Here is a 72,089-nt window from a genome sequence, read left to right as displayed (position 1 = left end):
TGTGTTTGATCTCTCTCTCTCTCTCGTGTAATTGAGATGATACGATCTTGATGTATCGCGAGCTTTGCTATTATATTTGGATCCTATGATGTTTCTTCCCCCTCTACTCTCTTGTAATGGATTGAGTTTTCCCCTTTGAAGTAATCTTATCGGATAGAGTCTTTAAAGATTTGAGAACACTTGATGTATGTCTTGCCGTGCGTATCTGTCGTGACAATGGGATACCACGTGATTCACTTGATGTACGTTTTGGTGACCAACTTGCGGGTTCCGCCCATGAACCTATGCATAGGGGTTGGCACACGTTTTCGTCGTGATTCTCCAGTAGAAACTTTGGGGCACTCTTTGAGGTCCTTTGTGTTGGTTGAATAGATGAATCTGAGATTGTGTGATGCATATCATATAATCATACCCACGGATACTTGAGGTCACATTGGAGTATCTAGGTGACATTAGGGTTTTGGTTGATTTGTGTCTTAATGTGTTATTCTAGTACGAACTCTAGGGCTGCTTGTGACACTTATAGGAATAGCCCAACGGATTGATTGGAAAGAATAACTTTGAGGTGGTTTCGTACCCTACCATAATCTCTTCGTTCATTCTCCGCTATTAGTGACTTTGGAGTGACTCTTTGTTGCGTGTTGAGGGATAGTTATGTGATCCAATTATGTTATCATTGTTGAGGGAACTTACACTAGCGAAAGTATGAACCCTAGGCCTTGTTTCAACGCATTGCAATACCATTTACGCTCACTTTTATCATTCGTTACCTTGCTGTTTTTATATTTTCAGATTACAAATACCTTTATCTACTATGCATATTGCACTTGTATCACCATCTCTTCACCGAACTAGTGCACCTATACAATTTACCATTGTATTGGGTGTGTTGGGGACACAAGAGACTCTTTGTTATTCGGTTGCAGGGTTGCTTGAGAGAGACCATCTTCATCCTACTCCTCCTACGGATTGATAAACCTTAGGTCATCAACTTGAGGGAAAGTTGCTACTGTCCTACAAACCTCTGCACTTGGAGGCCCAACAACGTCTACAAGAAGAAGGTTGTGTAGTAGACATCAAGCTCTTTTTTGGCGCCGTTGCCGGGGAGGTGAGTTCTTGAAGGTATATCTTTAGATCTTGCAATCGAGTCTTTTAGTTTCTTGTTTTATCACTAGTTTAGTTTATAAAAGAAAATTACAAAAAATGGAATTAAGTTTGTCTCATACGCTTCATCTTTTTAATATATTTTGTGAGTATGATGGAAAGGAAAATTGTGCTTAAGTACTAGAAGAAGAATGCATTAGAATGTTTGGAACTAAATATTTGAATGATGAGCATGATTGCAATGTTGTTAGTACGAATTCTTTGAATATCCATGACACTAATGATGATTGCACTAGTTATGATGAAAATGTCTCCTATAAACATGTCAATTTTGTGGAGTGCATTGGGTTTGTAAGTACACACCAAATAGAGAAGATAGATATTGCAAGAGGCATAAGTACTTAGAAACTGAATTGTTGCAAGAAAGCCTTGATGATTGTGCTGAAAAATTCAATATTTTTCGCGCCCCTTGTGAACTTTGCAATGAACATGGTCATTTAAATCTCCAATGCAAATTGTTTCATGACCGAATCGTATCCAAAAATTGTGATAATTTGATTACCCTTGAGCATCATAAAGAGCTTAGTCTTCTTTTGGGGTATGAGGAAATGAAACGTATAACTGAGGGTATTCCAAAGTTTAATCTTGATAGATTTCTTGATTTTGATCTAGAGAAAATTTATATGTATTGTGCGGTGAATTGTATTGAAAATCCTTATATTGCCAATTACATAAAGAAAAGGAAGAAAATAGAAGATGAAGAGAATACTAATGAAAGGGAAGAGACTTCCCAATACCCTCCTATTATTTCTTATGATGAATCAGGTAACGAGGAGGAGCCTCCTATTCAACTAATCTCATTAATAAGGAGCTCCAAAAAGAGGATTGAACCCACACATGATGTGGTGAAGAAGAAGAAAAGAAAAAGGTAGAGAGGTAAAAAGATATCTCTCTCAAATAATGCTGCTCCTATTACTATTGTGCCTCATGAAAATATAATTGTGGAAGATAATGATACTTCTTATGATCTTGAAAATGTTTTTGGCACTTGCTTGGAAGAATATGATAATTGCTATACTATTGGTGCTATCCATACTATTAATTATGAGAGTGATTATGCTTATGATATGAAAAGGCCCAAGCTTGGGGATGCTATGTTTGATGAAGATGATGTTTTTGAGAATATATTTTCTGCAATTAATGTTTGTCCCAAGCTTGGGGAAGCTATGATTAATGAAGATGATATTTTTAGTCTCCCAAGTTTTGATATGCAAGTTTATAATGATGATAGCATGCCTCCTACTTATGATGATTATTGTGATGATACTTATGCTATAAAAAGTAGTGATTATATTTATAAAACTTGTCATGATTATGATTACCCCTTCTCTGAACATTACTCTTTTAATGTGGAAACAATTTATAGTATTCGAGTCTCTTATGATACTCCCACTATTCCGATTGAGAAGAATTTTGCTTATGTGGAGAGTAGTAAATTTTCTATGCTTGTAGATCATGAAAAGAATGCTTTAGGTGCTCGTTATATTGTTGAATTCATTCATGATGCTACTGAAAATTATTATGAGGGAGGAATATATGCTTGTAGGAATTGCAATAATATCAAGTTTCCTCTCTATGTGCTTAAAGTTTTGAAGTTATGCTTGTTTTGCCCTCCTATGCTAGTTGATTATTGTTCCCACAAGTTGTATGCTCACAAAATCCCTATGCATATGAAGTATGTTAGACTTAAATGTGCTAGTCATATTCTTCTTGATGCTCACTTTATGTTTCAATTCTTATCTTTTATGTGAGCATCATTGAAATCATCATGCCTAACTGGGGGCGTTAAACGATAGCGCTTGTTGGGAGGCAACCCAACTTTATTTTTGTTCCTTGCTTTTTGTTCCTGTTTAGTAATAAATAATTCATCTAGCCTCTGTTTAGATGTGGTTTTATGCTTTTAGTTAGTGTTTGTGCCAAGTAGAACCTTTGGGAACACTTGGGGAAAGTCTTGTTGACCATGCTGTTAAAAACAGAAACTTTAGCGCTCACGAGAACTTCTGCCATTTTTATTTGGAGAGTGATATTTAGTTAATTCTCTTTGAATATGATTAATAGATAAATTCCTCAGGTCCAGAAATTTATTTGAGAATTTTATGAGTTCCAGAAGTATACGTTTGATCCATATTACTACAGACTGTTCTGTTTTTGACAGATTCTGTTTTCATTGTGTTGTTTGCTTATTTTGATGAATCTATGGCTAGTAAAATAGTCTATAAACCATAGAAAATTTGGAATAAAGTAGGTTTAACACCAATATAAATAAAGAATGAGTTCATTACAGTACCTTGAAGTGGTGTTTTGTTTTCTTTCGCTAACGGAGCTTACGAGTTTTCTGTTAAGTTTTGTGTTGTGAAGTTTTCAAGTTTTGGGTAAAGATTCGATGGACTATGGAATAAGGAGTGGCAAGAGCCTAAGCTTGGGGATGCCCGAGGCACCCCAAGGTAATATTCAAGGATAGCAAAGAGCCTAAGCTTGGGGGTGCCCCGGAAGGCATCCCCTCTTTCGTCTTCGTTCATCGGTAACTTTACTTGGAGCTATATTTTTATTCACCACATGATATGTGTTTTGCTTGGAGCGTCAATTTATTTTGTTAAGATTTGCTTGCTGTTATTTAGAACAATGTTTTGCATCTTTTATTTCAATAAAAGTGGCAATGATAGCCTTTACTATGCCTATGTTAGAAGTCCACATGTTGCTGTTTGAAAACAGAAAGTTTACCGCTGTTGCAATAATTCCCTAGAAAAGTTAGAATGTGATAAAAAATTTAAACCTTTTGCATATTAAGCTCTGATAAATTTACTACAGTGGGAATTTTCTTTCATAATTTTTGGAGCTAGGGAAGTATGGATGTTGCAGCATTCTTTACAGACTGTCCTGTTTAGGCAGATTGCTGTTATGTTTGCATTGTTTGCATATGTTTGCTTCTTTAATGATTCTATTTGAGGATAGGACTATTAAATATGCAGAGGCATTTAGTATGCAATGTTGAATAATAATTTTAGTGATTTTCTACAGTAGAGTATGATAAGGTTTTGGCAATGGTTTATACTAACTTATCTCACGAGTCCTTGTTGAGTTTTGTGTGGATGAAGCTTTTGAGATTTAGGGAGACCTTGATATGAGAGGAATTAAGGAGAAACAAAAGCTCAAGCTTGGGGATGCCCAAGGCACCCCAATATAATATTTCAAGAAGTCTCAAGCATCTAAGCATGGGGATGCCCCGGTTGGCATCCCACCTTTCTTCTTCAACAATTATCAGTTAGTATCGGTCGATCCTAAGTTTTTGCTTCTTCACATAATGTTTGCTATTCTTAGATATCATTTTATTTTGCTTTGCTTGCTGTTTGAATAAAATACCAAGATCTGAAATTATTAAATGTTAGAGAGTCTTCACATAGTTGCATAATTATTCGACTACTCACTGATCTTCACTTATATCTTTCAGAGTAGTTTGTCGTTTGCTCTAGTGCTTCACTTATATCTTTTAGAGCATGGTGGTAGTTTTATTTTGAAGAAATAGATGAACTCTCATGCTTCACTTAGATTATTTTGAGAGTCTTAAATATCATGGTAATTTTCTTAAAATTCTAATATGCTAGGTATACAAGATTAGTAAAAACTTTCATATAGAGTATTGAATACTAAGAGAAGTTTGATGCTTGATGATTGTTTTGAGATATGGAGGTAATAATATCAAAGTCGTGCTAGTTGAGTAGTTGTCAAATTGAGAAATACTTGTGTTGAAGTTTGCAAGTCCCGTAGCATGCACGTATGGTAAATGTTATGTAACAAATTTGAAACATGAGGTGTTGTTTGATTGTCCTCCTTATGAGTGGCGGTCGGGGACGAGCGATGGTCTTTTCGTACCAATCTATCCCCCTAGGAGCATGCACGTAGTGCCGTGGTTTTTGATGACTTGTAGATTTTTGCAATAAGTATGTGAGTTCTTTATGGCTAATGTTGAGTCCATGTATTATACACACTCTCACCCTTCCATCAATGCTAGCCTCTTCGGTACCGTGCATTGCCCTTTCTCACATTGAGAGTTGGTGCAAACTTCGCCGGTGCATCCAAACCCCGTGATATGATATGCTCTTTCACACATAAACCTCCTTATATCTTCCTCAAAACAGCCACCATACCTACCTATTATGGCATTTCCATAGCCATTCCGAGATATATTGCCATGAAACTTTCCATCGTTCCGTTTATTATGACGCGCATGATCATTGTCATATTGCTTTGCATGATCATGTAGTTGACATCGTATTTGTGGTAAAGCCACCGTTCATAATTCTTTCATACATGTCACTCATGAATCATTGCACATCCCGGTACACCGCCGGAGGCATTCATATAGAGTCATACTTTGTTCTAGTATCGAGTTGCAATCATTGAGTTGTAAATAAATAGAAGTGTGATGATCATCATTAGAGCATTGTCCCAAGTGAGGAATAAAAAAAAGAGAAAGGCCATAAAAAAAGAGAAGGCCCAAAAAAACAGAAAGGCCATAAAAAAAGAGAAGGCCCAAAAAATGAGAGAAAAAGAGAGAAGGGACAATGTTACTATCCTTTTACCACACTTGTGCTTCAAAGTAGCACCATGATCTTCATAGTAGAGAGTCTCTCATGTTATCACTTTCATATACTAGTGGGAATTTATCATTATAGAACTTGGCTTGTATATTCCAACAATGGGCCTCCTCAAGTGCCCTAGGTCTTCGTGAGCAAGCAAGTTGGATGCACACCCACTAGTTTATTTTGTTGAGCTTTCATACATTTATAGCTTTAGTGCATCCGTTGCATATCAATCCCTACTCCTTGCATTAACATCAATTGGTGGGCATCTCCATAGCTCATTGATTAGCCTTGTTGATGTGAGACTTTCTCCTTTTTGTCTTCTCCACATAACCCCCTCATTATATTCTATTCCACCCATAGTGCTATATCCATGGCTCACGCTCATGTATTGCGTGAAGGTTTATGAGTTTGAGATTATTAAAGTATGAAACAATTGCTTGGCTTGTCATCGGGGTTGTGCATGATGAGAGCATTCTTGTGTGACGAAAATGGAGCATGACTAAACTATATGATTTTGTAGGGATGAACTTTCTTTGGCCATGATATTTTGAGAAGACATGATTGCTTAGTTAGTATGCTTGAAGTATTATCATTTTTATGTCAATATGAACTTCTATCTTGAATCTTTCAGATCTGAATATTCATGCCACAATTAAGAAGAATTACATTGAAATTATGCCAACTAGCATTCCGCATCAAAAATTCTTTCTTTTATCATTTACCTACTCGAGGATGAGCAGGAATTAAGCTTGGGGATGCTGATACGTCTCCAACGTATCTATAATTTTTGATTGCTCCATGCTATATTATATACTGTTTTGAATGTTTATGGGCTTTATTATACACTTTGATATCATTTTTGGGACTAACCTATTAACCCAGAGCCCAGTGCCAGTTTCTGTTTTTACCCTGTTTTAGGGTTTCGAAGAAAAGGAAAATCAAACGGAGTCCAATTGACCTGAAACTTCACGGAACTCATTTTTGGAAGGAAAGAAGCCCAGAAGACTTGGAGTGCACGTCGGGGGATCTGCGAGGAGGTCATGAGGCAGGGGGGGCGCGCCCACCCCCTAGGCGCGCCCTCCACACTCGTGAGCCCCTCGTGGCCCCCCTGATGTACTTCTTCCGCCTATATATCTCCATATACCCTAAAAACATCCGTGAATGCAATAGATCAGGAGTTCTGCCGCCAGAAGCCTCCATAGCCACCGAAAGCCAATCTAGACCCGTTCCGGCACCCTGCCGGAGGGGGGAATCCTTCTCCGGTGGCCATCTTCATCATCACGGTGCTCTCCTGACGAGGAGGGAGTAGTTCTCCCTCGGGGCTGAGGGTATGTACCAGTAGCTATGTGTTTGATCTCTCTCTCTCTCTCTCTCTCTCTCTCTCTCGTGTTCTTGAGATGATACGATCTTGATGTATCGCGAGCTTTGCTATTATATTTGGATCCTATGATGTTTCTTCCCCCCTCTACTCTCTTGTAATGGATTGATTTTTCCCCTTTGAAGTAATCTTATCGATTGAGTCTTTAAAGATTTGAGAACACTTGATGTATGTCTTTCCGTGCATATCTGTGGTGACAATGGGATACCACATGATTCACTTGATGTACGTTTTGGTGACCAACTTGCGGGTTCTGCCCATGAACCTATGCATAGGGGTTGGCACACGTTTTCATCGTGATTCTCCGGTAGAAACTTTGGGGCACTCTTTGAGGTCATTTGTGTTGGTTGAATAGATGAATCTGAGATTGTGTGAGCATATCGTATAATCATACCTATGGATACTTGAGGTGACATCGGAGTATCTAGGTGACATTAGGGTTTTGGTTGATTTGTGTCTTAAGGTGTTATTCTAGTACGAATTCTAGGGCTGTTTGTGACACTTATAGGAATAGCCCAACGGTTTGATTGGAAAGAATAACTTTGAGGTGGTTTCGTACCCTACCATAATCTCTTCGTTCGTTCTCCACTATTAGTGACTTTGGAGTGACTCTTTGTTTCATGTCGAGGGATGGTTATGTGATCCAATTATGTTATTATTGTTGAGGGAACTTGCACTAGCGAAAGTGTGAACCCTAGGCCTTATTTCCTATCATTGAAATACCGTTTACGCTCACTTTTATCACTTGCTACCTTGCTTTTTTTATATTTTCAGATTACAAAAACGGTTATCTACTATCCATAGACCACTTGTATCACCATCTCTTCGCCGAACTAGTGCACTTATACAATTTACATTGTATTGGGTGTGTTGGGGACACAAGAGACTCTTTGTTATTTGGTTGCAGGGTTGCTTGAGAGATACCATCTTCATCCTACGCCTCCTACGGATTGATAAACCTTAGGTCATCCACTTGAGGGAAATTTGCTACTGTCCTACAAACCTCTGCACTTGGAGGCCCAACAACGTCTACAAGAAGAAGGTTGTGTAGTAGACATCAGTAGCTGCCCCTGCCTTTTGCTCGGCCCCCCCACCACAACTGACGTCACAAATCAGCGAGGGGCTAAACTAGGGTCCAGTAAAGGACGTGCCGATATTGCAGAGTCACATCCGAGATCTCATTGAGAGATTCCCGCCTGGCAAACGTAGACCTCTTCGTTTGTGGGAGTTCAACCCGGAGGGACCGCGAATCATTCAACACTTCCTCGGCATGACGCTCGAGGAGATGTACAAGTTGTTCTTCGGACCACAAATAAATTGTCCGGACACCACCGAGGATGCGGGTCTGAGCTGTAATCGCCCGGATACCCAAGTAAGTAATCCCATGGCCAAACACACTATTTATTTTATTCATCATAACATCATCCTAAAAAGTCGCTCTTTGACTAGGACTGGATAACAAAGTCGAAGATGATCAGGTGTCCAGCCCCCCTTCCCGAGGGCTTGGCCAATCCAGTACTAGACAGAATGTTGGAGCTGGCGCCTTATCAGGTGCCCTCAAAGGAAGATGAAGGGGGAAATAAAGCGGCCGGAAGCGAGCCTCACTCACTACTCATCCCAACTGGGGGAACGAGCGCCTCCGCGAAGGCGGACAACCAGGGAGAAGAATCTGACATTCCCTCTCCCCGAGGAAGGAAGAAGACCACCTCTGAAGATCCGGAAACAAAGGTTTCCAAATGAGGGAAGAAATCTTCGCTAGAGGGTCCTGCCCCGGGGGGTACCCTTGCCGCACAGTGTCCGCAAGGGAATCAGCCCTCTACCGAGCTTTTAGTAATAAAAAAGTACTTAGTAGTGAAAATATCCTACCTTACTTCTGAAGACAATAACCGAAGCTTATATCTTGTAGTTCGGATCATAGCCCTTGTCGACAGAGTTCGTCTTCCGGGAATATTCTTTCGGAGATGATGGAGAGCGAAACACCTCCCCCTGCCACCCCGCCTCATGAGGCGGGCAACCCTGAAGTGTTGTCGCGGAGGGTTTCTCCTGATCCGCCAAGGCCAGGGGGTAATCCCTTGGCCACCCGACGTCCTCAGTATTCGGCTCCTAAAGAGAGCAACAGAAAGAGTCCGGAACCGTATGGTGTGCGGTCAGACGCACTGAAGGATCTTCTGGAGCAAGCGGCCATCTCAGAAGCGCATCGTACGCTAATGAGTACGGTAGTTGAAAGGAGTTCATCCGCTGAAAGCGGATTGCATGAAGCTTTTATGAGTCTGTTGAAAGGCTTTGAGGTACGTGACATAGTGTATGTTTTTGACAGTACCGCACACATTATGTGTGCCCTATACAGATAGTAGCCCTTGAGACTCTGGTTGTCGTCGAAAACAGCGGCAAACAGAGGATCATAGTCCCAGATAATAACCAGACCGCCTTTATGTGCAGGTGGCTGAAGCTCCGGTGGCTAGCCGGACTGATGGGTTTGCCGAGCTAAAGCGGCAACTTGATGTAGCAGATGACGACATCATGCTTGTCAACAAGTGGCTTGACGAGGCACAGGGTAAGTGATTTCTCCGGCGATCAACGCATAGTAAGAGGAGCATGATGCCAGTATCTTTAATATGTTGTGACTGCAAATGGAGCTGCCACCATGGAGATCCTTCGGGCAGAGCTTGCCCGAGCCAAGGAACAAGCAAGGAATAGCGATGCGGCCGATCTAAAGGCGGTCGAAGAGCTGAGGGCCGAACAGTCCGCGCATCGCCAGAGCAAGGAAAGGATAGCCAATATGGCCATTGAGTTGAAAGATGCCGCTAACCGTTACCAGCTTCTTGAAAAAGAAAGCCGAGCGAGGGCGACGGACTTGGAAAAGGCCATGGTAGCAGCCAAGGAAGCCCACTCTAAAATCAGAGCGAGGAAGGAGGAGTTGCATCAAGCTGTGGATATCGTGGCTGGGAAGCCCTTCTTGTTGCGGACTAAGTTCGGAGATCCGAAGTATGCTCCTCTTGATCAACTATGAAGTTCGGTGGACGCCTACGTGGATTTGGCGGCAAGTGCTGCTGATGCGGCCGAGTACTTCAAGGATCAAAAAGATTGCGACGTGGAAAAGCTGCTCTGGTCATAGTTCCATGCTCCAGTGTGTCCACTGCTGTTGAATGAGCGAATGGCCGAGTGGGACGAGCTCCATAGGTTGTTCGGACTCACCATGAGGTATGTTGTGGATCATCTGTGGCCGGGAGGGCCAAGGCTGAATAGTTACTTTAGTTTAGTGCAACAATTCCTTGGTGTTGTGCCGCACATCGACGCTATGAAGAGGTCGGTGTGCATAGAGGGTGCGCGGATGGCCTTTGCTCGTGTCAAGACATACTGGGCAGAGATGGAGGCCACCACTGTTGCAACACAGGGTTCGGCCGTGGGTTGAGTGTCTGCCGAGCACTACTTTGAAGAAGTTCTTGAAGGCGCTCGTTCAATAGAGGCTCAGTGCTCGAAGAATATTATGTTCTAGTGACATGTACTCCCATTGTAAGAACAATGTTTTATTGAGTTGTCAAGGCTGTGTTTATACTTTTGCCTGAAAGTATTATGATGCCTCCTGTGCGGCTGTTTATGTATATATGTATATAACCTGAAAGTTTGCAGTCGTCGGCTTCCGCCCCATGCATACAATGCGGAGGTGTTCGCAAAAAATGCGTATGCACACTTGATCCAACGTCTTGGTCCATTAAGGAGGTGGTAGTGCAGCGAACGAGGCAATCAGACTAATTGCTTTAACACTTTCACTTAGCCATAGGAGTTTGACGGTGGGGCTACTATATAGCTCCTGGTACTTCTGCGCTCGTCCGAATATGGGGCGTGTACGTACATGACCGGGAAACGACCCTTCGTTAATGCGGAGGAATCCCGAAGATTCCGCTGAGTCATCGAGTGGCTGACCAGTCTCGCGCTATATCATGACAATTAGTTTTTGGCTTTCTCTACTGAGGTGATCATCCGGATGAACCAGTGCACAATCGCAATAGTTCTCCTAGTTCTACCTTAGCCGATATAGCGGAACGTAAGGTACCAAAACATGGGAGCTGGGCAAACCCAACATTTGACCAAAGACATGATTCGGAGCTGATGCATATAAGGCCAAACTCGCGACGCCGAACACTCCCTAAGGTATTCGGTCTTTATAACATATTCCGGGCTTAACAAAGCCCTTAATAATAAACCCCGGGTGTCCAGGTACTTGCAATATCCTGACGTGGCCACATGCCAATAAGTCGGCATCCTTCTCGGTTGTATTGAGTATCCGGAGGATGTGAACAACAAGAGACAGTAAAAAAGGTTGACGCAGGGTCTTAATCTAAAAAGAAACCTTTGAGCGGGTCCCTGCTGCACGTCTGTGCCTGTATCTCTGTTGTGCCGTGTCCTGGACGGGTGTAGCACGATTGTCATCTATAAAATAGAAGAACTTAGGTGAAAGTTGTTGTGCCAGAAAATTGGTTATTATCAATAAACCATTAAAATTCAAGATAAGTCAAGTTGAGCCGGACTAGCCCTGATAACACGCGGGAAGCCCCTGGTACCGTCTAGGAGGGCTTGATCATCAAACCAATCTCATGTATATGTAGTTGTGTACCAGACTCGTCTAACTGTGTCCGTGGTCTTGACGACCTGTCATTTTTTCTGGTTGGTGAGGTCGTCTAGTGCTCGGCGGCTTGGCTAAAGCCGCCACACATTCTTCCGCGCGTAGAGCACGCTTAGTATTTCCGCTAACTGTGATGGTGCCACGTGGACCGGGCATCTTTAGCTTGAGAGAAGCGTAATGCAGGATTGCATTAAAATGAGCGAAAGCCGCTCTTCCGAGTAGTGCCTGATAGCCACTTCGGAATGGAGCAATGTAGAAAGTTAACCTTTCGCTTCGGAAGTTGTCGGAAGAACTGAATACAACCTCTAGTAATAGAGAGCCCATGCAGCGGGCCTCTAGGCCTGGTATTACTCCCTTGAAGGTAGTAGTATGGTGGCTTATTTTTGTCGGGTCTATCCCCATTTTGCGGACTATGTCCTGATATATCAGATTTAGACCACTGCCGCCGTCCATGAGGACTCGTGTGAGATGGTATCCGTTTATTATTGGGTCTAACACCAAGGCAGCCAATCCTTCGTGCCGGATGCTTGTCGCGTGATCCCCGCGATCAAAAGTGATCGGGCAGGCCCACCAGGGGTTGAACCTAGGGGTGACAGGCTCTATGGCGCGTGTGTCTCGGAGTGCATGTTTGCTTCTCCTCTTCGTCACATGGATCATGTTGACTGTTTTAACCTCTGGTGGGAATTTTTCTGTCCTCCAGTGCTTTGCTGGCGAGGCTCGTCCTCGTCTTCGCTTGGTGTCTCCCCCCCTTGTGTTCGGCGTTTAGCTTACCGACCTGCTTGAAGACCCAGCATTCTCTGTGGGTGTGATTTGCAGGTTTATCGGGGGTGCCATGAATCTAACATAGATTATCAAGAATCTTGTTTAGGCCAGATGGTCCGTCTCTGCTGCCTTTGAAAGGCTTTTTCTGCTGACCTGGTCGAGAGCCCTTGAATAAATCCGGTGTTTACCGCCGTATCATCTGGGCTATCTTCTTTATTTTGAAGCTTGCTTTTATTGCATCATGGTTTTCCATTGCCATCCCTGGCTTTGGATGTGCTTAGGTCGCTGGTGCTACTGCGGGCTAACCAGCTGTCTTCACCCGCGCAAAAGCGGGTCATGAGACTTGTTAGAGCTGCCATTGTTCTCGGTTTTTCTTGGCCAAGGTGTCTGGCGAGCCATTCGTCTCGGACACTGTGTTTGAAAGCTGCTAAGGCTTCGGCGTCCGGACAGTCGATGATTTGGTTCATCTTGGTGTGAAACCTGTTCCAAAGCTTTCGTGCGGACTCTCCGGACTGTTGAATTATATGACTTAAATCGTTTGCATCCAGAGGTCGGACATAGGTCCCTTGAAAATTAGCCTGAAAAGCGTCCTCGAGATCCTCCCAACTTCCAATTGAGTTTTTGGGGAGGCTTTTTAGCCAGTGCCAAGCTGGTTCTTCAAGCTTGAGGGGCAAGTATTTAATGGCATGGAGATCGTCTCCGCGAGCCATATGGATATGGAGGATAAAGTCCTCAATCCAGACCCCAGGGTCTGTGGTCCCGTCGTACGCCTCTATGTTCACTGGTTTGAATCCTTCTAGGAATTCATGGTCCAGCACCTCATCGGTGAGACATAGGGGGTGTGCGGCACCCCTGTACTTGGATGTACCATGGCGTTCGGACGGTTGTGGTATTTGGTTTTGATTTTGTGCCCAAGCACGCTTCCTGGATCTAGTCGTATCGGATTTTTGGCGCAAGTCCTCACGTACATTGTGTGTTGACTTATGTGCGTATTTGTTATCCGCTCTATCGCGGTCACAAGATCGTGGATCCGGCCGGTTGGCCATTTTATTTTTTGGCTGTGTGGGCTCTAAGGCCTCGTCATCGAATTCAGGTAACAGTTTGCGCTTTGGATAGCTCTTTGTGTGGCAACTTCCACCATACTTTGCTTCGTTGTCGAGCACTTTGTTCCACCTGCTGTTGAGTGTACTTTGTGCGGCCTTAAGCCTTTGCTTATGCTTCTTAAGACTCCTCGTTGTGGCAATAAGCCTTCTGCGAAGGTTCTCTTGCTCCAAGTGTGTTTCCGGGATGATATGTGTATCTTCGTCCAGACTGTTTTCCTCCCCAGCGGCGGTTTGATGAGGTTTATACTCGGCGTCACCGTGTTCGGACGTCGGATCCGTACTATGTTCACCACATGCAGCTTCATAGTGCTCTGCCGCCAGGGCAATGTGGTCATCGTTTCCTCTGGAGTCGACTGGAGTGTTATTTTCTCTTGCGTTGTTATCGCTGTTTTTGCTATGGCGGGACTTAGAGCGGTGCTGCTGATGTCGGCGCTTGGGTTGCTTCTTGGAGGGGCCCTCCTCCGCTATCTCTTTGCCATTGCCTTCTTTGGGTGTGTCCACCATGTATATGTCATGTGATGAAGTGGCTATCCGGCGCCCTGTGGGCGCTGGTTCCTGTTCATCTCCTACATCTTCGTCCATGCCGTCGATGTCTTCAGAGTTGAAGTTGAGCATGTCAGTTAAGTCATCGACAGTGGCTACTAAGCGGGTGGTGGGTGGGCAGCGAATTTCTTCATCGTCCGTATCCCATTCTAGCTGGACATAGTTCGGCCAAGGTTCTCCTGACAAGGAGAGAGACTTTAATGAATTTAGCACATCACCGAAAGGCGAGTGCTAAAATATATCCGCGGAGGTGAACTCCATGATCGGCGCCCAGTCAGATTCGATGGGCACGGATGCAGGTGGCTCGGAGTCCGTGGCCGGAGACGAATCCAGTGGTTTGGCGACACGGCTCTCGTATGGGGTGAAGTCAGTATCCGGCTCCATTGCCACTGAGAGTGTGGCCTCCATGGCGGGGTCTATCCCTCCATCCTTGGATGGCACAATTTGCTCCGGATTGAATGCCGGAGTAGTTGCAGATGCGACCTCCCGAAAACTGTCCGATGACAGAGTTACGTCCCGCTCGTCGTGACTGTGCGGCGCACCTGACACGGGCTCGAATCCGTCGAAGATCAAGTTTCCACGGATGTCGGCAGTGTAGTTTAAGTTTCCGAATCTGACCTAATGGCCAGGGGCATAGCTCTCGATCTACTCCAGATGGCCAAGCGAATTGGCCCGCAGTGCGAAGCCGCCGAATACAAAGATTTGTCCGGGGAAGAAAACCTCACCCCGGACCGCATCGCTACCGATGATCGAAGGAGCCATCAAGCCTTATGGTGATGACACAGTGGAAGTCTCAATGAAAGCACCAATGTCGGTGTCAAAACCAGCGGATCTCGGGTAGGGGGTCCCGAACTGTGCGTCTAAGGCGGATGGTAACAGGAGACAAGGGACATGATGTTTACCCAGGTTCGGGCCCTCTTGATGGAGGTAATACCCTATGTCCTGCTTGATTGTTCTTGATGATATGAGTATTACAAGAGTTGATCTACCACGTCGTAGAGGCTAAACCCTAGAAGCTAGCCTATGGTATGATTGTATGTTGTCCTACGGACTAAACCCTCCGGTTTATATAGACACCGGAGGGGGCTAGGGTTACACAGAGTCGGTTACAAGGGAGGAGATCTACATATCCGTATTTCCTAGCTTGCCTTCCACTCCAAGGAGAGTCCCATCCGGACATAGGACGAAGTCTTCAATCTTGTATCTTCATAGTCCAACAGTCTGGCCAAAGAATATAGTCCGGCTGTCCGGAGACCCCCCAATCCAGGACTCCCTCACCCTCGATCTGCCAAGCCGGGTAGCTGTTTTCATGGCCGGAACCCAACCAGCGCAGAACTCTTCTACCACCGCGACGATGTTCTCCGGTTCAGCAACAGCAACGCCAGCAGGAGCAGGGGGCTCTGTGCCACCTCCCGCTTAGGTTTTGTCTGATTTGTTCAGCGCTTTGGCAACATTAATGGCCGCGGAGGTGGATGCGGCAGCCCGAGATCAGCACAACACGGAGATTGCAAAGGTGAAAGATCAGATAACTCAGGCTAAAGCGGGCCTAGCAGCAAAGAACGCCAGGATGGCTACGGAACGGGCCGAGTTGGAAGCTCAGGCCTACCGGCTTAGGTTGGACTAGAATGCCTCAGATGAGGTCATGAGGAGGAGATACTGGTCGCACCTCCCGCCGGGTTACGAGCCAAGAAATCTTTTCAACACGCCAGGAGCCGGAAGTAGTAATCTGCCAGTGGTAAACCGGACGGAGGCGCCGGAACAGGAGCGCCAGTTCGGCCGCGCATGATGGACCCGCCTTGTTAGAACAACGTTGTACCGCATTATGTTCCAACGCCCCCGGGGCATTACTCCAACCCATTAGACAACATTGTGGCTGCCGATTCATGATTAGTAGCCCTCCCAGCTGACGGCAAGTCACCAGTGGTGATCGAGACACGACGGGCCAGAGAGCTCCTTCAAACAGCTTTAAACTAGCAGCAGGCTTATTCACATAGTTGCGAGAGGATTCATTCCACCCCCATCCGAGTCTGAGCTACAGCAGGCATGTTGAGGATGAACCAACTGTATCAAGTAGTGCACGTCACCGTAACTTGCCGCAAGGGCACAACCCGGCAGGTGGGGTGCTAATGCGCAGGGTGTGGTGGATCATGGTCGGGCACGTCGAGAAGCCGAGTTAGCAGCTCTGCATGCAACTCGTCAACCTACTCCGGTTCACCCTACCGCTTCAGTGGAGCTAGGCGTGGTCTTCAGTTCTATAGGGGTGCCGTGTCTTGCCCCCGCTTTACGTAATGTACGACTGGCCAAGGATTTTAAGGGACCTCGTAAGGTGCCCAATTACACCGCCGATTTGCAACCAGATTCATGGGTTGAAAGTTACGAGATGGCAATGGAGATGTTGGATGTGGACGAAGCGGTGTGTGCTAAATACTTCACCATGATGTTGGAGGGGACATCTCGTACTTGGTTAAAGAGCTTACCAGCTAACTCTGTCGGATCATGGGCCGAGTTAAAACACCGGTTTATCCAGAATTTTAAAGATACTTGTAAGCAGCCTATGTCGATTGTGGACCTGGCCACTTGTGTTCAAGAAGACAGGGAGTCTACAACCCATTGGGTGAAGCGGGTCTCAGCTATTCTGCATTCGTCGGATCGTATCAACGCGGATACAATAGTGTTAACGTTGGAGGGCAATTGTCGGTTTCTACTGTTAAAACTGAAGTTAGGAAGGCTCAAACGTCACTGCAATGACATGTCAACGCTTATGGCCTCTTTGGTTAAATATGCCGATTCAGATAATACCAAAGACCCTGACTCGGAGGAGGACAAACCGGGAAAAGGGAAGAAGAACGTCAATGCCAAGGGACAGCAGCATAACCCGGCAGGTCATGGGAACAATGGTAAGCGCAAAGCAAACAATAGTTTGGACTTTGTGGCTAACACCAATGCTCAGGATAACGGTCAGCGTCGTAAGGGCAAACAGCCCCAGAGGGGCAGAGGGTCAAGCCCCAATCTGGAGCGTCTGTTAAATCAACCTTGTCCAAAGCATGGATCAAAGGAGAGGCCAGCTTCACATCTTTGGAAGGATTGTTACATCATGCGAGAGTTCAAGAAGTCCAATATGTTTCAATACAACAATGGCCCGCCCAGCGGTTCAGGAGGTGGTTTTCATGGGCCGAGTTATGGAGACAGCAGCTCGGGTTCAGGATTTCAAGGCAATCAAACCGGACATAGCAATCAAGGGAACCAGGGCAACCAAGGAGGTTATAACCATCAGGGGAATCAGCAGCAACAGCAGTCGGGGTATCAGAGCAATCCAAAGCAGTTGAATAGTGGGCAGTATCATGTCTTCACCACTAGCTTGTGCAAGCGTGGTCAGAAGCTTCACAAGAGGGCCGTGAACTCTGTTGAACCGGCAGTGCCTCAGTATTTACGCTGGTCTGAGCAACCCATTTTATGGAGTAGAGAGGATCACCCACCCCGGGTTGATAATCCGGGTCATCTAGCCTTAGTGGTGGCACCTCAAGTTGGGGGGTATAAGTTCACCAAAGTGCTCATGGATGGTGGAAGTAGTATCAACATCCTTTACTATGATACCTTCCGCCGTATGGGGTTGACAAATATGAATCTTAAACCGTCAAACACCGTTTTTCATGGTGTGGTGCCCGGTAAGTCTGCGTATCCAGTGGGTAAGATAGCCCTAGAGGTGGTCTTTGGAGATGATCATGATTCAAGGTCAGAAACATTGACTTTTGAGGTGGTGAAAATCAAGAGTCCGTATCATGCCCTGTCTGGGCGACCGGCTTATGCCAAGTTCATGGCGAGGCCGTGTTATGTTTATCTGCAGCTTAAGATGCCGGGTCACAAGGGGACCATCACAGTACATGGGAGCAGGGAGATTGCTTTGGAATGTGAGGAAGCTGATGCGGCTTACGCTGAGTCGGTTTGTGCCACAGAAGAGCTGAAGTTTTATAAAGACAAGGTTGATCCGGCAGACATGACTTCTTTGAAAAAGCCAACTACGGAGCACGATCCGACGTTGAAGTTTAAATCGGCCAAAAACATTAAGATGGTTGATTTTGTTCCTGGCGATTCATCCAAACAGTTCAGCATCAGCGCTAACCTGGATCCCAAATTGGAAGGCGCGCTCATCGAGTTCATCCGTGAGAACCAGGACATCTTTGCATGGAAGCCTTCTGACATGCCAAGTGTACCAAGGGAACTCACTGAGCACACACTTAATATAGATCCTAAGTTTAAACCGGTCAGGCAGTTTCTCCGCCGCTTCAACGAAGAAAGGCGTGAGGCTATCAGTGAGGAGGTAGCTCGGCTGTTGGCTGCAGGGTTTATCGTGGAGGTCTTTCACCCGGAGTGGTTGGCTAATCCGGTGCTGGTTCTTAAGAAAAGCGGCACTTGGGGTATGTGTGTGGACTAAACAGATTTGAACAAGGCCTGCCCAGTAGATCCCTTTGCCCTTCCTCGTATTGATCAGATTATTGACCGTTTGTGTTTTTTGGATGCTTATTCTGGTTATCATCAGATCAAAATGGCAGTTAAGGACCAGGAGAAGACAACTTTTATAACTCCCTTTGGAGCCTTCTGCTATGTCTCCATGCCCTTCGGGCTCAAAAGTGCCCAGGCGACTTATCAACGTTGTGTTCAGAATTGTCTTCATAAGCAGATTGGGCGCAATGTTCACGCATATGTGGATGATATTGTGGTAAAGTCCAGGAAGGAGGAAACATTGATAGATGACTTGAGAGAAACCTTTGACAACCTCCGAGTTTATAAGATGATGCTTAATCCGGACAAATGTGTCTTTGGTGTTCCGGCAGGCAAGCTCTTGGGTTTTCTGGTGTCTAACAGGGGCATTGAGGCTAATCCGGAGAAGATCACAACTATCACCTCTCTGGCTAAACCAGCATGTATCAATGACATTCAGTGTTTGGCGGGCCGGATTGTGGCTTTGAGCCGGTTTACCAGTCGTCTAGGGGAGAAGGCTATCCCTTTATATCAGATGCTAAAGAAAACGGATGACTTTGTCTGGAGCGATGCGGCTGATAAAGCGTTTGAGGATCTGAAGAGGCAGTTAGCTGAACTGCCTGTGCTTGCGGCTCCAATCGATAAAGAGCCTTTACTGCTATATGTGGCTACTAATGCTAGGGCTGTTAGTGTGGCTATAGTTGTGGAGCGCAAGGAGGCTGGAAAGGAGTATCCGGTTCAACGGCCGGTTTATTATATCAGTGAGGTACTTATTGAATCAAAGCAGAGGTATCCGCATTGGCAGAAGCTAGTATATGGAGTTTTTATGGCAAGCCGGAAGCTCATACACTATTTTCAGGGTCATCCTATCACAGTGGTTAGTTCAGCCCCTTTGGGAGATATCGTTCAAAACAGAGAAGCAACTGGCCGGATTGCTAAGTGGGCTATTGAGCTTGGACCTCACGGGCTCAAGTATACACCTGGCAAATCCCAAGCACTTATGGACTTCATCAATGATTGGACAGAGTTGCAGGCACCAGAGGAAAAGCCAGATACCACGTATTGGACTATTCACTTTGATGGGTCCATGCAATTGGAGGGCTCGGGGGCTGGAGTCATATTAACTTCCCCACGAGGTGACAAGTTTTGTTATGTTCTTCGCTTAATGTTCCCTTGTACTAACAATGCAGCTGAGTACGAGGCCTTACTCCACGGTCTTCGGATGGCTAAGGAGATGAACTTAAGACGGGTTAAGTGCTTCGGTGACTCGGACCTAGTAGCTCAATAGGTATCTGTCACTTGGGATTCTAAGGACCCACTCATGGCTGCATATCGACGAGAGGTGGACATAGTGGCTGGTCATTTCAAGGGATATCAAGTTGACCACATAGACCAGCGAAAGAATGAAGCGGCGGGTGCTTTAAGCCGCTTAGGCTCTCAGCATAAACCGGTGCCACCTAATGTCTTCCTCGACGTACTGCATAATCCGTCGGTCAAGATACCCACAGAGGAGGAGTTGGCTATTCCTGACCTGGAGGCCCAATTGGTGGCAGCTTTGCATGTTATACCAGATTGGACAGTCTCGTACTTGGCTTACATGAACCGGGGCGAGTTACCGAAGGACGAAACCTTGGCTCGGCAGATAATCTGGCGTTCCAAGTCAATGACCATAATTAATGGGGATTTACATCGTTACAGTGTCACAGGAGCAATTCAGAGTTGTGTGTCTCCTCAAGAGGGTTGTGAGATTTTGTGAGAAATCCATGAAGGAGATTGTGGTCACCACGCCAGTTCAAAATCCTTGGTGGCTAAGGCTTTTCATCATGGTTTCTATTGGTTGACAGCTCATGCTGATGCTGAGGATTTAGTCAAAAGGTGTGACGGTAGTCAAAAATTTGCACGCCGCGCTCATGTTCCGGCTCAAGAGTTGAGAATGATTCCAATCACTTGGACGTTTGCAACTTTGGGGGCTCGATATGGTTGGATCCTTTAAGAGATCCAAGGACAAAAAGACTCACCTGTTAGTGGCAGTTGACAAATTTACCAAATGGGTAGAAGCAGAGCCAGTCAGTAAGTGTGATGCAGCCATGATGGTTCAATTCATCAAAAAGGTGATATTCCGGTTTGGTTTTCCACATAGTATTATAACTGATAATGGTACTAATCTGTCAAAGGGTGAGATGGAGGAATTTTGCCAACGTGAGCACATCCGGCTTGATGTAGCAACAGTGGCTCACCCCCAGTCTAATGGTCAAGCAGAAATGACAAACCAAGAAATTTTGAGAGGTATTAAACCCCGGCTTATGGTTCTATTAAAGCGGACACCGGGTTGTTGGGTGGAGGAGTTACCTTCTGTGTTATGGAGTATCAACACCACACCTAACAGATCTATGGGTTGCACACCTTTCTTCATGGTTTACGGAGCGGATGCGGTTCTCCCTAGTGATATCCGTCATGACTCACCCCGTGTGACGGCTTATGTTGAAGTTGAGAATCAGAAAGCACGTCAGGACTCACTGGACCTGTTAGATGAGGAGCGTGATTTAGTGGCAGCACGTTCAGCGATTTATCAACAAGATCTCCGACGTTATCACAGCCGCCGAGTTAAGACCATAACTTTTCAAGAAGGCGATCTGGTGCTCCGGCTCATCTAGGATCAGACTGATATGCACAAGTTATCCCCACCTTGGGAAGGACCTTTTGTGGTCAGCAAAAATCTGCATGACGGGTCATACTACCTCATTGATGTTCGAGAGCACAAAGACTCACGTAAATCGGAGGAGGAGACCAAGCGGCCGTGGAATATAGCCCTTCTTCAGCCTTACTATACTTGAGCCACAGGGTCTTCTTATGTACATACTTATGACAATGTATATATTATATATAATAAACCGAAGCCTCGGCTAAAGCGGGGTCTCTGTTCCTTTTTACATCATGTGTGGTTTCACAAGGGTTTCTACTGACAAAGCGGAGTTTTATTAACTCGGCCCATAAGGCCACACGGATATAAACAAAGTCACTAGGGGGCTTGGTCCTATCCGAACCATAGCTACACCTCTTGATCGGTTTAAAACCAAAAAGGGATATCACTAGGGGCTTGGTTGTCTTCACACCATAGCTACACCTCTTGATAGGCTTCAAGCCAAAAGGAAATTATGTGGAACCAAAGAGAGTTTGTAGCATCAAGCACAACTCAAACATAGGTAACCACTAAGCACAGCTCAAATATTACCTGGGGGCTCCTTGCTTCTCAAAGAACAACGAGCTTGCACCCTTGTAATAGGCTATCAAGCCAGGCTTGGAAGCCAGGTGTATTCACCTAAAACCCCGGGTTATCATGCCTCTTTAAGTAATCCACTCTGTCCAGGTAAACCTGGTATGAACCATCGAACGTTTGACAAGTCAATCCCACGGACCCTGAACTTGTCAAAGTTAAAGCGGTGATAGGTTAAAGATTGAGGTCCATCTTAGAAGTCTTTGCAAAATGGTTTAACTCGGCGGCCTGGCAGCCCATGAAAAGCCTCGATTTAGGGCCTGGCAGCCCATGAAAGCCTTGTATATTTATTTTTGATTTGTTGTTTTTATATCTTTTGATAAGGGATTTATGAATATTTTCTGATAAACCGGTGTTCATTACAACCCGTCATGACTTTCAACGCTTAGTTGTCAGTACATGATCAATTTTAAACCGGTAGTATGTTGCTCCGGTCTGGTTTTGACTAGATGTCACCAGCATTATATGAACAAATCAGTGGCTATTATAGCCCAGTATGGTTTTCATATGAACTGGCAAAAGGGCAAGGAGTCGTTAACACTCCGGATTGGTGTTTTTCACCCTTACTCGCAGTTGGTCAGCCAACGAGGTATGTCACAGATATCATCTATTTTATCTGGTTAATACAAATCTTGGTTATCCATCCAAGTTATGTATATATTTTTGGGCATCATGACCCGTCCAGTGGTAAACCACTAGGACACTTTCGAGTTCTTATATGCAGGAACACAACTCATAATGGACTATGCATAAATATATCCCAAAGGCAGAGAAAAATTTTCCGGTATCAAGCAAAACAAACATGCTCGATGGCATGACAGATAAAGGTGTTCATGCTATCCTATTAAGGCGCTTTAAACAGCACAAATTGAATAATTGTTTTCAAGGAGTGGAAGACTGCAACTGGTAAACCGACCACCGGTTTAAGATTCTTCACCGGGACGGCTTGACGATTGAGGGTCATCTTGCGCGATCACATCCTCTTCATCCCTCCCCAGACGCTGGAAATCAACCGCTGACTAATCGATTCCGGTTAAGGCTTGAAAAACGGCCTCTTCATGGATAAGATTGGAGGGGTCAATGTTAGGAGCATAAGTATGCTTACGGATTGGTGGCACAAGATGTTCAACATCATGGATCAATGCAGGCTATCTTTTTCCCTCAGCATCATATACCGGTTGGAAATGAGATAAATTTGTGTCCTCCGCCAGTTTGCTTGCTATTGGCCGCATCTCCTTTGTCAGCCTTCACAGATCGTCATTATTAACGTCTGAGTCGTCTTCTTTCATGCCAGGATACCCTTTGATGATATCTACCGGTTCAAGATCCGGAATCCATGCCTTGGCCCGGATTAGCGAGGTCAGTACTCCTGATCTTGCGGCTGATCTCTTCAGTTCGTTGATCCGGGAAGGTAGCATGGCCAGCTTTTCAATTGTTTCCTTTATCAACGATTGTGCCGGCTTGTTATAGGCTGCAGTGCAAATGGCACGCTAGGATCCAGAGAACATCTATTCTATCAAGGTGTAGGCCGCATGTTAGAGCCCAGATGAGCAATGCGGGTCCCTGTCATGGTTCAGCATCAGTAAACTGGCCATTGATAAGAGCTTATGATTTAGAAAAATTGCACGAGAGAGCACTTACCAAACACAACAGAAGTCATGGCGTTAATCTGCCGCTTTAAGCCGGTTCGTTCTTCCACCACCGGCTTCAGGCCTGCCTCTGCGTTCTCGGCCCTTTTTATCAAACCGGCCTTTTCTATTTCCCAGCCAGCATGCTCCTTGTTGAAGGTTTCTTTCAGCTTCTCCATAGCTGCCAAGGCATTGGTCAGCTCTTCTTTGGCTTTGGAAGTCTCTGCTTGTTGAGATTTTACATTCTCTTGAAGGTCTGCGGTTTGAGCATCCTTCTTATTCAGCTCAGCCTACAAAGGTGAGATATATCATCAAAACAGGTTATGAAGTACCAAGCATATAACAAGTTATGCACTTTGTACTTGGGGGCTAATGCCTATTTGTTCTATCTTCAGCATATTTTTCACAAGTCTCAAGTACAATGCAAGCATTATCCTTAACACTTGGGGGCTAATGTACATTTGTTCAAAGCTGAGGTATTGATTCAAGACCCGATTTACCTCGCAAAGTTAAACCGGCCCTTGGGGGCTACACAGGCAAAAAACTACAAGAATATAATGATCACGTCTGATTTACTTCAGACGATCAATTGATATATGGAGGACAAGTTTGTAAAAGTTAATGTATTATATAGTCCCGGTTTATGTTTGTCATCATCAACCGGCCCTTGGGGGCTACTTGGGTTGATGTTTGTACTTTGTATTCAAGAAAGGAAAGTGATGAAAATACCTCATAGCGCTCTTTCATCGGGTTCACCAAACCGGCTTCATAATCACGGTTTGAGTGCAGACAGTTTAGAAAACCGGAGTGGAGTTCTTGAGCGCTGAGATGGGCATAGCTTGACAAGTCAGTGCTCCATTTGCCTTTTCCATGGCAGCACGCTCTTCCTTGGCACTATGTTTGGCCAAGATTACAGGATGGCTAGGAGAAGTATGACCAATACCAGTAATGATAACTTCGCCTTCTTTCTCTCCAGCAGCTTTTTCTGGAGTTGATGGAGTTTCAGTAGCTCTCACCGGACTAGAATACCTATCATCAGCCCGGATTGGATCGACCGGTTCATCATCAGGCACAGCAATGCAAACTTCTAGTTGTTCATCGAGATTGTGATCTTGAGGGGGTGGCTCATCAAAAGTAGCTTCAGGATTGGGATCCTCCGGTTCAACAGTTTGTTCCGGTTCAACCGTTTGCTTCGGTTCAACAACCACCTGGTCTTCGGGCGGATTGTTCACCCGAGCAATACTAGGGAAAAGCCTATACACAGAATCTTACCAGCAGCGCGCTTTAAAATCAGGCGCTGCTGCTAAGTAGCAGTAGCGCGGGTTTTTAACCCTCGCTACTACTAAGTTGATAGTAGTAGCGCTGGTTTTTTACCCTCGCTACTACTAAGCGGTCTCTACCATGCCCCCCGGGACATGCCATAGTAGTAGCGCGGGTTTTTAACCCTCGCTACTACTAAGTTGATAGCAGTAGAGCTGGTTTTTACCCCTCGCTACTACTAAGCGGTCTCTACCGTGCCCCTGGGCCATGCCATAGTAGTAGCGAGGGTTATAAACCCGCGCTACTACTAAGTTTTTACCCCTCGCTACTACTAAGAGGTCTCAACCGTGCCCCTCCGGGACATGGCATAGTAGTAGCGAGGGGTAAAATCCCTCGCTACTACTAAAGGTCCCATTTTGAAACTCTACCCCCCTGGTGGATCGCCTTTTCGGTTTTGTAAAAAGCAAAAGAAAATGATAAAAACTTCAAAAATTAAAATCCTTCGAGATGTAATTATGTTACTACATCTACTAGTTAGGAAAATTTAAAAACTTAAATTTGGACATGTTTTGCAAAAAGTGTAGGGAAAATGTAAAACGGCTATAACTTTTGCATACGATGTTAGAAAAAAACGTATAATATATCAAAATGTTTCAAAAATTAAAATCCTTCGAGATGTAGTTATGTTACTACATCTACTAGTTAGGAAAATTTAAAAACTTAAATTTGGACATGTTTTGCAAAAAGTCTAGGGAAAATGTAAAACGGCTATAACTTTTGCATACGATGTCAGAAAAAATGTATAATATATCAAAATGTTCAGCATGAAAATCCGCATACAATGGAGACCGCCTATGTCCTGTTTGCAAATTTTTAGAATCCTCAAATTCTAAAAGGAAAAAAATTTATGCTCAAATTTCAGTTTTTTTTTTAATTTTGGTCAAATCTAGTCAAACTATGGTCAAACTACTTATTCAAGAAGTATTAGTGTTACTAAATAATTATTCAAGAATATTAGTGTTACTAAATAATTATTTCAGTTTTTTGGAATTTTGGTCAAATCTGGTCAAATTGTGGTCAAACTTTGGTCAAAATGTGGTCAAACTCCTTATTCAAGAAATATTAGTGTTACTAAATAATTATTGTTTTTTAGAACAATAGTTTTAAACTCAAATAGCGAAATGTGTGACTTCATGCTCAAGCTAAACTCCCGTGGGTTAATAGGATTGACATCTTACTATTGTCAGGAAAACAACAAGTGCAGACTTGGAATCGAGGGAGAATAGAACCCGGAAGTTAAGCGTGCTCAGGCTGTAGTGAGAGGATGGGTGACCGTCCGGGAAGTTAGATGATTTGGAATGATGAGGGGTGATTAGAGATTAAATTGAGCAGCGATGAGGGTGATTAGAGATTAGAGGTTAAAATAATTCAGAAATTTGAAAATTCGTGCAAAAAATTCGAAAAAAAATCCGCGGGTTAGTAGTAGCGCGGGTTTTTACCCACGCTACTACTAACGGACGTAGTAGTAGCGCGGGTGGCACCCGCGCTGCTGCTATATGTTAGCTATAGCGCCTTATTAGTAGCGCCGGCCCCCACGCTGCTAATAGGCCCAAAACCCGCGCTGCTGCTAGGCTTTTCCCTAGTAATGGAGCCTTTTTGCTGGGTCTGGCTTTGGCTCTAAAAACAGAAAAATATGCAAAAGTTAAGCATAATATACAAAGTATGGAAACATTCAAAGAAGGGGTTCAAGTACTTACCCAACTACAGTTTTGAGAGGAGGAAGTTGGGTCGTTGTTAACTCGCCAGAAGACGAGGGAGGTGTCACCTGATAATTCGAATCTGACGGATTAAGAGGTTTTCGGAAATAACCTGCCTTGGGGTAAGAATTGTAAGAAGGAGGTGAGACCTCAGATCGGCGCTTTCGAACCGGGTGTCTGGAAAGGATAATTACCTCTACATCGTCAGCTTGGCTGCCCTCCGCGCCCTCCTGACAAATATCATTGTTAATGAGATGCATGAAAAGGGAACCAAGCAAATCAAGTTCTACCTCAACTTCCAGTTCATCCAGGTCGTCATCTAGTTCCATGCTGATACGTTCAGCTGCCTTCCACTTTGAGGTTTTCTTGACAGCTTTTGTTTTGGGATGGGAAGGCTTTGCCACTTTTTCTTGAGGTTTCTCCTGCCAAAACGGATCATCGCCTTGTTTATAAACAAGCAGAAGGGTATTCACAGGTTGTAAAGTCTAAAAAGATATCAAATGTAAAGAGGAAGGACAGTACTTACAGCAGGCGGTTTGTTTTTTGTGTAAAAGGGGTTTAAGCCGGTTTGGCGGTAGACAGATTCTGATTCATTTAAAATCTTCTTGTGTCAGGACCCCGATTCTAAGTCACACCGATCTAGCCTGTAACACCTCATATCACTTTGCGGCCTCACGCACGGTATTCCCACGGGTGTCGCCTTACCATGGCCCGGGACCGTTTGCGCCTTTTGGCTCATGTATATGATAGTGTCGCTAGCATCCATATGACAGAGAACCCGGGCCGACATGACTAGTCGTGAACCCAAAGTGACACTAACTTATGGGGACAGGCATACATGAATCAACATCAAACATGTTGGTCAGTAGCGTGCGAATCTGGGCTGTAGCACTGGGCTAACAGGACTCCGGGAACCCGGGCTGTAGCAGGCTGGGCAGGACTGCAGATGTCACCGCGTGACATTTCCCCGAAGGGACAGACAGAGGAACGAAGTGAATCACATGCCGGCCAGTCAAGTGTTTCGGAGCAGTAGTGCTGGGCTAGCAGGACTTCGGTGAACCAGGCTGTAGCGGACTACTATGGCTCATGCAAGCACAAGACTACATTTCCCCATAAGAGAGGCTACCAAGGATAAACAACTAGGTTGTCGGATCCCACACATACCAAGCATTTCAATCATACACACAATATGCTCGATATGTGTGAATACAACATGGCATCACAACATAACTCTACGACTCAAGTATTTATTCATTAGGCTTTGAAGAGCCAGATATTACAAACATGGGTCTCATGACCCAACATTCAGAGCATACCAGACAAAGCACATGCGGAAGCTTAACATGTCAGAGTACAGACATCTACAAATGAAAAAGGCTAAGAAGCCTGACTTTCTACCAGATCCTGCCGAGGGCACAAGATCGTAGCTGAGGTATCACGTCGAAGTCCACGCGAAACTACTAGCGAGACTAAAGTCTCTCTGCAAAACATAAATTAAGCAAACGTGAGTACAAATGTACCCAGCAAGACTTACATCAGAACTAACTACATATGCATCGGTATCAACAAAGGGGTAGTGGAGTTTAACTGCAGCAAGCTAGCTTTGACTCAGTGGCTAACCTGAACTACGACTGCAGGCAACTCTTTTTAGGTGGCGCACACGAGTCCACATATTCACCATATCAATACACTACTATGGATCTGCTCCCGTCTCCCTACGAGAACGCCATCCACAGACCTCACGCTTATCTTGCGCAGTTTAGAGTATCCACTTTCACTTGTCTATGAACTATGCAAGGGGTCCAAGTTTCCATATCCGAGGAATTCGGCTATTCGAATAGATAATGATAACCCTGCAGGGGTGTACTTCTTCACACACGCTCCCACCACTTATCACCATATACACGTCATGTATCTCGGCAACCTTCAACCGGAAGCCTGGCGAGGGTGTCGGCCACGACCTGACTAACCACACAAGTCTCTAGTCCAGGTTTATCGCCTATTCGGGTTCCATCCGCGAGGAGATCCGGCCGGAGTTTCGCTCACAGCCCCAAACGATGTGTGCAGGGTTCCCGAGACACCAAACGGGCGCCCCGTACACCGTGCCATGGTGTATCTACCGCATCATAGCCCACCCCTAGGGTCAGCGCTACGCACGGCCGCCAACACATATCCTATAAACACCAGAAACTAGTTGCAACTCCTGGACAGAGGACTAGGGCAGTTAATAAGTCAAGAGGGTCAATTAAGGATCCCAATGAGTGGTAGTAGCTGTTCATGGATCACAAACACAGAACTCAGTTCCTGAGGACGGTTTCAATGAGACAACCCACCATGTACTCCTACATGGCCTCTCACCGCCACATTTACCAAATCATGTTCAACACACTTAGCTCACACACAGTAGGACATGTTCACCACTTTCCAGTTCATCCCCAATGAATCAGACCTGACACAACTCTAAGCAATAGCAGGCATGACAAACAAGCATGAATGAGTAGGCACATCAGGGCTCAAACAACTCCTACTCATGCTAGTGGGTTTCATCTATTTACTGTGGCAATGACAGGTCATGCAGAGGATAAGGGGTTCAACTACCGCAACATGTAACAGTTGAATCGTTGTTGTCCTAATGCAGTATAAGAGAGCAGGAGCGAGAGAGTGGTATTGTATCGAAATGAACAGGGGGTTTGCTTGCCTGGCACTTCCGAAGATAGTATATCTCTTCATCAGTGTCATCAAACTCATCGCTGAAACAACATCTACTGAAGGGGAACAAATACCGGTGATAGAGAGGAAACACAATCAATGTAATGCAACAATATGATGCATGAATGTGACATGGCAATATGCTGTTGATTGAGCTAATGCAACTACAAACCATATTAAATGAAGTTGTTTTGAACCCTAGGTTCAAATTCAAACTCCATAAGTTAATATTCAAATGCCATTCACTTACTTTGTCCTAAACAGTGATGTTAAGTTGCTCAAATATGCATGAAAATGCCATAAACAGATTGAATTTTTCTGATCATTTTTCATATATAATTTATTTCATTTGGAGCTATAGATTAATTTCTATGATTTTTCAAAGTTTTGGATATTTTCTAGAATTTTTTGAATTATATTAAATCCAGAAAATTAATAACTGTGTCAGCATTGCATCACTGTGATGTCAGCAAGTCAACTGTGACTGACCAGGTCAAACCTGACCAGTGGGGTCCACTGGTCAGTGACCCAGGGCTATGTTGTGTGGCTGATAGGTGGGCCTGGTCAATGGCCACATCAGCAGGGTCAAATCTGACGCTCGGGTCCACCAAGATTAAGTTAAGTCTAACTAATTTTGTTAGTGGTTTAACTAAGCCGGTGGGGCCCAGCTTTCGGTGGCATAGGGGCTTAGTTAGTGGGGTGATTAACCCCTAACAGTTTGTTATCACCGGCGGCTAATCGCCGGCGTAACCAGGACGCGGCGGCGTTGCTCGTCCGGCCAACTCCGGCGACGGGAGCTCGCGTGGCTGGGTGCATTGGAACCGGAGCAAGGAGGCGCGTCGGTTGGTGGCCTCAGGCGATGCTAGGGTGGCCGGGAACGTCGATGGCGTCGAGTTCCGCTGCGGCGCAGCTGCGGCTTGCACGGTTGCGAGGGCCACGGTGCACGAGCGGACGACCTGAGGCGCGCTACGGGTTCCTGGAGAAGCCCAAAGAACGACTCCATGCTTGGGTTGGTCAGGCGGGGCGGCTAGCGACGGTGAGCTTCGCGATGGCGGCAGTGATTGCTCGACCATGGAGGGGCTGCGGTTAGAGGACGGGAACAGAGGGGGCGAGCACGGGGGGAGGTGTAGGAGCTCACAAGCATGCGGAAGAGAAGGTCAGCGGGCTCGGGGTCGTGTAGGAGACGGTGGATCGATGGCGGCGGTTGTCGGAGCCCGAGGTGGAAGACGATGGCGATGGCGACGTTGTAGGGCGCCCGAGGATGCGTGGCTCGTCTGGGATGATGAAGACGATGAGGCGGAGCCGATGGACACGGCGGTTGGTCGAGGGACGGGCGGTGGCAGCGATGGTCGGCGATGGTGGCGACGGCCGCGCTCGGGTGGGTGAGAGATAGGGGTCCAAGCGAAGGGAGAGAGAGCGCTGAGAGGGGGGGGAAGGACCCGGGGGGTCTGGGCGTCTCACTGGTGTGGCTAGAAGAGCCGGGGCATTGCGCTGGAGCAGGAGGTGGCACGGCTGCGGCATGCCGGGCACGTAGTTGCTCCTACTGGCAGGAGCTAGAAGACAGCGTTGCCCCTGGTGGGCTGGGCTGCTTCTGCTAGGTAAGGCCCAGGTAAACTGGGCCAGGTTAGTTTCCTTCTTTTTTTTACATTTTTGTTTCTGTTTTCTAATATTTCAATTCTGTTTTGATTTGATTCACAAACCAAATCATTTAGTAGCTTCTGAAAATATTTATGTGGCTTGATGCAATATATTTAAAGCCACTCACAGGTTTTCAGGATTACTGGACTTGCAATTCTTTTTATAGAAGAATTAAATCCAACTCAAATATTTATTGATTTAAATCCAGATGGCCAAAATAATTCCTCAAAAATGTTCCATATTTTTGGTTTGGACCAAAACCCTTGCCAAAAATATTAAACATCATTGGAGAGCATTTTGGAAACATTGGATGCATTTTCCAGGGTTATTTGCCCTTCTTTTAATTAAAATTTTGAGGCTTTCAAATTTCCTCAATTCAAGTTTCTTGAATTTAAACATGATGCATGGATGCAACTCACTGATGCAAGTAATTATAAAGCAGAATTCTAGGGCTGTGACAACTCACCCCCACTAAACAAGAATCTCGTCCCAAGATTCAAGACATGAGGTAGGAAGACAGAGGGACACAAAGCTAACACGATCTTCATGATCCAATAGCCCTTCTCGAAGATGTTGATTCATTGCTTCAAATTTGACCTTGACGTCTTTGCTTTCGAAATCTTCATTCAACTCGATGACGGCAAAAAGAGATTCTATAGGAAATGATCTTCTCGAAGATCGAGCAATTCACGATCAACTCACGGGATGAGACACAGTAACTCTCTCGAGTTGAGACACAAACATACATCAAGAGGGATGGACGAAACAGATGGCAAAGGTTCACTAGGTAGGCAACAATTCCACACTTAAGAAGGTGGTGAACGGTTGTCAACGTAGCGAGGAGTTGAGTTGCCATGATTCCCTAACGAGACATGTTGGAGGAGGTGACTCATAGAATTATTCCTTTAGGTGGCAAAAAGAATTACTTTTGATACAGAGATCATTGAAACTCTTTGTACTAGCCTAAGGAAATGCACAAACGATCGTTTGAAGGAGTTCGAAAGGATGGCATACCCGGACTAGAATGGAAGATGTGGTCTACCTTGTTGAAGACAACACAATGGATGATTTTTGCTTATCATCGGAGATGGATGGGACCCATAGCAGGACCACTTTTGAGATGATCCAAAGCAGTAATTACCGGAAAGGATAGCCCATGGGAATTTGGCGCAATGGTGGTGTAAGATGGGAACAAAATGCAATGTTGGGAATGTTTCAACCATCATATCTGCCTGAGATTCAGATCTGGTTGGTAACAGGATACTTTAGACAGCATGTCTAGGAAAGGAAAGGTTGCAACACAAGTCGACGAGATGATGTTGCGAGATTCTAGGGAAATGAACTATGGTAGTAAGCTCCCAAACATGAGCCGGTTCTGTTACATACATGTGAACACACTGTCCCAGACAAGCATGACCACGTAGTAGTCTTACAACAAAAACACTACCGAGTTCTGGTTGGGAACCATAATTAATGATATTGAAGTCTCCGCGCAGAAGTCTAAAGGATTAACACTTTAGAGCAGACTCCTTTATCTTGAACAAATCAATCAGTGGCTTGGTGTGCTAGGGATACATATAGAATGGAGGTAGCTAATCTCACAAATCTAAGTATACTTCGCACATGCATGACTAACTTGGGATGATTCCAGAGGAAGCAACACTGACTTTCTCGAGTTCACGGCGGCAACTTGCATCGTTTGCATGTGAACTTAGAGGAGGTCACTACTTTCATCCAAACATATTCTACATTAACGGGGCATGAAGAAAATGCTTACACAAGTTTTCAACACTAGCTGGATGTTCAACACAAATCATGGAGGAGACAAAATGCTGCTGATGGGCTCAATAGCAACTCATCGGAATTTCCATATCATTGGACTTCCACCATTATGTGAACAATGCGATAGTATTGGTCAGACCAAAAGATGTAATGGTGTATGCTCGAGGAGTCAACCACGAGTAAGACAACATTACGAATATCGTTGGTTCTGATTTGATTTGAGGATAGCCCATACTCGAATCAAAGATTGGATAAGATGATAGGTCCATTAACTGATCAGGAGGGTCAATCGATGAAAATACCATCTTTCTTCATCACACATTCAAGATATCCCTTAAAATGAACTAAGTCGGACAAGCTTTTATCTTCCAACTCTCCAATTTGTTGTTTAGCTTAACCAACTAGCTCAGGTGTATCCAACACAGATTGTTGGAGAAAGGGGTGGTTTATGAGAAACCAACTTGATCACGAACTCAACATAGCGGTCAGGTGACAACCTGGTTATACTTCCTAGAAGATATACAGAAAATCATGAACCACCGATATGTCACTAAGCTCGAGAACAATCTTGCTTTTCAGGGCAAGATGATATGATCAAATAAGCAAGGATTGACACTATCCTAACTCATTGATCGAAAAGTGCACCGGAAATAAGGAGTAGGTAGCACAATCAATCTCAGAACGATGGTTCGGTAACCAACACACTAAGGATGAGAATATTGTCCTTTAACTACCAAGCCTCGTTGCTAGGAGTATTGATTTCACACATCACGATTCACTTGTCGGCACTCCGGTTACGATAACACATGAACCGAGGAATGAACAACGATGGTGAGGAGTATCACTATATCAAGAATTCATGAGAGGTTGTGCAATTCTCATGACATTCTTGGCATAAGACGGTAATACTTTAGGGTAGAACAGAATCAAAAGCTGGATTGGCATTTTGATCTGCGGAGCACAACTATTTTGACCCAATCCTGGATATGGATGAGGTACTGGAGTTTGTTTCTCCTAGTAATTTCGAGATAGAATGGCTTGACGGACCACAAGAATAATAAGCATCGATAGCACGAATGCATAATTACTCCTGACTATCAATTGATAGACGAAGGCCGGAATACAACTAAAAAGGGACAACTCAAAGGAACATATCACTTTCTGAGTTGTTGATGCATAGGTTAGCATGTCAAACGAGTTCAACATAATTCTTCCGAATAACCCATGCAGAAAGGTAGAATTGGCAGAGTCACAATGTAGAACGGAGAACTCATCGAGAGCACTCTTATTGTGATCTTTTGATCCAACAAACATCTTCCATACGTGGTTCATAGTATTTGGAAGAAGGAAATACCACGGACCTCGAGGACTAATGCAAAGGTTACTAATATCCTAAAGGAACTAGAAACACTATCAACATGAGGTAAGTAGGGTGAACCTCGGGTTCAAGAACCCAGAAATAGAATACCTACTACTAAATGGCATCACGGGATGCTTTCGAGAATGGTGGCCAGAAACATCACACGAGGAACACTAATCATGGCTAGATTACTAGATAATCCTCTAAGACATCTGGGGTCATAATAATAGCTCCAACATATATGTCGAGGCAGTAGAATACCTCAACAGACCGTTAGTGTGCTTAATCTGGCCCAAAAGGACATCGGAAACGGAAAGAAGGGATTTGCAAATGCATCAGACTAGTTAGAGACCTGGGATGAATCGGACAGCATAACGGCTGTAAATGCTCAAAAGATTTGAGACATCCTGCAAAATGGTGGCATAAACACTCAACAACACAATATCAAGGTTCCGAGATCAACTGTCAACATACGGAAGTAGTAGGAACGGAACTGAGGCTTGAAACTATTAATTCTATAAGTCTATGGATTAGTAACACGGCATCCTTATAGATAGATGAGAAGGCCTAGTTCTTAATCCCCGTAGAAGAGAAGAGGATGACTTAGATCAGAAGGCCATAAGGTAAAGGAGTAAAAAGAGCCTTACATTCCCTTCCATAATCAATTCCCTTACATAACTAAAGCATTTCTAGACACAACTTCGACCGGTTTGGCTTGGTAATCCTATAGGTAGTCAGGCTCTGATACCAACGCTGTCAGGACCCCGATTCTAAGTCACACTGATCTAGCCTGTAACACCTCATATCACTTTGCGGCCTCACGCACGGTATTCCCACGGGTGTCGCCTTACCATGGCCCAGGACCGTTTGCGCCTTTTGGCTTACGTATATGATAGTGTCGCTAGCATCCATATGACAGAGAACCAAGGCTGACATGACTAGTCATGAACCCAAAGTGGCACTAACTTACGGGGACAGGCATACATGAATCAACATCGAGCATGTCAATCAGCAGCGTGCAAATCCGGTCTATAGCACCGGGCTAACATGACTCCGGGAACCCGGGCTGTAGCAGGCTAGGAAGGACTCCGGATGTCACCGCGTGACATTTCCCCGAAGGGACAGACACAGGAACGAAGTGAATCACATGCCGGCTAGTCAAGTGTTCTGGAGCAGTAGTGCTGGGCTAGGAGGACTCTGGTGAACCGGGCTGTAGCGGACTACTATGGCTCATGGAAGCACAAGACTACATTTCCCCATAAGAGAGGCTACCAAGGATAAACAACTAGGTTGTCAGATCCCACACATACCAAGCATTTCAATCATACACACAATATGCTCGATATGTGTGAATACAACATGGCATCACAATATAACTCTACGACTCAAGTATTTATTCATTAGGCTCTGAAGAGCCAGATATTACAAACATGGGTCTCATGACCCAACATTCAGAGCATACCAGACAAAGCACATGCAGAAGCTTAACATGTCTGAGTACAGACATCTACAAATGAAAAAGGCTAAGAAGCCTGACTTTCTACCAGATCCTGCCGAGGGCACAAGATCGTAGCTGAGGTATCAAGCTAAACATCGAAGTCCACGCGAAACTACTAGCGAGACTGAAGTCTCTCTGCAAACATAAATTAAACAAACGTGAGTACAAATGTACCCAGCAAGACTTACATCAGAACTAACTACATATGCATCAGTATCAACAAAGGGGTAGTGGAGTTTAACTGCAGCAAGCCAGCTTTGACTCAATGGCTAACCAGAACTACAACTGCAAGCAACTCTTTTGAGGTGGCGCACACGAGTCCACATATTCACCATATCAATACAACACTATGGATCTGCTCCCGTCTCCCTACGAGAACGCCATCCATAGCAGTCACGCTTATCTTGCGCAGTTTAGAGTATCCACTTTCACTTGTCTATGAACTATTCAAGGGGTCCAAGTTTCCATATCCGAGGAATTCGGCTATTCGAATAGATAATGATAACCCTGCAGGGGTGTACTTCTTCACACACGCTCCCACCACTTATCACCATATACACGTCATGTATCTCGGCAACCTTCAAGCGGAAGCCTGGCGAGGGTGTCGGCCACGACCTGACTAACCACACAAGTCTCCAATCTAGGTTTATCGCCTATTCGGGTTCCATCCGCGAGGAGATCCGGCCGGAGTTTCGCTCACAGCCCCAAACGATGTGTGCAGGGTTCCCAAGACACCAAACGGGCGCCCGGTACACCATGCCACGGTGTATCTACCGCATCATAGCCCACCCCTAGGGTCAGCGCTACGCACGGCCGCCAACACATATCCTATAAACACCAGAAACTAGTTGCAACTCTTGGACAGAGGACTAGGGCAGTTAATAAGTCGAGAGGGTCAATTAAGGATCCCAATGAGTGGTAGTAGTTGTTCATGGATCACAAACATAGAACTCAGTTCCTGAGGACGGTTTCAATGAGACAACCCACCATGTACTCCTACATGGCCTCTCACCGCTACCTTTACCAAATCGTGTTCAACACACTTAGCTCACACACAGTAGGACATGTTCACCACTTTCCAATTCATCCCTGATGAATCAGACCTGACACAACTCTAAGCAATAGCAGGCATGACAAACAAGCATGAATGAGTAGTCACATCAGGGCTAAAACAACTCCTACTCATGCTAGTGGGTTTCATCTATTTACTGTGGCAATGACAGGTCATGCAGAAGATAAGGGGTTCAACTACCGCAACATGTAACAGTTGAATTGTTGTTATCCTAATGCAGTAAAAGAGAGCAGGAGCGAGAGAGTGGGATTGTATCGAAATGAACAAGGGGGTTTGCTTGCCTGGCACTTCCGAAGATAGTATATCTCTTCATCAGTGTCATCGAACTCATCGCCGGAACAACATCTACTGAAGGGGCACAAATACCCGCGATAGACAGGAAACACAATCAATGTAATGCAACAATATGATGCATGAATGTGACATGGCAATATGTTGTTGATTGAGCTAATGCAACTAGCAACCATATTAAATGAAGTTGTTTTGAACCCTAGGTTCAAATTCAAACTCCATAAGTTAATACTCAAATGCCATTCACTTAGTTTGTCCTAAACAGTGATGTTAAGTTGCTCAAATATGCATGAAAATGCCATAAACAGATTCCTTGAATTTTTCTGATCATTTTTCATATATAATTTGTTTCATTTGGAGCTATAGATTAATTTCTATGATTTTTCAAAGTTTTGGATATTTTATGGAATTTTCTGAATTATATTAAATCCAGAAAATTAATAACTGTGTCAGCATTGCGTCACTGTGACGTCAGCAAATCAACTGTGACTGACCAGGTCAAACCTGACCAGTGGGGTCCACTGGTCAGTGACCCAGGGCTGTGTTGTGTGGCTGACAGGTGGGCCTGGTCAATGGCCACGTCAGCAGGGTCAAATCTGATGCCTGGGTCCACCGGGATTAAGTTAAGTCTAACTAATTTTGTTAGTGGTTTCACTAAGCCGGTGGGGCCCAGCTGTCGGTGGCATAGGGGCTTAGTTAGTAGGGTGATTAACCCCTAACAGTTTGCTATCACCGGCGGCTAATCGCCGGCGTAACCAGGACGCGGCGGTGTTGCCCGTCCGGCCAACTCCGGTGACGGGAGCTCGCGCGGCTGGGCGCGTTGGAACCGGAGCAAGGAGGCATGTCGGTTGGTGGCCTCAGGCGATGCTATGGTGGCCGGGAACGTCGACGGCGTCGAGTTCCGCGGCGGCACAGCTGCGGCTTGCACGGGTGCGAGGGCCACAGTGCACGAGCGGACGACCTGAGGCGCGCTACGGGTTCCTGGAGAAGCCTAGAGCATGACTCCATGCTTGGGTTGGTCAGGGGCGGCGGCTAGCGATGGTGAGCTTCGTGGCGGCGCCAGCGATTGCTCAGCCATGGCGGGGCTGCGGTTAGAGGAAGAAAACTGTCGGGGATATACCTCACGGCGTAAACCGGTCGAAAGTATAACCCGGCCGGACTAAGCGTTTCATTGGTAAACGGCCAGAGGATTGACGATTTACGTGTCTGGCGATTCACTGGTATGACGATTCACGATCCTGAAGACTCATTGGTTACCCGGCGCGTGTTCCGGACGGATGACAAGGCCCAAGGCCCAGCATGCCGGTTTATGTTAATTGTGGGCCGGTTTAAGAGGAAATGCATGAGGAACATTATCTTACAAGGAGCTAAGACCTGGACTTGTATCCGGTTTGTATTAGAGATAGACTAGTCCTAATCCTAATAGGACTCTACATGTAACCCACCCCTCCAACATATATAAGGAGGGGCAGGGCTCCCCAAAAGGGGGAAGATTGACAAGTTCCACAAGTTGGACAAGTTAGGTTTAGACAATAGCTCATGAGTTAGAGCACTCTTGTAACCGTGATCATCATCATCAATATCAATGAAGCGGGATGTAGGCTTTTACCTCCATCGCGAGGGGCCGAACCTGGGTAAAACATCGCGTCTCTCATCCCGCTCAACCCCTCTCAAGCTACCACATAGATGCGTTGGCCTCGCGACTAAGTCCTGACACTAAGGACATCTGCCGTGACAATTCCACGACAGTTGGCACCCACCGTGGGGCCTGCGCACGATGGTGATGAGTTCTTGGAGGGATCTTTTTAGGGTTCAAAAAGCTCACGATTCGTTAGATGAAAAAGCGCCAGCACGGAAGCGTACAGGGTAATCCGGCGCGGGACAACCTCAGTGAAGACATCACATGGGGAGTCGCAGAAATTGTCTCACATGGAGTATTCAAACAGAGATTAAGGAATTACTTAAGGGAAGAATCCGGTGCTAAAGCATCCAAATCGTGCCACTACCTGACCAGCACGGAGAACAAGAATTGATTGCTACTCCACGTGATATCCAGACTTTTTGGAACAACTTGAGATGTGGGCGTACGTGGGGTAAACCGACAAGAGGAGGACTCGGTCGACCTTGTGATGGCCGCCTGCAATTCTCTGGCTGAGCCGATTCAACAATCAGATTTGATGGCTACTATGTAATACACCAGCTCACGGCGGATCGAGCCCCGAAGTGTTCAGTCAGGCGTCACACTTTTTCATGTTTCCAATCGAGCTAAGGACAAACTATATCAGGATCGGGCTGCAGCCGCTACCTCTCATCAAAACCAACTGCGACCCGGACATGGATAAGTCAAATCAACCACGAGGGCCTGGCCAAGTCACTTCCACCACCCGTGCCCGGGGCGCCGCTGACCTATAGTTTTTTGTACACAAGCAAACCGCCAAGATGCATCCGCCGGGCTGCCACCGTGTGACCTATCCTTTAAGAAATAGTTCAAGGCTGAATCGGTTTACACACAGGAGCCGAGGCGATTTAAGCTTTATGGCTACTGCTGCCACTTCCGAGCAGCAGGGTATCATTTAGTATCAAACAAAGTTACTGCTGCAGCTCTATGTCAACTCAGAAGGTTCCAAGTCCCGAGGTGAAAGTAAAATCAAGTCCCGAGGCAAATAATGTTAAAGGAAAAAAAATAATTAAGAGAAGGCTACGTGAGGCAAAAGCCATGTCGGATCAGATAGAGGCTAATCAGTGTCCATGTACAGATCATTTGTAGTTCACAAAACATCAGGTGATATCTAGCTAAATTTATCTTATTAACACTTATTGTTTTTTGTCAAAGAACAATTACTTTGCCCTGTAATATTTTTACACAGGATAATTTTTTTATGCCATTATATCATGGATACGGAGTACATGCACTAGCATTCGTCTATGCCATGCTGCTCGAGAGGCATGCATGCAAGCTGCCGTTCCCGTGATCCAGACCGCGTCAACTCGTCAGGACCGCGTGAATGACCCAGTGCTATTTACCTTATTTTTAAGCACATATTAATTCATCCAAGCAAAGCTCCTTTGCCATGTTGTATTTTATATGCAGGAAAATTATCCATCACAAAGTGGTATTATACCGCGGAGATGGAGACACGCCAAACATTATTTGGCACAGGTGGTTGTCCTTACTCAACGGATTCCCGCACCAGATTACAACGTCGTGGCTGTCTCTCGCGACCGTGCCGGCTTACAACGCCGTGGCCGTCTCTCGCGACCGCGCCGGCTTACAATGCTGTGGCCCTCTCTCGCGACCGCGCCGGCTTATAACGCCGTGGCCGTCTCTCATGTCCACGTCGGCTTACAACGCCGCGGCCGGCTCGTCTACCTGTTCCCGTGGCCGACTTACTCATGGTTAAACTCAACTTCACCATAGAGATCATCAACTCCATGGCAGATAATTTCCGGCCTAACAAATCAGGTGATATCCATCCAAGTTTGATTTATTAGCACATGTTGTTTTTGTCAAAGAACAAGTTTATCTTTGCCTTGGTGTGCAATATTGTTTATGTAGGGCAATTATTTATGACAAAAAATGATATTATACCTCGGAGATGGAGGCACGCCAACATCTTTTGGCACAGGTGGTCGTCGTTACTCGACGAACTCCCGCGCCGGTTTACAATGCCGTGGCCATCTCTCGCGGCCGCACCGGTTCACAACGACACGGACAACTCGCCCGTCCACCCTCGCGGCCGGTTCACACGTCCGCGCCGGTTTACAACATGGAGGACAATTTGCTCATCCGCACCGGTTTACAACACCGAGCCGGCTCATCTGCTTAGCTCTCGCGGCCGACTCACCTGTGAGTAATTTCAGCTTCACCCGGTGATCATCAACTCCACGGTGATAATCTCTGACCCGACGCATCAGGTGAAATCCATCCGGTATATTTTTATATTATATATTGCTTTCTTTTAAAAAGAGGAGCCATTACTTTGTCTTGCAAGTTCTTCAATGTAGGACAAATTATATCACAAAGCTCTGAAGCGCTCAAATCCGGTTTAACAATGTCCGGTTCAAAAAGGAATTAACTTCTCGCAAGTTCGAGTTGAAAGGCCGTCAGAAAATTTCCGGCTGAAAATGAAGATTCCGGTTTAAAATCCGGTTCAAGGGAAAGATGTCTTCCACGAAGCTTTGAAGCTCTCAATATCCGGTTTAACATCCGGTTCAAGAAGGATTTATCTCTTGCAAAAAGTTAAAGGGTGCCAAAGAGGACCTGCTGCCATGATGCGCGGTTCAAACATGGGTATCATGCCTTATTGTCTTATCATATTCTTGATCACTTGGGGGCTTTGGTCGTATCCGAACCATAGTCACACCTCTTGATCGGCGCAATGCCACAATATCACTTGGGGGCTTGGTCGCGTCCGAACCATAGCAACGCCATTTGGTACGCGGTAAGCCACAACATCACTTGGGGACTTGTGGTCACGTCTGAACCATAGTCACGCCTCTTGATCGGCCTAGTGCCACAGCATCACTTGGGGGCTTTGGTCGAACCCGAACCATCACTACACCTCTTGATCGGCGTAATGCCAATGCATCACTTGGGGACTTGTGGTCACGTCTGAACCATAGTCACGCCTCTTGATCGGCCTAAGGCCACAGAATCACTTGGGGGCTTGGTCGAACCCGAACCATTGCCACACCTTTTGATCGGCATAATGCCATTGTTTCATTTGGGGACCTGGCTGACTGGAACCATAGCTACGCCTATCGGGGGCTTGGTCGTGTACGACCATGGTAACGCCATTTGATCGGTTCAATAGCCTCTTTTTGCAAATGGTTTTATCATTCCCTTTGCTTGAAATTTGCTTTGATAAATATTTCCTTTTACTTCTGTTGTGTTTTTAAACCGACATTGTTAATCCGGTTCGACTGTCAATTACAGATTGGCGGAACACGGTCAAATCTTAATCCGGAGACTATCTGCCCGGTTTGATTTTATGTTACCATCTTATTATGGAGTAAACCGGTGTTTATCAACCCGGCTCGGCTTTCAACTACAAGTTGTCAGTACATGATCAAGTTATAATCCGGAGACTATCAGCCAGGTCTGGTTTGACTACGAGTCGCCAGTGTTATATATGGATAATCCGGTGTTTATCACAACCCGGTACGGTTTTATCATAAACCGGCACAATATGGAAGGAGTTATCAGTACTCAAGATTGGGATTATCACCCTTACTACAAAAAGTTGGTAAAACAAACAATGTGATTCAATGTCACAGGTATGATATATTTCATATTTGATTATTCTTAAGTGCAGCCTTGGTTATAAACCCGGGTTATATGTTGGGCGTTATGACCCATCCGGTGGTAAAACGCCAGGACACTGTAAACTTGTTGTATGCAGAAACAAGTTGGTTAAACTGGCCCGGTTTTGGACTATAAGTCGCCAGTATATATATATTTAGATTGCGCCATTGGAATCATGCACTTATAAATCATTGGGTTATATTATTCAAATAGCCAAACTTGGCTGAATTTTCATTATGATATTGAATGAATAAGGTTTTCACCGGATTATATTATCTTGAATAGCCAACATGGCTTGATTTTATGGTTATTAATAACTGGTATTATTGAGTTTTCAAAGTCGCTTTAGCGCAATATCTATTATTTTATCAAAGGATATGATTTATTCTACAATGGAAGGAATAGTCCCGAGTCGCTGCAGGCTTACAACCCGGCACTTGGGGGCTACATTATTCAAATCGAGATTACATGCAAGTCTCATGTCGCTGCAAGCATGCATCATGACACTTGGGGGCTACCAATTGCTCCTGTCAACAATTCAAGGTACACAAGTTTTCGTCCATAATATTGAAGGATCCATTGCTCAGTTGGTAAAGCACAAAGCTCTTAACCTTGTGGACGTGGGTTCAAGCCCTACGATGGAAGCTACATTATAAGATGTTATTTTCATTGAAGTATATATCAAGTCCCGGTTCAGTATTATCTTACTAAGCCAGCCCTTGGGGGCTACACATCACTGCTAAAATCTACATAATTATGTTTACAAAGTTCCTACTCATTATTGCATAACGACCCGGCCCTTGGGGGTTACACTGATTGAAGTTTTTATAAGCAATTACAAGTCCCAGGTTGCTGCAAGCATGACAACCTGGCACTTGGGGGCTACATATATGGAGTATTCAGTTTATATGATTGAGATGAACAAACCGGATTTCTTCAAGGTTGAAACACTTATTGGAGCAAGTCTTAAGTTATCACTATGTTTTCCTCTCAAGACTTGGGGGCTACAGGTATTATGCATATAAAGGAGGGACATCCTCATTTTATCAGTTTTGAGCAAGTCAGGAAGATCAATTACATGACCCGGTGTCGACAACAATTATGACCCGGTGCCATCAATATTATAAACCGGCCATTTTGGTAATATTAAACCAGCAAGTTTTACATCTTCAAACCGGCTGAATATCAGATAAGTATTTCAAGACCCATATTTCTTAAACCGGCGCTTTGGGAGCTGAGTCAAAGGATTTATTCTTCACAATATTTCTCGGTGATAAACCAATGTCGGCAAATTGATTATGAAGCTGGTCTGTTGACCCGGACTTCCCAGAAGGAGGAAATAACAAGGACTTAAGGGTGATCAGGTACCGGTTTACAAGAATTCTTAACCCGGAGCATAACCTGTCAAATTTGTTCTTGTGTTTATTTTGCAGCATAAGTTTATCATGGATAAATCCAAGCTAAACTTGGGGGCTAATGTCGGGGATATACCCCGCGGGGTAAACCGGCCGGAAGTATAACCCGGCCGGACTAAGCGTTTCATTGGTAAACCGCTAGAGGATTGACGGTTTACGTGTCTGGCGGTTCACTGGTATGACGATTCACGAGCCCGAAGACTCATTGGTTACCCGGCGCGTGTTCCGGACGGATGACAAGGCCCAAGGCCCAGCATGCCGGTTTATGTTAATGGTGGGCCGGTTTAAGAGGAAAGGCATGAGGAACATTATCTTACAAGGAGCTAAGACCTGGACTTGTATCCGGTTTGTATTAGAGATAGACTAGTCCTAATCCTAATAGGACTCTACATGTAACCCACCCCTCCAACATATATAAGGAGGGGCAGGGCTCTCCAAAAGGGGGGAAGATTGACAAGTTCCACAAGTTGGACAAGTTAGGTTTAGACAATAGCTCTCGAGTTAGAGCACTCTTGTAACCGTGATCATCATCATCAATATCAATGAAGCAGGATGTAGGCTTTTACCTCCATCGTGAGGGGCCGAACCTGGGTAAAACATCGCGTCTCTCGTCCCGCTCAACCCCTCTCAAGCTACCACATAGATGCGTTGGCCTCGCGACTAAGTCCTGACACTAAGGACATCTGCCGTGACAATTCCACGACAGGAACAGAGGGGCGAGCACGGGGGGAGGTGTAGGAGCTCACAAGGATGCAGCAGAGAAGGTCAGCGGGCTCGGGGACGTGTCGGAGACGGCGGATCAACGGCGGCGGTGGTCGGAGCCCGAGGTGGAAGACGACGGCGATGGCAACGTTGTAGGGCGCCCGAGGATGCGTGGCTCGTCTGGGATGATGAAGACGATGAGGCGGAGCCGATGGACATGGCGGTTGGTGGAGGGACGAGCGGTGGCTGCGGTGGTCGGCGATGGTGGCGACGGCCACGCTCGGGTGGGTGAGAGATAGGGGTCCAGGCGAGGGGAGAGAGAGCGCTGAGAGGGGGGAAGGATCCGGGAGGGTCTGGGCGTCTCACTGGTGTGGCTAGAAGAGCTAGGGCGTTGCGCTGGAGCAGGAGGTGGCACGGCTGCGGCATGCTGGCACGCAGCTGCTCCTACTGACAGGAGCTAGAAGACAGCATTGCCCCTGGTGGGCTGGGCTGCTTCTGCTAGGTAAGGCCCAGGTAAACTGGGCTAGGTTAGTTTCCTTCTTTTTTTACATTTCTGTTTCTGTTTTCTAATATTTCAATTCTGTTTTGATTTGATTCACAAACCAAATCATTTAGTAGCTTCTGAAAATATTTATGTGGCTTGATGCAATATATTCAAAGCCACTCACAGGTTTTCAGGATTACTGGACTTGCAATTCTTTTTATAGAAGAATTAAATCCAACTCAAATATTTATTGATTTAAATCCAGATGGCCAAAATAATTCCTCAAAAATGTTCCATATTTTTGGTTTGGACCAAAACCCTTGCCAAAAATATTAAACATCGTTGGAGAGCATTTTGGAAACATTGGATGCATTTTCCAGGGTTATTTGCCCTTCTTTTAATTAAAATTTTGAGGCTTTCAAATTTCCTCAATTCAAGTTTCTTGAATTTAAACATGATGCATGGATGCAACTCACTGATGCAACTAATTACAAAGCAGAATTCTAGGGCTGTGACATCTTGACACCCTCAGTAACTTCTTCATCGGTTAGCTGAATGTTGATGTGGCGTTGGTAGTCTTCTACTTCACCAGTGTACTCACACATTAAACCGGAGCGGCGACTTAACGGCAAGATGCTCCAGGATATCCAGCAACACACAAAGTCGACGCCTGATAAACCATTGGACATAAAGGCTCGAAGCTTGGCGAGTTGAGGGGCATATGAGGCCCATTCCTGGGCACTTAGACTTTGCGACAATGGATGAGTGTTGGAAAGCCGGTGGGCACGGTAACCCGGCAGAGGGTTCTCGTCTTTAGGGGAGGTGTCTTTACAGTAGAACCAAGTTTGGTTCCACTCTTTGGGGTGACTGTGCAGCTTGGCATGAGGAAATTCAACCTCTTTTCTTTTTTGAATGGAGACGCCACCAAGTTCAGTGTTTGGTCTGTCTACAAATTCAGTATGCCGATTCAGATGGAAAAAATCCCGAACAGCTCAGCAGTTGGTTCTTCTTGTAAGTACACTTCACAGAAGACTTGGAAATTGCATATATTGGATACCAAGTTAGGTCCAATATCTTGAGGGTGGAGCTGGAAACTGGCAAGCACATCCCGGAAAAACTTTGACCCGGGCGGTTTGAAACCATGGCCTATGTGATCAACAAATACCACTACCTCACCCTGCTTAGGGGTGGGAGGATTCTCCGGTCCAGGAACTCGCCACCGGATCTCTCTTTTTTGGTAAGGTACCAATTTTGACCATTCCATTAAGCTGCTCCTCGGTAACCCGGGAGGGAGCACAGTTGCAGGCATAAAACTGCTTGGCCATTGCGAGTGAAAAGCTGAAAAGAAGTACCGGTTTAACAATTCATTTATGGTGGTGCATAAGGTGCAATGGGATAAAGAAATCCAAGTATGTAAATTTTGTAAACCGACGGTTGATACAATAATGAATGAGAAGGTGGTAAACAGAACAAAGGTATACGCATACTGTTAAACCGGAGTATGACAACAGAGATAAAGGGATTGCCGGTTTACAAGGGAACTAATGGTATGTGATAGATTGCTTTTTTCAAAGGTAAACGGCCTATGTGATAAAGAGGATACAGATCTAAGGTAAGAATGACTAAGTAAGGTAAAAACAAGTTTCACAAGGTTGCATGGAAATTTTGGATCTACCGTAAGACAGGAAACCAAAAAGATTTTGACCTAAAAAGGGTGGTCCCGAAGCGATTCACAAAGGTCCAGGTCAGTTTTTATGCGCATAAGGGTTTGTTGTGGTAAAATAAGATAAGCCATTACACGAAATATATCAAGCTTGAGGTTTTTATCCATGGACTAAGGAGGAACGGGGAAGAACAGTGCCGGAGCCTCTAGGCAGATCTACAAAGGAGCAAAGGAAAGGACTTACAGCGGCTGTTGAAGCAGCGGAGGTACGTCGCGGCTCTCTGGTGCAACCAGGTTGATCCAGTGACCAACGGAGAGGCGGAGGCGAAGCTCGGCGACGGCGGCGGCGCTCGGTTGCATAGGCATCGCAAGGAGGAAGAAGAAGCGAAGGAGACGAAGGGGGAAAAGGGAATGGCCCTTGGTCCTATTTATAAGGCGAACCGATAAGCGACGAGTGCGTGAATCGAGGAGCTTAAAATGGATAGTTAATAAGGATGTCGCCTCGATGGTTGGACATTCATTAATGAAGGTATCTTCGGCTTCAACGAATAGATGACATCATGGCGGTTTACTACGGATCTAAAGCATCACATGACGATGGTTTACCAGATCTATACGAAGGTGCCAGGGCAAGAATTTTTCTAAGTATTGAAGATTGACATGAACAAGTTCAAATCAATCTGGGGCCTAATGTTGGGGATATGACTACTGGAGGTAAACCGGCTAGGAGTGGTCGGGTTAACTCCATGAATATAGAAGCCCGTGAAGACGTGAGGATGGTGGCGCTTTATGAAGGCCTAAGGCCCAAAGGCGAGTTAAGTCCTCTTTCATGTAACTTGTGTTGTAAGTAGAAGGAATAGAGACCGAGCCGGACATGTTTATGATCCAGCCTCGAGACTCTGTAAACCAGCAGGCATTAACCTAAGTATATAAAGGGACGACCCGGCAGCGGTTTAGGGACGACAGACAACAACTTGAGAACCAGGCAAAGCGGATTCACTCCCTGGTCATCAAAAGCCTAGCTATACCAATCACAACTAGACGTAGGCTTTTACCTTCATCGAAGGGGCCGAACTAGTATAAAATCCCTCGTGTCCCTTGTCCGGTTTAACCCCTTTAAGCTAACCCGTAGCGATGGCTCCACGACTAAGTCCTTTCACGAAGACATCTGCCGTGACAAACCCACGACATATGGCGTTGAGGATTCCCTTGTCCGTGCAATTTTTGTAAAAGAATGAAATTGCGTCTTCCTCGCGAAAGTCCTTGACCTTGCTCATTACAAGGAGGAATCTGGCCCAATAGTGATGTACTGTCTCTTGAGGCTCTTGTCTAATGTGGGAAAGATCACTTATGTGAGGGTGGGTGGGTAGATTTAGGTCCAAACCCTGACCCAATCAGAGACCCAGGGGCAGAGGAGTTTCCAAGCTTGGCAGTTCGGGCTCCGGGACGTTGCCCAATAGTTCTGGCCTACTGTCCGATTCTAGGTTCGAAGCTTGGGCCATGTCCTCCCATAGACGGGTATCCGGCTCGGAGAGCTCGGGGATCCGGACATAGTTTGTCCTCCAAATAGAGGAAGAATCGCTGCATTGCTCCTCCACCACCGCTATTTGATGGGTGACCGGCGGAGAGTTAATCTCCCTTTGGTCGGGTTTAAGCCCGATCCGATCATAGTCCGTAGCGACTCGCAAGGCGGCGATGCGATCTAAGAGCTTGTTGAAGGAAGAGAGCTCCATTGGATCCATCTGCTCGATGAATCCTGAGCCGACGTGGAGGCTGTTTTTGATGACCCGAGAAGTCATCGTCGGTGTGACGGCCGAACGGGCGGTCATGACGAAGCCGCCTAGTCGGGGAGTTTGGCCTACAGCCAGGGCTCCTCCAGAGGTAATGTTGTCCTTGACAACAAGACGAGCCATCAAACCTTACCGTGATGGCACAGTGGAACTCTCAATGAAAGCACCAATGTCGGTGTCAAAACCGGCGGATCTCGGGTAGGGGGTCCCGAACTATGCGTCCAGGGCTGATGGTAACAGGAGGCGGGGGACACAATGTTTACCCAGGTTCGGGCCCTCTCGATGGAGGTAATACCCTACGACTTCCTACTTGATTGATCTTGATGATATGAGTATTACAAGAGTTGATCTACCACGAGATCGTAGAGGCTAAACCCTAGAAGCCAGCCTATGATTATGATTGTCGTTGTCCTACGGACTAAACCCTCCAGTTTATATAGACACCTGAGGGGGCTAGGGTTACACAGAGTCAGTTACAGAGAAGGAGATCTACATATCCGAATCACCAAGCTTGCCTTCCACGCAAAGGAGAGTCCCACCCGGACACGGGATGAAGCCTTCAATCTTGTATCTTCATAGTCCAACAGTCCGGCCAAAGTATATAGTCCGGCTGTCCGAAGACACCCTAATCCAGGACTCCCTCAATGATGATAAAACGCCGAGATTTTGAGGAAGGAGTTCGGGGACAGATCATGGAAATCTATCCCGTAATAATACATCAGCCCGCGGACGAAAGGGTGGAGTGGAAACCCTAGCCCGCGGAAGAAATGGGGGAGGAAAACTACCCTCTTAGTGGGCTTCGGCGTGGGGACGACTTGTCCCTCAGTCGGCAGGTGGTGAGTGATCTCCTTCGCCAAGTATCCGGCCGCCCGATGCTCCATAATGTTCTCCTCCTTGACGGAGGAGACCATCCACTTGCCTTGACCTCCGGATCCGGACATGGTTGCTTGAGTGGAAAGGAGATGAGAACTTGGGCGCTGGAGCTCGAGATTAGAAAGGCGGAGACAGAGAGAGGGCGTGAGAGAGGAAGAGGGAACCCTTATCCCCTTATAAAGGCAACGAATATTAAACGCCTCCTCACTCGCCTTAAGATTCGCCTATTCCCAAGGGCTGTATAAACGGCATGGTTGGGTTACTCATGCCCGCATTGATGAGAATCCCGTGATAAGGGGACACGATCTCTGCTTTGGCAAGACGTGCCAATGGCAACCGCGTCTCGGGACGTGGGGCGTCGAAACATGAAAGCGGTTTGAAATTATGACCGAACAGACGTGATGTAATATTGTAAAAGCTGTCAGCGGATTAGACCCGTGTAAAAATATATTCTCTCTGCGATTGTGTATGGTGTGTGTGACAGCTCCGGATACTATCATCGCATCCGAAGACTATTTTGAAGTTCGGATAGAAGGGAACCCGCCTTGCAATGCCGAAGACAATATGCGCGTCGGACTCCTCGTCGTTGAAGCCATGTTCAGGGGCTACTAAGGGAGTCCTGGACTAAGGGGTCCTCAGGCGTCCGGCCTGTTATCCATGGGCCAGACTGATGGGCTGTGAATACATGAAGGCCGAAGACTGTACCCGTGTCCGGATTGGACTCTCCTTGGCGTGCAAGGCAAGTTTGGCGACCGACTATGAAGATTCCTTCTTATGTAACCGACTCTATGTAAACCCTAGATCCCCTCGGTGTCTATATAAACTGAAGGGGTTAGTCCGGAAAGGATATACATTCATTACCATAGTCATATGGGCTAGACTTCTAGGGTTTAGCCATTATGATCTCGTGGTAGATCAACTCTTGTAACACCCATATTCATCAATATCAATCAAACAGGACGTAGGGTATTACCTCCATAGAGAGGTCCCGAACCTGGGTAAACATTGTGTCCCTTGTCTCCTGTTACCATCGATCCTAGACGCACAGTTTGGGACCCCCTACCCGAGATCCGCCGGTTTTGACACCGACAGACCCCACATGGCCCCCTCCACTTATTCTTGCACCCACACACTTCGTCTTCCTTCAGAAAAGAATCATCCACTAGCTCAAACCCGAGTTCTAGCTCATCTTGCTGCCATTTTCGATCTCTTTGCTCAAAGCTCCATTCACAAAACTGCTTTCGGGGATTGTTCTTCGGTATGTGACTCCTTCAATGGTCCAATTAGTTTTTGTTCTAGTGCTTTATTTATTGCAAATATTTGCTTCTTAGGTGACCCTGTTCTTGAGCTTGCATGTCAAATTTATGTGGTCAAAAGTAGTTTTAATGCATGATATAGCCTCTAGGCACTTGTAGGAGTAGTTGATATCAATTTTGTTGAGTTTGGTTCACTTTTATTTTTGAGTTACTAAAATTTCAGAAATTTTTCAGAGGAAGAAATATTTTTAGGAAAATGTATCAAGGTGGTTCCTCAAGGAAGCAAGGACCCAGGCCCACGATATGTGAGTCGGATTATGAACTATCAAGAGAAGCTCATGTGCAGCCTTGTGAATGGCTGTCAGAAGACTTTATGGTCTAAGCAGGAATTAAGGAGGAATTTGACGCGTATGTGTGTAATGCTGAACTTGAGTGTTTCGTGTCAGATAAGTGTCCCCAATATTATCACCTAACTAATTTCTTTGTGAGAAGGTTTAAATTTACATCATCACGCAATTCTCAAACTGTCCTATTTGATCTCTATGATAAATCTTATACCATGGACTTAGAAGATTTTCATACTGCTTGTAAACTCCCGCAGTGGGGGTAGTGTTAGTGAACCTCGCAAATCTGAATTTAAAGAATTCCTTGCTAGTATCACTATGGAGAAATCTAGAGAATTAACACAAGCTGTCATAGGGAGCATTCATTTTCTTGTCATACATTATTTTGCTCTCTTCGTGGGTAGATGCATTAACGATAAAGATGAGGCTTGCCACATGTGCGTTCCAGATCTTAGTGTTCTCAAGAGTGCGGTATTGGGTGATAAACAATATAACTTGGGGGCTATTGTTGCACATAGTTTGCATCTTAATAGTTTTTATCGGCACCTAAGAATATGAAGCAAATTGATTCTTTATATGTTTTTTTTGCGTTATATATCTTTCGCCTACAACTTGAGAATGAAACTATGAATAATTCAATGCATCGATCGTCTTGCCTAAATGCATACTAATTGACCAATTAGTTATGTAGATTGTCTTATTTGATTGTATCGTGACTTTGATTTTTTTTTCGTTACCTTAAAAATCTGCCCCAGGTAACTTCAAATCCTGGATCCGCCACTGAAAACAGTAAGACAGAGCTACCTACGAGCCTCCACATTAATTTTGATCTACGAACGCGTTGGATTTGCTCGGTCGTCAACTCGTTACGCACGTATGGAGAACCATTTTGCGGGCAGCTGCTCCGCAGAATTAGCTGCGGTTCCCGTCCATAATCGGGCCGTAAGATGTCCAGCCCAATTTGCAAAGCATATCATTCGTACATGAACTTGCAGGTCGTCCAGGTCTCTTCCTCTATCCCCGAGCGCCGGCCCTATCCCTATCCCTGAGCTCCTCTGTTGGTCGAGGCTGCGCCGCCACCGTCCTCAATCCCGGCGGCGAGCTTCCGCGCCCTCTGATACCCATCTACTCTTCTTCTGCAGGCCCCCATGGTGGGTCTCTTCTTTACTTTATTTTTTAATGTCGTCTCCTGCAGCGTTCTGCCTTGGCGACTGCGGCAGCCGCACGCGCTGCTGGCTTCCATCGCCGATTGTATTCCTCTTGCGTCCGCCTCCATGCGCTTGCAGCTGGTGGCTGTGGTAACGGGACTGACGGTGAAGGAGATTCGACAGAGCCGATCGTGACGAGCACCTCATCCTCCTTTTACTCCGCAGGATCAGCGTCCCCTTTTCTTTTGTGTCTGACCAACAGGGTACGCGAACAACGTCTCCCTGGCAACAGGCCATAGAAATTAGATTCGATCTGCAACATCTGATTCTATGGTTGATTTCCCTTGATTTATAGATAATTTTAGCTGGCTTCATAATCTGCAGGTAGGATGACGTACGTTGTTGATTTGTTGTACTGATGCGTGATCGGGCATCTCGGGAGGATGTGTACTGTTTTGTATGACAGATTCCTTGACTTGCAAGTTGCAACAATGGAATTCATGTATTATGCATAGTTTTTCTGAAAGCTATTATGCATAGTTGTATATTTGCATTAGCTTTATTGGTTATATATGAATTTACTAACAGATTATGTCCACCATTTTCATTGTTAAATTGTACCCTGAATAACCTTTGATACTTTAGCAAGTTCTATGTGATTATAAATTCAGTGTGGTGCTACTTTTTGTAGACTATTTGATCAAATGCTCATGTACTTTAAAGATTTACCTTACATCTGCATTTTTGTTCTGGTGCATTGCATGTTTTAGTAAACTGAAATTCCTGATATGCTTGACAGCTAGGCCATGGACAACACATTGCAGAGGCCATTAATATGTAGCAAAGCCATTTTATGAGGTCGTCGTTGACAACAATGTTATGCTCAACTTTGAGAGCCAATCTTCTTTTATCCGTATTCAACTCTTGTTGGTAACATATTCATCTCTTGTTAGGCACGCTTATACGCTGATGTTACATTTTTGCCGGATTTTGATGTTTGTGCATCGGAGAGCTTCCTTGATGCTGGCATCAGCTTGGAAGTTGTTGCTTTTCAGAGAACTCTGGGAACCATATATCCTTCACAAGGCACACAATTATTCAGAAGAATAGTAACTGTTAGTCGTGCTTAGATGCTTCACATTCCATTCTTTTACTGCCCCCAAACGTACTATAACAAACAATCATCTTCATATTTGAGGCATTGCAGTTTTGGATACTCATACTTCTTACATATATTTGTACCATCTAAATTTATGGCAGATATTTCTTCTATTTTTTATTAAAATGGACGAGCGCGACAACACGTGCCTTCATGGTCTAGTAGTAGATTATGAGACGGAGGGAGCGGCAATTATAGTTTCAAATGGTGCAATACAGGCCCGTCGGCAACAGTGACCCTTCCCTCACGAACCATCTTAGCTCTCCTGATCTGACTATCTTGCCTTACTCTTTTCCGTTGTCATGTGTCGTCAAGATGCACAAGTACATTAGTTGTCACACTGTTTATCTGCTCGTGTTCAAGATTTTTCTTACAAACAGGTAGTTTTTTTACTAGGACAATGTTCATGTGTTGCAACGGGATATAAATATTTTAATATTTTAGTATTTAGCTTGTGATTACCGGCCTATATTAATGCGATTGTGTAATGTTTCAAATCATGTTCGTGATTTATCTTACAGTTTGATGAGAAGATTGGCAAATAAATCTCTACTACTTAAAAAGAACGTTAGGTTCCCATTTCAACTTTCTTCCATCACCTCTTCGTCCAACCTTCCTTGTATAATAATAAATCAACTTAATTTACTTACATTTTGAACCATTTCTAATTTAATTTACTTATCAAACTTCTGATCAAAATATAAGGTGATTCATGGGCAGAATTTCATGATCATTTATTTATACAATTGCTTTATTATAGACAGTAAAATCACAAACCGACGTACTAGAAGATTTAAATCCCGTTGCAACGCACGGGCATTGTTCTAGTTAAAATAAAATTGGTTCGGGGGGGGGGGGATAAATTAAGATGATTGATTATCACATGCAGGGAATGTTGGACGAAGAGGTGATGAGAATAAAAGTAAAACATGAAAAGTTATATATTTTCTTAAAGTACTATAGAGACAAATGTCTACCATCAACCAAGGGGTAGTCTTAGCTTTCCGCCCAGAGCAGTCAACCAAAGTTGTTTACTCATCGGGTGTTGAAGCAATTCTAACAGTTCCCATATCATTAAAAATACAATTATTTACGAGAGGTTGAGGCAAAAATAGCTCTTCAACAGCTCCCGTAAATTTAAATTTTTTACGGGTCCTCTATAATTGCTGATAACTCTCCTTATGTTTACGGAAAGATGATCTTTATGTATAATTTTGGTGGCCAACCTTCATGTCCGGACACCCTCGCACCATGGCGCCACGCCACCTCGCCGGCCACCATCGTCATCGCTACCACGCCACCTTGTCGGCCACTGTCACATGTGTCACTAACTTGCGGGCCATAGGCCATTAGCTAGGCTTGTTTAATGAAAAATTATTTAAAAAATATTTTAGTGAAAGATGTTTACGGGAATTAAAAAATTGTCTTCTAACAAGTTCCTCTAAATTATACAGACATGACTTTTACGTAAAGTTTTTTAGGTGAGCTATTGAAGTTGCTCTTATTGGGTCTAGAAGATCATAGCCGTTAGATTTTCTTTTCTCAAGTTTTGGGTCAGTTAGTAGTAGGGGGAAACTTGGCTATGACCCAAATCAAAGGCAGACAAGGGACACAATCAGGACAGAGGAAATGTGCGCACATATACATTGTGCCCTCAGAAAAAAAATGTGCAAAAAAACGACTGTTACCCAAATGAAAATCAACTAGCTTTTCAAAAAAAAAAAATTAGAAAAGGCCCAGGCCAATTACATTACTGACTAGCATTACATTCCTCCTGGAGGAGGCGCCTGCGCGAATCTGGGACATGAGCAACGGTAACACTGTCCCCAAATCTCCTAGCGTAAGTAGCTAATTCGTGGGCCATTCGGTTACACACCTTCTTGACTGCAGTGATGGAAACCTACTTAAAACTCTCCATTATAACTAGGTTTTTAATAGACACTTAGCATCCGATTTTTTAAAAATATATCTATTTAGTCAAGGGAATAATTATAATAAAAAGAGCAGCCAATGTGGGGAAAAATCCACTCATAACAACGAACACCACCTAAGAAACTCGAACTGCGTTGTAGCTAAACACGATTTTATATTTGAAGCCAAGCTTATTGGGCAACCGGCTGGCATCCTGCGAAAGCTCTCTGGCAGTCGACAAGGAGGGAGGCGTTTGACAAGCATCTTAGTAGAACAAGCTCACCAGGACAGGGAGGAGACCTAGAGGACTTGTTCCATCGCCATATTTACCATACCGTAGTAGTTCACTATGACACACTTCAACTATTCAGAACAAAAACTTCCTATGGCTTATCCATAAAATTACGTAATAACATCATTGAGCACCAAATCTTAAGATACATGTAGCAATGCCAGTTGGTACATAGTAATACATCATTGTACACATCAAGAATTCAGTTCTGCAGATATTGGGAGTAACTGGTCCAAAAAGAAAAGGAAACAAGAATCCATGTCTTGGTGTCTGGCTTGTACTTCTGAATACACCAATCTAAGATAAATCATTCAGAATGTTGTTTGGGACAAGGCTACGCTTTCATCATTGACTTTACTTGCGAGGCCAGCTACCTGAGCCATTGTCGTATCTAGAGTAATATGTGGAGCTAGAGCGAGAGAAACCTTTCGATCTTTCAAAACCATAAAGATCGTTCCCGGACCTTGGGTGCGACATGGGAGGCCACACACGACCAGAAGCAGAACCACTAGGTGGTCTCAAGTGTAGTGAACCTGCAATAACATAGTCAGTCTCATGCCATTCACTAAACATCCAATATTGCTAGTCAGGAGAAATACCCTTGTTGTTTCCATGACCAGTTGAGGGCCTCAAATATCCTGGTGCAAAATTGGGAGGACGATGGGAAATGAAACCTTGGTCTCTTGCGCAAGGAGCATGCGAGTGAAGCACGCCTTGACATTCTGGGGCATGAGGAGGATGTCGAGGATGTAACCCTTGACCTGATAGTCCAGGAGGAGGATGCGGAGAATGAAAGTCATGACTTAGTAGTCCAGGAGGAGGATATGGACGATATGCGCCTTGCTCTGCTAATACCAGAGCAGGACGCCGAAAATATATGCCGTCATCTACTGGAACATGAAGAGGGTGAACAGGGTATGATCGTTGATCTGAAAGAAGAGAAGGATGATGTGCATGATCAGCAACTACCAGAGGAGGACAGTGAGAGAATAAGACTTCCATGTATGTGGACTAATAGATAATACAAGCTTACCATATATCACTTGTTGTGCTTCCACATGAGTAACCCCAATTTCTTTTATTTTGTCAATGCTTATCTCTCCCTTGCTTGTGTTTACCGGTGATCTTCGGTCCCGTACAACAAAACCAATTAAAGAGTCTTGGTTTGTATGGACTGTTGACGTGCCTTTCCAGAAACCATATTTCTTAAGGACTGTTATTATCTCCTTCTGCCCAGGACATACATAAATACATGTATCATCTTCTATTGTTGCTAAACCAATTCTTTTGTTCAATTTTAACATCTTTGCAACCTGCATCAGTGTCATAAATACCTTAAACATAATATTCTGAATGTCCATACCTTAAAAAGACTAGAAATGGAAAATCAAGTGTCAACGTTACCTCCTTCATTCCCCCTAAGCCATTTTTCGAAGACTCGGCATTCAAGCACAGGGAAATTACCTAATAGAATATTGATTGCAAGTAAATATTAGTTCAGGTTTATTTCTGTGATGTTTCATCAACTAGTAAAACTGATAAAAGAAAAATGACGCTACAAAACACATACTCCCTCCGTTCCAAAATATAAAGTCTTCTTAGAGATTCCAATATGGACTACATATGGAGCAAAATGAGCGAATCTAAACTCTAAAATACACAATATGCATCTGTATGTAGTCCATATTAAAACCTCTAAATAGTCTTATATTTAGGAATGGAGGGAGTAGTTATCTACGTATGCCACATACAATTTCAAACTCATTTCAACACAATAGTAAATAATCATATAGGGGGGGAATGTCAAATCATAAGAACAAGGATGAATCATCTATAATGTAAGAAAATAATCTTACCATTATCGACCGGTTTTGAGAGTAGCGAAGATCCTTGAGGAATTCTTTAAAATCCCCCCATTTCACTCTTCTTTCGATTTCTATGGTTTTCGGCCAGACCATATCTTGAATTTTTTTCCCGCTGCAAAAAGAACACATGGATATCTTATAATAAGAAACAACATGGTTTGAACATCCACCATTCACAACAACTAAATATTTGTTTCTCAATATAAGAAACAGGTATATTCCTACTGTATGATTACGGTGGAAACAAATAAATACACTATGCACATCAGATTATCATTAAATCTGATCAACTCAAGACATGTGTTGTCGTACAAAGACAAATTATATTAATTCTAACTTGCAGAAAGCAATTAAGGCACCATATATATCAATTTTGTTATGCTTCAGACCTTCACTAAGAAAATGTTACAAGTGTTATCTATGTAGGCAAAGATATTGATATCATGGTAAATGTCTTGCCGAATGAGGTCTTGCATGTAGGCCCAAGTCATGTGACGTAGAGGTACTTCATCTGAGAGTATACATATTCTTCAACAAGAAGAACATCCCTTGGATTAACTTCATCTAGCAAGCTCATTACTCTGACATGTCTGCCTCCACAACACTTTGGCAGGTGCCGCTCCTTTTGGTGGAGAGATTGTATGTCTCCATGGGACAAATTTCAGCCTTTGGCTAAATGTGATGTTGGGAGAGGTGATACTGTTAGGTTTTGGTAGGACACATGGTCTGATCATACTATGCAATCTAAATCCCCCACCCCCCAGTTGCATTATTTAACTATTGATGAGGAGACCACCATTCAGAAGGCCTTAACCTATGAATGTATACGTGACATGTGTCACCCTCCCCTGTCTTCTATGGCATCCTCCCAATGCAACAACCTTGTAATTATTCATGATCAATTGAGCTACTTTGATGATGGTGGTTCCTAGAAACTCACTGCGGGCAAGGGTCTTTCTAGCAACAAAGTTTTCTGTTGCTGGAAAAAAGACCCTTGCCCACAAAACTTTCCAGCAACAAAGTTACAAGACTATAACCAATCATGATCCTTATCCCACCCCTATGTCCTGGATATGGAAGCCATATTGTGAATGTAAACATAGGCTGTTTTCTTACTCCTACTTGACAGGCTCTATAACAGAGATCTTTTGGGGAAGGACCGCAACACTTATTTTTTTGATGTGATTTGGCCAAAACTTTTGGTGGATGTTGAACCAGGAGTGGAATTTGGACATGCAACTCATGGGTATGTTAGAAGAAGTAAACACAAGAGCCAAGACAAATGCTTCTTTGAGATGGTTATTCTTGTATTCTGGAGCTAATGGAATCACAGTAACATGATCGTATTTGATGGTGACACACCTAACATTCATGAATGTTTTAGGATGTTAAAAGAATACTTTGCTAATGATATGTATAGAGAAAAACCTAGCCTCAAAGATTGAATGCAATAGTACTTAGATATTTTGTAAGGTAGCTCTGGCTGCCCACCCTCCATTGTACATTTTCCATCAAACAATTTCTAGAAGCGCAGTAGTGTCTTCGCTACTATTTTCCACTTAAAATGGTACAAGGAATAATTGAGCAGGAACAAGAAATGAACAGAAGTCCACATATACATACGAAAATATACATTATCTGATGATCGGTATCAAAAATCTTTAAACCCCGAAATGTTTATATGAAAACTTGTGTTACATACAAAAAATAGAATCATATGTAGTGGAGATGTTGCAACAACGAAACGTTTCAACCTGAAATAATTAACATGTTACAACTACCTACTTTAATTAATACAATAATATGACAGAAAGGCTTGTTTTGTTGGAGTTTGACTCGTTTGACCTCATTGGCCTCTCGCTATCAAATTCTTTTTTGACATTATGCCCCATTAGTACCAATAGAAAATGTATGTTTTGTCCCTGTACTATTATGAAAGTGATGCCTAAAGGACCAAAACCATCTCAAGTCCTACAGTTGAAGGCTTCAACACCTATTATGTAAGGGAATGGAGATTTGACTGGATTGAGTAGTAAAACAGTTACATAACTTAGAAGCACGGTGCAAACTTCTACCAATCAACATCCTAGTAAGGAACTAAGGATATATATTGGGCTGAGTGTATGTGCCGGGTGTGTGTATGGGTTTGGCCTAAAGGCCCACCCTTGTGTATATCTACTCATGCTTGTAGGCTGTAGCTAGAGAGGAAGAGAGTGTTCCAGATTTTTCCCCAAAGAGACAACATGGTATCAGACCCAGGTTACGACTGAAGCCATCACCAAAGGTGAGAGGAAAGGTGGTGCTCGTAGCTCTGGGTGAGGAAGGTTCTGGCGCTAGTGGAGCTTCCTGGAGTGAGGGGGAATCGCATGGGAGAAGCTGCAACAGAGCCATGGCCTATAGCAGAGAGGAGCTGGTCTGGAGCAAGGGAAATAGAAGCGCTGCTGGTGGTGGACTAGAGCAGAGAGAAGAAGTGCCTGCGGCAAGGAGAATGGGGCAACGCAGCAGGTCGGCATTGAAGCTTGTGGTGTGCAATCTGGGACTGGGGCCCTTTCTTGTGGCTCGTGCAGGTACTGCAGGTCGTGGGTGCTAGGGGCAGCAATAGGAAGCAGAGGTGTGGCTGCTCGAAATTGAAAGCTTCGGCCAAGACGGCTGCCACCAACGCGTGCAAGTAGAAGGATCTGTAGGCCTGCGGTGTTGGTCTGTGCTCGTGAATGTAGAGCTGGGTGAAGCCTTACGGCTATTATCACGTGGAGGTGAGTTAATTGCTCAAAACCGTCACATTTTTGGCTAAGGTACTCCAAAACTACGACGTTCGCCGAAAACTACAAAAAAACCATCAACACTGTGGCAAGTGAATAAAATATCGCACTGATTTAATATTGAGCCGTGTCTACTAGGAAAACTGATAGGTGGGACCTGCCTGTCTAGGCTGATGTGGCGAAGGCTAGTCCTAGTCAAAGTTTGACTACTGAGGTGGATGGGGGTCCCACTTGTCTGCCTCACACCTCCTTCCTCAAATTTCTCACTCCCTTCCCTTCTAACCAGCTCCACCGGCGGCTGAGGCCGAGCTGAAGGAGGGGTTCCCTCCAGCAAGCGTCGCCGCCTCGCGCTCGCCTCTCCAGCAAGCCCCGCTCCGCGCCCGCCTCATCCCGCGGCTGAGTGCCCATCTCAACGCGAGGATCAAGCCCACCCTGCGCCTGTCGGCCTCCCCCGCGCGTGCGGTGTTGCCTCCCCTGCGCTCGACCTTTCTCCGGCGTCGCTCTACGAGCTCCCGCTGGCACCAGCTCCCGAATCCACCCCGCAAGGCGTCGTCGCGGTGACTGACCACCCGACACTTGTTAGGGAGGGCGGGCGGTTGTGCCTCAACCTTGATGGAGCGGGCGCGCAGGGGCTCGGCCTCGCCGGAGCTGGCAAGGGCGCGGGCAGGCGGGGGCTCGGCCTTGCCGCAGGGAGGAAGGGGCACGGGCACGCGGGGTTTTGGCCTCGCCGGAGCAAGCAGGGGCGTGGGCATGCGAGGGTTCGGCCTCACTAGAGCGGGCAGGGGTGGGGGAAGGAGAGGGGGCTCGGCCACGCGGGAGCATGATGGGGCACGGGGGTTCGTCCTCGCCGGAGCTAGCATGGTCAGCCGCCGCTGCTGTTCCTCCATCGCTCCTGTTGGAAGGGAGGAGAGGAGATAAGAGAAGGAGAGTAGAGCTGACGGGTGGGACCCCCGTCCACCTCAATTGGTCAAAGATCGACTAGGATTAGTCTTTGCCACATGACGGTCGCAACCATCAGGTTTGCTGTTAGACGCGCTCAATTTCGAATCAATGCGATTTGTTATCCACTTGGCGCAGAAATGGTGGTCTTTTGTGATTTTTGACGAAAGCGGTAGTTTTGGAGTAGCCTAGTTACAAATGTGGTGGTTTTGAGCAATTAACTCCCTGGAGTTAGCGGTGCTGGTGCAGTGAGTACTGTAGCAAGAAGCAGAGAAGAGGTGTGTTGCTGGAATCCGTTAGTGGAGAGAACGAGATGTTTTTCCGCTGGTTGCTGAAAGAAGGCAAAGGAGAACTTCTAGGAGGTGTGGTTGGTGTTTGTGACATGGAGCAGCGTGGTGGATTCATGTTATTGGTGTGGTAGCTGCACTAGACCTGCTTTTTAACTGTTGTTGCTCAAGTAAAGTGCAAGAGAAGATCCAATAGAGCAGAAGAGAAGAGGCTCTTGGTGCTTTTCAGTGACATTGAACAATGGGGGGAAATCAAAGAATTAAGAAGCTACATGAAAAGTCCACTCATTTGTTTGAGGAAAAAAATGGCAATCTAAATTTGAGTGCAAAAGGATCAAGTAAGATGCTTAAACCCTCAGTGGAAGAGTTAGAGAAATTGAGACGGTCAAAGAGGACTACAGAAATTCCAAACCAAAGTGGAAAAACAACAATTCTATGAAATCTTGTTAATCCTGCTCATATTGGCAAAGGTACCTCAAATAAAACTTCTTATTCCAACTGGATACTAGACTCTTGGAGCATTAGCACATGCCATAGGAAGGTGGAGTGAGTTTGAACCATATGCTCCACATCCACCTATGCATAAAAAGATTATTCAAGTCGTTGATGGAACTTATCATCCTATCAAATGGATCAACACTATGAAATACACTTCGTGTATCACATTGTCTTCAGTCTTATGTGTTCCATCATTTTCGATTATTTTTGTGTCTATAAGCTCCTTGGTTGACGCTAGTTTAAACAACAGATTTCAATGCCTATTGAAGTGGACTCATCTAAGAGTGGGCCCTGTATCATAGGTGATGATTCATTGAATTTGCCTATTGCCTGAAGGAAAGAACCACAAGCTAAAGCAGGAAAGAACCACAAGCTAAAGCAGGAAAGCCTCCTGGAAGGTACAATTTTGAGCATGATGTTGCAAGCTATGTGGCATATGACTCACTATCGCCAGGGTATAGAGCTTTCATTGCTTCATTACAATCTTTTGTTATCCCAAGGGAATACATGATCCAAAGTGGTATGAGGCCATTATGGAGGTAACGAAAGCTCTTCAGAAGAACAAGACATGGTATCTTGTTTCTCTTCCAGCAGGAAGTTACTTGATAGTGGGTGTATACCACGAAGCAAACCCTAGAAGGGAAAGTAGAATCGTACAAGGTGAGACTAGTGGCAAGGGGCTAAGGTCAAACCTATGGGATTGGCTATGATGAAACCTTTGCGCCCGTTGCAAAGATGACTACAATAAGAACTCTTATTTCTTGTGTTGTTAGCTCTGGTTGGCTAGTGCATCAGTTGGATGTCAAGAATGCATTCTTGCATGGAGATCTTCAGGAAGAAGTTTATATGGAGATTCTACCTGGCTTTGGTACTCCAAGCACCACGGACAAGGTGTGCCAATTGAAGAATTCTGTATGGTCTCAAGCAGTCACCAAGTGGTTTGATGAATTCTGACAAGCCATATGCAGTATGGGTTATAAATAGTGTCATGGGGATCATATTGTGTCCGATACTCCTATAGGCATTCAGAGAGTCATATTACCATACTCGCAGTTTATGTGGATGGTATTGTTATCACCGGAGACGATAATGTAGAGATAAGTCGGCTGAAGGTGATGTTGAGAAAAGAATTTGAGATTAAGGATCTAGGTCAACTCAAGTATTTTTTGTGAATTGCGATTGCAAGCTCTGCTAAAGGAATAGTTCTCGCTCTAAGAAAATATATATTGGATCTGCTCACTGAGACAAGTATGTTGGGTGCCGAGCTGTGTCAACTCTAATTGAGCAAAACCATTAGCTATGTGCACAGTCAGGAGATCCGATCAAGAGAGCTAGTAGCGGCTTATCGGTCGACTCATCTATTTGTGCCACACGAGACCTGACATATCCTATGCTGTCAGTGGTGAGCCGCTACATGCATGACCCAAGAAGTGGGCATTTAGAGGTAGCACATAGAATTGCGCTATCTAAAATGGAGTCCTAGAAGAGGCCTATGGTTCAAAGGCAATGGACACTTGAATGTAGAGGGGTATTGTGATGTTGATTGGGCTAATTGCCTTGATAATAGAAGATCAACTTCTTGATATTGTGTTTTTCTTGGAGGGAACCTTGTGTCATGGAGAAAGAAGCAATCCATTGTGTCTAGACCGACAACTAAAGCAGAGTACAGGGCCATGACAGTAGGCCTTACTAAGATGTTGTGACCAAGCAATCTCTTGTCACAACTGAAAAGAAATCCCCTGTTAAAGCTTAAAAAAATCTCCTGTCAGAACTGAAAAGTACTTAGAAAGGGCCCTGTGAAGGTGTGGTGCAATAATAAATCAGCTATCAACATAGCCAACAACCCAGTCCAGCATGATAGAACGAAGCATGTGGAGATTGATCGCTTCCATATTAAACATAAGTTAGATTAGGGTATAATATAATTAATCAGTTAAATTGAATGATAAAATTAAATAATATAAAACAAAGGATCCATTCTTGGTTCTCTGTCCGTTCATTTTGGTATGTCGCGTCGTTGCTGCATTGGACCTTCTTCGGCCGACTCCATCCCCATGCACACCTAAGTACCTGGATTGGCCCCAAAAAAAGCAGGACCTAGATTCGAAGAACTCTACATGCATCGTTGCCTTCTACCCACCCCTCCCCTCTAAATATTAGCTCATGAGGGAGTCGATCCCATGGAGGCAGAGGAGGAACTGATGGAGCCACCGAACGAGGAGGTCAATCCCATGGGACGCTTCATATGGATCACGAGAGGCCGAGGTAGCTTCATACAGAGGACGAGGCCAAGGTAACACCCATGTACAAATCTAGCTACCTAAGCCGCTAGCTGGATCAACAGAATGATTGAGGCGCTTGTGAGCTAAGTAGCCAGATCAACTTTTTTGCGGATGGATTGATTGAGGCACTTGCTTGATGACATGAGCCACTGATGCAAGCCGGCGCCTTCTCCATTGCACATGGCAGCCGCCATGACATCTCCAGTATCCAGATCCAAGCAGACGCTCATCGCCACCGTTGTAGGGCAAGACTTCGTCGAATGTGTTGCGGAAAGGTCAGTAACCAGGCACATACTATCGCGTGTGCTGCCTAGCCATGACGTTGTCGGCGGTGCAGAGGAGGCTCTATGCAGGAGGAACCGACAATCCCGTCGCGATGGGGGCATGGGCTGGAGATGAAGGAGATGATCTCGATTGAGGGGAAGGGAATATGATGGGAGAACTAGGGAGCACGCAAGCCTCACCTCGTGGCAGGGGTGCACAGCGAGCGCGTCGACGACGGTCTCACACAGTTGCACATTTGGGGCGCCATTGTCTTGCCCTGCTCACTCTCGGCGCCTGCGTCAAGTCATAGAGGAGGAGGTTACCAGCCACGAACAAGTCGGTGGCACAAGCCTCTTGCGGCGGAGGTCAAGGTGGATAGAAACAACGACGAGGTTGACTGATGGAGTTCATTGATAATGTTTAAATTTCACAATCTCCTTTTGATCTGTCATCGGTGATTTTAAAATTCTATTAAAACTTCAATTTCGACTCTTGGTCCACCATGCACGCTCTTGAGTAAGCATGAGGTGGTGTGTTTTACTCTGCATATATGATAGTTGATTAAGTTGTGTCTCACGGTGTTTGTTCTGTCGCTAGAGGATATCAAAAAGATGGAGGGATTGATAAAGAATGTTGAGCCACTCTTTTGTAGGTGGTGTCAATGGCGATCAATTTATGAGTTATGAATTCTCTTTTGGAACAAAGAAACAAAGCCATTCAGATGATACATGCTCCCAGCAGTAGTGAATTAATTGTGCACCAATTGGTAGAACAGATCATTGTAAGTGGTACAACATACAAGTTCATGCTTATAATTCAAACATTTACTGAATGGATGCATGCCTCTCTGCATATATGATTAAAGGGCATATTGCTTCTTCAGTCTCATTTCAGTATATAAGGCGTGCATAAATTTTAATAATACTCCTTTTTGCTCTCATTTATCTGTTGTATTATAAGATTGAATATGTTTTTCACTCATACCTAAGACACTAATAGAAGGAAGCCACATCAATTTAGAAGCTACTATTGTGGTTAATAGTTCAATGACAATTTTTTGCTCCATGCTCCATGATATTTAAGCTACTATTGTAACAAATTGAAAGATGTTTTAGCAAACCACCAATTTGGTAAGTGCAAAACAACAATCATTTTTACATGTATAAGGTTGTCAGTTATCGAAACAAAATATGTTACTTGTCTAAAGACAGAACAATGAGACATCATACTAAATCAATGGTAAGAATGATGTAAAAAATCATTTGAAAGCATAATCATTTTACTTCTTTACCTTCTAAAGAAAGCGAGCACAAACACCGCGATGCTCTTAAGTTGGATCACACCATCCCATATACTTGTACGGGCCGACGGAGATATGCGACCAACGACTAAGTTCATATCATCATCTGAAAAATGATTGCATTAGAAATATAATGTGTTGTTTTACATTCTTGTAAAACATGTTTAGTACCTAATAAATGTCACACCATATTTATATTTCACTCTGTCACTAGGAATCACCTAGAGGTAATATATAGGCATATTACTTTAATCAATCTTTTGATAGGCTAAAGGTGTCTGTGTCTAGTTCTGACATCTCGCATGTCTCTTTAGTACAACCACTAGCACATATGTCCGTGCGTTGCAACGGGAGAGAAATTAGTGTACATTTAAAGTCAGTGAGAATTATATGTGCAAGCAAAACCCTGTGCACACACAAAAATGAACATTTAGCTTCTCCGTTTTGCCGGGTGTGAAATAATAAGTCCGCTATTTTTTCATTCATTGACCCGGTGCAGTTAAGAGTTTTGTTACGTCATCATCGTACGCTATAGAAGGCCCATGAGTTATTTAATCTACTTTTCTTTTCAATCGACAATATTTTAATGTATGAAGTTTATGAATATTGTAGGAAATATGATGCATTTTTTAAATCTTGAATAGTTTTCTGAAAACTATGTACACTTTGAGAAAATCGTGAACAAAATTTGACACAGCAATATCTTTTAAAATTCACAAACACTTTCTGAAAACACCAATATTCTTGTGAAAATATGAACATTATTTGAATTTGTGAACAATTTTTTAGAACGTGAACAAGCATTGAAAATTCATAACATTTTTCGAAAATGTGTATCTTTTAACATTATTTTGACTTGTGAAAATTTCACGCAAACTAGAATATTTTTCGAATTTGAAGCATTTTCTAAATTGCCATTTTCTTTTTAGAAATCTTGATTATTTTTGAAAATCAATAAAATACAAAAAAATTGAAAAAAAATTCAAGTCCGGAATATTTTTGAAAGTAGAAACAAATTTTGGAATTCTAAACATTTTCTATAATTTGATTTTTTTTCTGAAATTCTATTTTTTCTTGAGAATTTTGAATTTATGAAATAAATTATAAGAAAAAGAAACTTGGAAGTAAAAAAGCAATAGGGGAAGGAGAATATATATATAACATAGAAACAAGGAAAAACGGGCCAGCCCATTATTGGTTGTCCTGTGCGACGCTCCGACTATTGGTCGCCCTGTGCGGAAAATATAATTTTCTGAGCTATGTGGGCAGAAAATAAGTGGGCTAGCTTCGCTGGGCCACCGCGCGCGACCCACGTATGAAATTCCTCTGGAAAAAACCTTTTTTTTCTAGTAGACAAACGCATATGAATTTAATACCACCTCGGATAGAAAAAAATGTTTTCGGCGGTGAACGGATGAAAAATTAACGAAACGCACCTTACTTTATTAATAGAGATAGTTAGATCCTATTTGGTTTCAACTTATTTGGAGGTCAATAGAGACTCAAATTTGCATGGCAATGCATGTTCTATTCACTTCATCTTAATTTTGGAACCGGTTAACTTTGATCCGACCATTGCATCATGTGGTTACCTTCAAAGTAGAGGGAAAAGGGTTTCAATTCTAAAGTTTTTAACCAGCCAATCTTGTGAGGTTAAACTTTAGAGTAATTCAGAGAATAAAAAAGAGGATTGAGTTTTATAGTCAAGATTCACCTAGATGACATTCATTGACCCTCACAACAAAGAAGTGCAAAAAAATGTTTAAATTCTAAAGTTTGTAACCAACCAATCTTGTGAGGCCAAAACTTTTAGTAATTCATGGAAGAAATACGCGGATTGAGTTTTATAATCAAGATTAACCTAGATGAAGTACCTTGGATGTGACAACAAAGAAAGTCATCATACAACAATATTGTGGCCACTGCTAAATAAGGTCTAGAATTTTATTTAGTCTTAATGTATAATCTGGAAGGTATTGTTGTCCAAGTTTTTCATCCTTTACACAAGTGTATGATAACATGTTCTTACTTGCATCTCTTGTTTCGCTACAAAATACTCCCACTGTCCCATAATGTAAGATGTTTTTACAAGCTAAAATAATTTGCAAAAACATCTTATATTGTGGGACGGAAGGAGTATGTTACTATCAGTGTGTTTAAAGTCTCAACCATGTTTGGTAACTAGCTGAGTTGGTTAGATTCTTTGTGGTGGAACCAGTCCACCCGGGTTCCAAGTCCTAGATTTGGCACTGGTGCCCACATTTTCCTGGATTGATTCCAGGATTTTTGGTGCTTTCTTTCAATGGTAGTATGCTCGTCAACTATGAGGTGCATGAGGCGACTTCGACAACCTCAAGATCTACCGGCTCAGTCTCTCAGAGGTGCTCATAGCGACAGGGTGTGAGTGCTTGCGTTTATAGGTGTGTGTGTGTGTGCGTGCGTGTGTGTGTGTGTTTCTAAGGGCCTTCGTTTGTACCATGTTTGTCAAAAACAATCTTAATCCTATTTTGCATTCAATCTATTCGTTTCTATTACACATGGGCATGTTATGGACTTATGGTGGCATTTTATTTAGAAACATGACATGCCCTATTATTTTCCTTGGATAACAACTAGCCTTGAAAACTGGTTAAGTCATTTAGGAACATGTTGATTCTCAATAATGTACTCTGATTGTGAAACCTACTACCAAACATTCTGGTTTGTTGTTTCAACATTTGTCAAAGCTTCCTCTTGCAAGCAATGAAATTTTTTATACTTCATAACTTTACCTACATAGTACCTTAATTGTTCATCATTCATTTTGAAAAGGAACATAATCCCAATAATGAAATTGCATATGTTGTTAATCCTACTAAATCACATGCATATGCCGAAACAACATGTAGGTGCCTAGGCGGCTTTGATCTAAATGACGAGCAACTAAGGTACTATGTGTGTGCTAAGTGTATGAACATATTTGAGACCTACAAGTGATGGTTGATGGGCAGTAGCGACCCCCCCCCCTTTGGCCCTTGCTAAATAAGGTCCAGAATTTTATTTAGTCCTAATGTATAATCTGGAACATATTGTTTGGTCAAGTTTTTCAAATATGGAAAGAAATATATATCTAAATTAGGAAAATCATCACAAATAAAAGGTTGCGATAGTAGATATAAAATGAAATCAAAAAAGAAAGACTATTTATAAGCCATAAAAAAATAAGATCAAAAAATGATGGCAATTGGGGCATAGGAGTTGAAAGAAGTACCATGGCCCATGATGCCGAAGTAGAAGTTACTAGACCGCCAACCAATGAGAAGGAACTGCAATGCAAACAATTTAAGTTTAGTTTAAGAGTAGGAAAAATTCGAGGCTTGTGTATTTCAATTTCCAAAATGAAGATGCACTAACCCCAAGGTTTTCGATGTCGCGGGCCGGCAGGATTGTGGGGCGATGGCGGCGGCCAAGAGAGAGGGTCGCAGGCCGGAAGGATTGTGGGGTGGAGGTGGCCAAGGAAGAGGGTTGCAGGCCGGAAGGATTATGGGGCGGCACGGGGTGGCAAGATTGTGGGGCGGCGACGGCGGCCAAGGGAGAGGGTCGCGGGTCGGAAGGATTGTGGGGCGGCGTGGGCCGACTGGATTATGTGGCGGCGCCGCCGGCCAAGGGACAGGGTCGAAGGGTGGAAGGATTGTGGGGCGGCGTGGGCCGGCGGGATTCTGGGGCGGTGGCGCGGGCCGGCGGGATTCTGGGGCGCGGTGCCGGCCAAGGGAGAGGGTCGCGGGGGGCGGGACAAGCGCGGGGCGGCAAGATCGTGGGGCGGGCGGGCGGCGGCGGCCAAGGGAGAGGGTTGCGGGGGGGACAGGCGCGGGCCGGCAAGATCACGGGGCAGGCGGGCGGCGGCGGCCAAGGGAGAGGGTTGGGGGGGCAGGCGCGGGCCAGCAAGATCGCGGGGCGGGCGGCGGCGGCCAAGGGAGAAGGTCACAGGAGAGGTTTGGGTGGGGGGACTAGCAGATCTAGGTTTCAGTGGGTATTCACCAAGCAAATAGAAGGTGGGGCAGTTTTGCAAAAAACACCCCGGAGCTCCCGCGATCGCTAAGCGATCTGGCGGTGATGGAAACAGAGAGAGGGGAGTGATGGCGGCGAACCCGGCGGGGACCCTGGCGGCGGAGAACCCGACGGTGACCCTGGCGGCGGAGTTCCCGGTGGCTAGTGAAGCCATGAGCGAGGGGGGTTTCTTCGGGGGCCCAGCCAGCAAGCTGGATTGGGAATCCATCAAGACAGAGTCGAGGCGTATCCTCCGGTGATCTCCAGATTGGGAGACCTGCTGGAGGTGAATGAAGTCGCATGCAAAGGAGCTGATGGAGGGGATACCAGGTGAGATTCGCTTCCATCAGAAGGGGAGAGTGGCAGACGAAAGAGGCAACATCGACAATCAGGAGGTACTGCCATACATTAGGAGATCTTCTCCAAAGGAAGTGGTCCCGTCCATAGTAGGATTTGTGGATTTGAGTATTAATGTTTTGGAAAGAAATGTTGCTGACCAGATTCCTAGAGAGATTTTCTCATTGGGAATTATAAAAAAGGAAGAGGGAAATCAGGGGACGGCTTTTATCTGCACATTTAGGGAGAAGAGAGAAATTTAGGGGGATTTTAAGTAGGAAACTGCTCTTTCAAGACCCTTTATTTTTCTTTAAATGCATGAATTTCGCCCCGTTTGTGGCGAGGAGACACTATTTTAACACCGAGGGGGATTGTTCGAGGTCCGTAGTTCATCATACAGGAAAAAGCCTCTGTTTTCCTACCGGGTTTTCTTGTCTAGACCTGCTAGTTTGGTGAGAAGTGGAGAGATGGAGAGGAAAGGGGAGACGAGGGAGGTAGGAAAGAGCTCCAGAAGTGTGCCGACGATGATGGAGAAGAATCCTCCTGCTTCGGCCTCCTCGCATGAGGGCGTGGGGAAGACGGCGCCGATGCGGCCCCATGGGGATGGCTCCCCTCTAATCATCGACATGGAGGCCGCGCGGAGAGCGGCCAGAGGATGCTTGGTGGTAGGGCGATTCCTCTCGCCTTTCCAAGTTAATCCTCAGATCCTCGTCGACGACCTTCGCGCATCGTCGGCCTGGAGGTTGCAAGGCGGGGTCACTGTTTAGGAAGTGGCCAGCGTCGACGAGAGGTTCATCCTCAACTTCTCCAATGACGTAGACAGACGTCTCATGTTGAAGGCCCAACCATGGCACCACAACCTCGATGGGATCATCTTCGCCGAGTTCGACGGCAAGGGCGACCCAGCGGAGGTGGACCTTGGATCCATGGCTATATGGGCCCAAGTTCGTGACCTACCATTTGAGCTTAAAACTGAGGATGTGGGTCGGTCTCTAGGGGGCCAACTCGGTGAAGTGATCACCGTTTCACACCAGGATCATTTGATTGTTGAGAAGTACTTGTGTGTGCGTGTGAAAATCCCACTACATGAGCCAATCAAGAGTAGGGTAGAATCCACCCCTTTAGGTAGTAAAGAAAAGCTTTGGTTTGATGTTCGCTATGAAAAATTGCCATCGTATTGTGAATGTTGTGCGCTGGTAGGACATATGTCAGAGAGGTTTTGTAGTATCCCTAAGGAGAGTAGAATAGCTAAATTTGCAAAAAATCTCAGTGTAGAGGCTTACTGGGAAGGTCAAAAAGCTAGTAGAAGAGCTATGTTCACTGGTTATAGTAACAATAGCATGTCCAGGGCCACCGAAGGAATGGTGGCCAAGGTAACCAAAGCTGTAAATGATCCCACTGTGCAAGAAAAAGGGGTTGCGTCATCCACAGCGACGACTACCCTGTTGACTAGAGGTCAAGTCCGGGGAGGGCTTTCGCTCGGCCAGGAGGGCCGGAGTCATACGCTCTCCTTGTCGGCTAGTCCGGACTGTAGGGCCGCCCGTCCACGTTAGCCTTGGCCAGGAGGGCCAAGGTTTAGCGGTAAGGGGGGCTTCCAACAAGGGAGTGCAGCAACTCGGCCAAGTGGGCCGACCCCCTGCTGCATCTGCGAGCTTCCGGGGGGGCAGTGTCCCTGGCCAGGAGGACCGGGGGCAGCTCCAGCCCCCATTCCCGCCACTAGCCAGGGCCAGGAGGGCCAAGGGCAGGTGGCGATGACTGCTCACCCCACTGCTGTTGTGCCTGGCCAGGAGGGCCATGATGGGGTGCTGGTGGGGTTTGAAAACCTATCAAACGAGTCTGCTGCTGTTTTGGCTGGGTTCCAGGCGAGTGTTACTGGCCAGGAGGGTCAGGGGGTCATGCAGCTGGGTAATCCTGAACATTTGCTCTTTAAACCCAGTGTGCTGGAGGCTCTCTCGGGAGCCGTTGCTGCAAGACTAGCTACTCAAAATGCAACTGATAACCCAGTTTTCACTTTCAATGCTTTAAAGAAGTCCATGCAGGGCAAAATAAAAGGAAAGGGAAGGAATGGAAAGAGGGGAGGAGGAACTGGCTGTTCAGAGGAAGCACACAAAAACATCATAGGTAATAAAAGAAACCTATTTGAAGCCCCAACACATGGTAGTGAGCTGGATTTCTCTTTTGAGAAAGCCATGGATAGTTATGAGCGTATGTTGTACGGGGATATAAATGTATCTTTTAAGAGAGTGTGTATGGGTAGAGTGGAAACAGTGAGAGATGGGAATGGGG

General features: G+C 44.9%; 1 protein-coding gene and 1 long non-coding RNA gene across 2 annotated transcripts; one reads left to right on the top strand and one right to left on the bottom strand.

The window, feature by feature from the left end:
- The first annotated feature begins 51,718 nt into the window (after positions 1-51,718).
- LOC123186375 (uncharacterized) lies at positions 51,719-53,139 on the top strand. Its single transcript, XR_006493615.1, has 3 exons — positions 51,719-52,148; positions 52,270-52,330; positions 52,685-53,139. It is a non-coding gene; the product is annotated as an uncharacterized lncRNA (long non-coding RNA).
- Positions 53,140-55,440: 2,301 nt separating this feature from the next.
- LOC123186374 (uncharacterized) lies at positions 55,441-69,110 on the bottom strand. Its single transcript, XM_044598152.1, has 8 exons — positions 68,835-69,110; positions 68,692-68,746; positions 65,433-65,547; positions 57,104-57,224; positions 56,652-56,711; positions 56,281-56,560; positions 55,847-56,176; positions 55,441-55,780 (listed from the first exon to the last, which is right to left on the bottom strand). The coding sequence occupies exons 2-8, from the start codon at positions 68,699-68,701 to the stop codon at positions 55,602-55,604; spliced, it is 1,095 nt and encodes a 364-aa protein (XP_044454087.1). The 5' UTR covers positions 68,702-68,746; positions 68,835-69,110; the 3' UTR covers positions 55,441-55,601.
- Between the last annotated feature and the right edge of the window lie 2,979 nt (positions 69,111-72,089).

This window comes from Triticum aestivum, chromosome 2A, assembly GCF_018294505.1.
Source record: "Triticum aestivum cultivar Chinese Spring chromosome 2A, IWGSC CS RefSeq v2.1, whole genome shotgun sequence".
NCBI lineage: Eukaryota > Viridiplantae > Streptophyta > Magnoliopsida > Poales > Poaceae > Triticum > Triticum aestivum.
Note: the sequence above shows the minus strand (reverse complement) of the source record. Positions and strands in the feature narration are given on the sequence as shown.

Coding starts and splice junctions, on each gene's coding strand:
- LOC123186374 (XM_044598152.1), bottom strand. Junction 57,225..65,432: donor GTGCTCGCTTTCTTTAGAAG/GTAAAGAAGTAA, acceptor TTCTTTTTGCAG/CGGGAAAAAAATTCAAGATA. Junction 56,177..56,280: donor AGCACAACAAGTGATATATG/GTAAGCTTGTAT, acceptor CTCTTCTTTCAG/ATCAACGATCATACCCTGTT.